This window comes from Acomys russatus, chromosome 29 (assembly GCF_903995435.1).
Source record: "Acomys russatus chromosome 29, mAcoRus1.1, whole genome shotgun sequence".
In the NCBI taxonomy this organism is placed as follows: domain Eukaryota; kingdom Metazoa; phylum Chordata; class Mammalia; order Rodentia; family Muridae; genus Acomys; species Acomys russatus.
This window is the reverse complement of record NC_067165.1, coordinates 14,882,206-14,933,901: the sequence shown is the minus strand read 5'-3', so window position 1 is coordinate 14,933,901 and position 51,696 is coordinate 14,882,206. Positions and strand designations below refer to the sequence as shown.

The following is a 51,696-nucleotide window of genomic DNA, read 5'->3' as shown; positions in this document are numbered from 1 at the left end:
TTTCCTCTGGAGACAAATAACGAGCCGTCCTTATTCCCAAGGCAAAGCCACCATCACTATCTCCATGGACACTGGCTCTCATTCATCCTTCTCGTGTGTGTGTGTGTGTGTGTGTGTGTGTGTGTGTGTGTGTGTGTGTGTGTGTTCAAGACAAAGTCTTAGATTGGAGCTGTGGCTAGCCTGGAACTTGCTATGTAGAGCAGGTTGATGTCAAACTCAGAGGTATCTGCTTGCCTCTGTCTCCTGAGTGCTGGGACTAAAGGTATGTGTTACCATGCCTTGCTTTTTGTTTGTTTGTTTGTTTGTTTTTCGAGACAGGGTTTCTCTGTATAGCCTTGGTTGACCTAGACCAGGCTGAGCTCAAACTCACATCGACCCACCTGCTTCTGCCTCCTGAGTGCTGGGATTAAAGGTGTGCACCACCACACCTGGCTTTTTTAAAGACCTATTTTATTTTTAATTATGTGTATATTTACACATATTTATGCCAATGTCTGTCTTTGTGTGGGTGTGTGTATGAGTGCAGTGCCTACAGAGGCCAGAAAATGGTGATGGACAGCCTGGAGCTGGAGTTTCAGGTGGTTGTCAACTGAGTGCTGGGAACTGAGCCTGGTGCTCAGTGCAGCCAGTGCTCTTAACAGCTGGGTCATTCCTCTAGTCCTCACCTACTCCATCTTTGTTCCATTTCCTGTGAACAGGCACTCCACTAAAGAACAAATGAACATTTTGTATTTTATTATTTTTAGGGAAGAGACACAGTTTCACAAGAAACAATGATTGATCTCAAACAATAGAAAAAAGGTCTTTTAAAAATCTGCTGTCCTAGATGAAAAGTCTACCCAGCAAGCACTAGGCCAGTTCTGAGAGGAGAAACCAGTGTGGAAGTTACCTACAGGAAGTTCGCTACAGAGTCCTCCACAAGTCCTGTCTATTTCTGTAAGGCTCCAGTGGGTCAGCTCAGTGTAACAGTGGGAACAGGCTCACAGACAAAGGCTCCAGGTCCACTGACTGGGATGCAGGCTGGCTCACTCCACAGGTCCACTGATGGGATGCAGGCTGGTCACTCCACAGGCGGCTGCATCTGCTTACAGAACTCATCAAACTGCTGCTGTTCCAGCTCCGTCATGACTCTGTTGAGAGCATAGATCTGAATGGAGAAACAGATACATTAGCAATGGAGGCAGCTGAGGAGGCATCTGCTGGGAAATGGAATGGCACCAGGAGGGGCCTGGGAGCCAGTGCCTAGGGCAGGGTGGCAGCTTCCGTCTGGGGAATGAAGAGAGTGCAGTAAGGCAAGGGGCCCGGTCTCTAGAGGATGGTACCTGACGGATGTGAGGGGTCAGACAGCACAGGATCAGTTCTGGGAACTTGAAGTGTGCTAATATGTGGTGGTGGTGGTGGGGGAGCTGGAGAAAGACAACAGTGCCAGGCCAGGGAGTCACTAGAGAGCAGCAGACATTGGTATGTAGGGACAACTTGACTCTATCTGTGCTTTGGAAAACATGACTGGTGGCCTTTTCAGGTGGTGGTACAAATAGGGATTATCAGCTACTGAGGAGGCATCTATCGAAGTCCAGGGAGGAGGCCCTGTGCTAGAAAGAAAATATTGAAAAACATTCTAAGCTGGTGGAAGTTGTCCTCTGACCCCGACACATGCACCATAACACACACATAAATGTAGCAAGAAAAAAAAAAAAACTGCAGGTGAGAGAGCCAGTCACAGAATATAGTGTCTGCCACCAATTTAAGAACTAGAACTTGGGGCCAGAGAGATGGCTCAGTGGTTAAGAGCACTCGTGGCTCTTGCGGAGGATCCAGATGTGTTCCCAGCACACACATGGCCAGTCACAACTGTCTTTTAACTTCAGTTCCAGGGGATTCTATGCCCTCTTCTGACCTCTGTGGGCACCAAGCACTTACACTGCGTACAGGCATACACGCAGCCAAAACTCCTAAGAATAAAGATATGAGAGGCACTTGGGACAGAGGCAAGTGGACCTCTATGAGTTTGAGGCCAGTTCCAGAACAGCCAGGACTACATAAGAGAGACCTTGTCTCAGCAAAACAAAACAAAAATCTGAGAGGCAAAAGACAGAGAGAACTTGGGGCCAGAGAGCTGGCTCAGCGGTTGAGTGCTGCTATTCTTACAGTGGGACTGTGAAGTAGAGATAAACCTGTTTAGGATTCCAAGTACGGGATCAGAACGGTCTCGTGAGAGAACAGGTGAGGTTAATTCACTAGAAGAGCAACTATCTCGTGCAGGAGCTTAATTGTTGCCAGCTGAAAAGAACCCGTGAACAGACTCTGGGAGGAGATATATAAATGAGCCAGAACTGGAGGCGAGGGCGTTTTGGAGACTTGGGATAGATTTGGCCGTTCATCGCTGCACTTCAAGACGCTCCTACAGAGAACCGCTTGAGGGAAGGCTTTGGGACTACGGCTCCTGCTGAGGTTCTGGGTTCTGGTTACCCCAGGTTCCAGGAGAAGAAATCCTGTGGCTCCTGCCCGGAGAATCATTCCTCGGAACTGATATCCTTAAGGTTTTGTTATTGTGTCCATTAATCCTCATTTCCTATTGTTTTGGTTAGTCGGGTTATAAGTGACGTATGCTTGGTCACTAAGTTGTTAATAAAATATATTGGTTAAGAAAATTGAGCCTACAGGACTGGGGCTCCGTTCCCAGCACCATCCTCCGAGGGTACACATACACAAACATAATCATTAAAAAAAAAAAAGGCTGGGTGTGGCAGCTCACACCTTTATTCACAAGACTCAGGAGACAGAGGCAGGCAGATCTCTGGGAGTTTGAGGTCAGCTTGTCCGACATGAGGAGTTCCAGTCTAGTCAGAGCTATAGAGAGATCCCGTCTCAAAACAAACCAAAAAGAACCCGTAGCCAGGCCCAGTGGCACACGACTAAAGATGTAAAACTATGCAAACTGAAGTGATTTGCTCTGCTGTGACATACTATTCAGGAGTACATACTCAGACGCAGTGAGTTCAGACAGAACAGTGGCAGAACGATTAGCACAACAATCAAAATGGCTTATGGTGAACAGGTACATGACCAGAAGTGGGTATTGGAGCCTCCAAGGTCTATTCTCCCCAAGCCTGCCCCTTTCCCTGTCTGTCTGTCTGTCTTCCTTTCTTCACTCCCAACCCCCTTCTTTAAGACAAGGCCTCACTAAGTTACTCAGGCTGGTCTTGAACTAATGTATGCTCACTGATCTACTTCAGTCTCCCAAATGCTAGGACTACAGGTGTGTGCCACTGGGCTTGGCTTCAAGTTGAGTTTCTTAGGCTGAGTGGTAGATATGAGGATGTTTATTATTCTTTAAACTATACATGATTACACATATATTTTATAATATATTTAAAAAGAAGAAACGTCTCTGCTGTGTATGTTTGATACCTGCCAGCCTTTTATGATCTGTATATTCCTTTCTGATCTAGGACTGGCAGGATACTAAGTAACATTCTGGAGACTTCCCATTCAGAGGCAGACGGTAGGAGAAAGCAGAAAATAAGCAGGGCAAGAAAAGATTTTTAAATGTGTAGGGTGCCTGAGCCAAGCAGTGAGACTTTTGGTCTGCAAGTCTTCGGGCCCCAGCGGTGCTAGGATAAGCAGACAAGCTGCTTCAACTGTGAAATGAGCCTACATGCCCATGTGTCCCTCTCAGGTATCCTTCATGGCTAACTTTCTGGAATATGGCATCTTTATCCCTTCCTCCTTATGAAGGTGCTGGCACATTCCTATGGAAGATTCCATTTCATTCCAGGGAACATAGACAAAATAGCAAGACAGCTGTGGGGTAAGCAAATGGCAGGCTGGGGCTGGGCGTATGGCTCGGTGGGAAAGCCCAGGCACATACATCCTCTGGGTTCAAGCCCAATACCACAAAAACAAAACCAAGAAGCCACAAAGTAGAAACCACTGTTCTGACCATAGGTCTGCCCTCATTCATGGCTGGACTCTGGTCACATCACTTCTTATTCCAGAAGGTTTCACAAACGGTAAGTGGGAAATGGTGACACCTGCCTTGGCGTTTGCTCACACGTGTGCAGGCCCAGCTGGGGCTGACATGGTAGGAGCTAACAGGTGCCGGCTGCTGCCAGCATGCACACCCAGTCTGACACCTCAGCAAGAAAATATGGACACAACCAGCTGGTCTCTCTTAAGTCCACATGATAAAAGCACAGCAGCTGCTTGGAAGCACAGTAACTCCAGATCACGGCCACTGCTGGTTAGCAGACACCTGCGGTATGCCAGGCACCTGTGCAATTCCTATTCCTTGTAACGCTGTGAGGCAGAGCCCACCACCTGCATTTTACCAAAGAGGCATCGCGGAAATGACGTTCCCAAGTGCACAACACATGGGAAGAATGAGTGCATGCCAGCATGACAGGAACAATGCTGTCCACATCTATCAGTGTGCACAGAGCAGCTGAGGGGCGGGGCTCGCTCTTATAGCATTCCTCCAGCCGCAGGCTCAAGTACAAAGCAATTAAGGTCTGTGGCTTGGGTCTGGGTAAAGAAAGGGCACATGTATTCATAGGATGGAGGAGCATAGCTTTCAGATGACCTCTGAAATTACTATGATTACGGGAATGCATCTTCTGTGAAGGCAGAACTGTTCTCTGCCTTGTCCAGTCACTGGTCTACAAACTGGTGCTTGGTCACAGCAGCAGCTGGATATTTGTTTAATAAACGGATCCGATAAACAAACCTGGACACTATCAACTGTCAGGCCAAGAGGAGCAAGGAGTGCCTCACATTGTCAACTGGAGTGCACGCTAGAGGAACCCCTCCGAAAGCTCTTTGGCAATGTCTAGGAAAACGGAAATAGCACCTGGTAATTCCTCTGCTCAAATGCCTGACAGAAATTCTAGCAAAGGTGACAAGGAAGTGCCTAAGAGACCCCCCAACACATACCACAGATGTGTGTGAAAAGCAAAACTGTAAGTCATTACATAAGAGGAATGATCTGGAACCCTAAACAAGGTGGTTCGGGGGCTGGAGGGAGGGCGCAGTGGTTAAGAGCCTTTGCTGCTCTCTCAAGGGACCCTGGTTCGATTCCCAGCACCTATGCCAGGCGGCTCATAACCACCTGTAACTCCAGCTCCAGGGCATCTGATGCCCTCTTATGGCCTCTATGGGCACCAGAGCTCATGTGCACATACCCACCGCGCGCACACACACACGTAAGAACCAATCTTTTAAAAAAGGTTTCTAAGGCAGACAATATAAAGGACAAAGGAAACAGAGTCCTAGAGTAACTCGGCTATCTCTAAAGTGCCCTTTAAACAAGAAGTAAAGGCACAGATAATGTATTCATCCATTTGAATGAAAATGCATTAAACAAAAGAGCTCACCCAGAGGGAGAGAAAAGGTGTAAGACAAGAAACAGTCAAAGGGGGGCATCAGACATATACGTGACTTTAAGAAAATTCTAGGAAAATGCGACAACAATCCTAAGCAATCTGAGAAGCCAAACACTTGTACTTTAAAATGTCTCAAAACACACAACGAAGAGGCATAAACCCCCAGCAGGCTTTTTACTGACACTAAATACTAAAATACTCATGTTTGGATGTGGCTCATGAGCCAAGTCCACATTCTAAAGCTTTTTATTCTTAACATGATTAGAAGTGTTGAGAGAACAAAGAAACCCACTGGTGGGCTCCAAGCTTGGGCCTTCACACCGTTACAAGCAGACACTTAAAATAATTGCTGTGATGCTGGTGGTGGTGGTGGGTTGTATGTGTGTTGTGTGTGTGTGCATGCCACAGCAAGTGTGGAGGTCAGAGGGCGGGTTTGTATGGTCCTTCCCTTCTTCCATCTGCATATGGATCCTGAGGCATAGACTCTGGTCGGCACGGTTCTGCAGCAAGCACTTTTCCCATCCCACCCACCAACTAGCTACTTTTTGCACCAAAACCACACACGTGTACTGGGTCACAGGGACACACTGGCACTTCACGCACGTTCGTTCATTCATTTATTCATGTTCTCCTCCCCTCTCTGATCCCTCCTGTATCCACAGCCGCCTTTCCTCTTTTCATGTGTCCCTCAGATCCTTAGCAGAAACGCTCGCTCGGTGCCAGGAGTCATCTAGGGACCTGGTACAGGCTGGGATTCTGACACTAAGCTGGCGAGAGACTCTGGGTTTCCAGAACCATTGTGGACCTGAATGGCCTCTCTACCTCTGGGAAAGACCTTGCCTGGAGACAAGCCGGGACCCCTAGTAAAGTTTTCTCTGTTGTTTTTCCTTCCAGTACCTTCTCCAGCTGACTCAGGCAGGCATACATACTGAGGCCCCCTTCCTCAGTCTCACCTCTGCTCTTTGTCTTTGTTTCAGCTCCTGCTGGGCAGATTTCTGCTTAGCCTTCTCCACTCTGAAGGAGGGTTCTTTAACTTTGGATTTGTCTTTCCGGGCAGGTGGATCCATGGTTTGGCTTCTGAATGTTTCTTGGTTAGCTCTGACCTGATGGTACAAAAAAAGAGAACCGCTTGCTAGTCTTTCTCCCAGCTCCCTAGCTTGGCAGAGAGGCAGGGTGCCCTGGAGTCTCACTGCCAGCACCTCGCTGTGCGCTCCTAGCCGAGTCTCCTCACTTCTGAGTCTCAGTTTCCTGCACAATGGGACAGCAGTCATTTCTTGGGCCTTTCCCTACCAACGCCGGGTGAGCAGCAGATGAGAAGGCCCGAGAAAGCAGCTCCAACCCGGGGGCTTACGGTACGGACCGGGTCTCGGAGGCCGAGGGGCAAGCCTCCCGGTCCGCGGCAGCGCCCTCTGCCAGCCCCGCCCTCCCGGCCCCTCCGCAGCAAGATGGCGGCTCGGGGGTCCGCGCCCTTATCCTACCCGGCCTCGGGCTCCTGGCCTCCGCCACGTCGCAGACCAGCCCCCACGCGGGGCTCACCCTGGCCTTCCCCTTCCGCGGGACCGGAGCGTCCAGCCCGCCGGCCTAGGACTGGGCGGGCCGCGCCGGGGAGGGCGGGGCCGCGGCCTCGGGTGTCCCTCCTGCAGAAGTCACTGCGCGCGCGCAGAAAGCACGCCTGGGCGTGACAGGACCGGGAGGGCGGGGTTTGAGGCGGGCAGGGGGCGTGGTCTGAAGCAGGAGGGGCGGGGCCTGGTGCCGGGACGTTCTTACAAGTAACCAAAGCTTTTCCTGGCTTCTAGTTTCTGGGACAACTGCGAGGCTTTGAAAGGCAAAATCTGATTCCTGGGGTTGGAATTGGTTAACACTAGAATTGTGAGCATCAGGTTCTAAATGCAAAAAGTCATTGCTGATTGCTTTCTTCCTGATTTACGGATCTATAAGGAAAATCAAATGTGGTATCCTGTTTGCCACTTGCTTTGACAGCTTTGAAGTGTGTGTGTGTGTGTGTGTGTGTGTGTGTGTGTGTGTGTGTGTGTTTGTGTGTGTGTGTGTGTGTGTTAATGCAAGGCCTCTACCATGGCTTGCACGCCTTTAATCCTAGCACTAGGGAGGCAGAGGCACAAGATCTCTAAGAGTTGGAGACCAACCTGGTCTACATAGTGAGTTCCAAGCAAGCCAAAGCTACACCTGATTCACAAAAACAAAACACACGATAGAAATCCAGGGCCCCAGGCATGTGCTAGGAAAGCCCTATATTGCTGAGCTCTACCCTTAGCTGACAGAAATCATGACAGAACTATATACAGCCAACATACAGAGAGAAGAAGAGAGAAGGGGGGGAGCAGCTGGAGAGATGACTCACAAGTTAAGAGCACTGACTGCTCCTCCTAAGGTCCTGAGTTCAATTCCCAGCAACCACATGGCGGCTCACAACCATCCATAATGCAGTCTGATGCCTTCTTCTGGCCTGCAGGTGAAGTGAAGGTAGAGAAGAGGGCATCAGACCACATTACAGACGGTTGTGAGCCACCGTATGGTTGCTGGGAATGAAACTCATGACCTGTGGAACAGCAGTCAGTGCTCTTAACCACTGAACCATCTCTCCACCCCATCCAGGCGCTATTCTTAGAGCATTACATTATTAAGCCCACTATTCCTGATAATAAGGATGTGTTATGCAAACATGTATAACAATAAGATATAATGCATATTCTATACAGGAACAGGCATTGAAAAGTTAACTGACAGCTAGGCAGTGGTGGTGCACACCTTTAATGCCAGCACTTGGGAGGCAGAGGCAGGTGGACTTCTGTGAGTTCGAGGCCAGCCTGGTCTACTTAACAAATTCCAGACCTGTCAGGGCTACATACTGAGCATCCGGTGGGAATCCTACATGGATACTCAGGAGCTTTCAGTCCAAGTGTGAATTGTGATACTCTTTTGGGAGGCCAGTTCTGCACTAGATCTCAAAAACCTTAAAAATGGGCATAATCACATGAGTGCACACACACACACACACACACTCTCACACTCACACTCATGCTTCCATTTATACAAGGTATCAAAATTAGATGAACTTTAAGAAACATAAAGTGGCTGCCAGGACCAGTAAGAAAGGGGAGTTATTGTTCAATGCATACAGAGTTCATTTTGCAAGACAAAACTTTAGAGATTTGATACATAGCAGTGTTAATCCTTTTGTAGATAGACTTTAAAATGACTAAGTTGCTGTGTCTCTAATCTCAGTTACTGGAAAAGCTGAGGCAGGAGAATCACAAATTGAATGCCAGCCTGGGCTACATATAGAGTGCTTTCAACATCAGCCTAGGACAACTCACGGAGGCCCTGTCTCAAGAAAGTTAAGAGGAGGGTTGGGGAATGTAACTCAGTGACAGGGCACATGGCAAAGTGTGTGTAAAACTATAAGTTCAAAACAAAGCAAAAGCAAAAACAAAAAATGGACGAAAGGGTAGCTATGATAGATTTCAACACAAGCATTAAAATAGCGCAGAAGAAAGTTCCACGACGTAATAAGATGCCTTTTAGACAGGCAGCTCCCTAGAGCATGACAACCGGGCAACCTAAGCTTCAGTGGACCCAGGCTCAGTAAGAGACTCTACCTCAAAATACAATTGAGGAAGACATTTGACATCAACCCCTGGCCTCTACACACACACACACACACACACACACACACACACACACACGCACACCCCTAGTGCTTTAGTATATTAAAATTCAAAAGGCTATGGGGTTGGAGATTTAGCTCAGTGGTAGAGCGCTTGCTTAGTAAGGTTTTGGTCCTCAGCTCTGGAAAAAAAAAAAAAAGATAAAATAAAATTCAAAAAGCCACAAAGAACATATATTGTCTAGCCTCAGTATCTGTTTTATAGTTTCAAAACAGAAAACAGGAGAAAGCACAACAAAATGACTAATAAGTCATGTTTTATTATCAGGGATTATATTTGTCTTGTTTAAATTTTTTGGTATTTTTTGAAATTTGTACAGTGGATATTTATACTTCAACAACCAGGATCCAGGCACTGGGATGAGCGTTGGACTCACAGCACTCAGGAGGACTTCAAGTGTGAGGCCAACTTGGACTACACAAGCCGACTCTGCCTCACGCAAAGGAGGAAAGACAATACATGCTCCTTAAAAAATCTAGCATCGGGGCTGGAGAGATGGCTCAGTGGTAAAGAGCACTGTCTGTTCATCCAAAGGACCTGGGTTCAATTCCCAGCACCCACATGGCATCTCACAGCTGTCTGTAATTCCAGTTCCAATGGATCTGACACCCTCACACCAATGCATATAAAATTAATTCTTTTTAAAAAGTCTAGCCTCTAGGGGCCCTGGGAGGTGTTCAGGAAACCATATTTAGTTAGCTGAAAGTTGGCTTCTGTTCACTTCCCAATTAAAGTGAACATGGTGGGGGCTGGAGAGATGGCTCAGAGGTTAAGAGCACTGACTGCTTGCTCTTCCAGAAGGCCCAGGAACCACATGGTGGCTCACAGCCATCTATAATGTGATCTAATGCCCTCTTCTGTCATGTACTGTATACATAATAAATAAATCTTTTTTTTTTAAAGTGAAGCATAGTGGGGCCTGATTTTGTAAATGGCTGTAATCCCGTCACTCAAGAGGAGGATTATAAATTTTGTTTTGTTTTTTTTTTAAGATTACAGATGGTTGTGAGCCACCATGTGGCTGCTGGGAATTGAACTCAGGACCTCTGGAAGAGCAGGCTGTGCTCTTAACCGCTGAGCCATCTCTCCAGCCCAGGATTATAAGTTTGAGGTGAACCTAGACTCTGTAGTAAGACGCTGTCTGAAAACAAGACTATTAAAACTCAGGGGAAGAGCTGGGCGTGGTCGCGCATACCTTTAGTCCCAGCACTCGGGAGGCAGAGGCAGGTGGATCTCTGTGAGTTCGAGGCCAGCCTGGTCTACAAATTGAGTGCAGGACAGCTAAGGCTACACAGAGAAACCCTGTCTCGAAAAACAAACAACAACAACAAAAACAAAAAACAAAAAACAAACAAACAAAAAACACAGAGACATAGCTGAATTATGACTGTCAGCACACGGTTAGTCAGGAGAGGTAAGCTCTAGCATTCTAAAGTGAGCACATTTATGATACTGTATTGTGTATTCAGGATAACTAGGAGAGAGGGGAGTTGTAGGTTGCCTAAAACAAATAAGTGATGATGGTGATGATGGAGTGTGTGTGTGTGTGTGTGTGTGTGTGTGTGTGTGTGTGCTGGAGATGAAACCCAGGGTCTTGCCAGGTGCGTGGATTAGTACAACTCCACACCCAAAGCAAAGTGTGAGACAAGCTCCTCTGTGCAACAGGTTTCAGGAGGAGACCCAGGACAAGTAAAGGGTTTCTGGCATCCGGGAACCAGCGGGAAATCTTGGAGGAGTAGTAAAGATGGCTCAGAACTGCTCATGCGATGCCTTAGGGATGGCCCCAGGCTGAGAAGTCTGCTGGGCCTTTGCTCTAGACTCTCAGACAGTAAGCAAAGAACTGCTGACAAGCTCTACAGGTTGCTGACAAGTCTTGGCCACACTGAAACTGGGTGACAGCTCAGCCGTCAACAGGGGACGCAGTGCAGGCCACCACCAGAATCTGCTAGACTGAAAAAAAAAAAAAAAAAGAAGGAAACCACAGGGGCAGTTCTGTATGAGGAGTACATCTTCATGAAAGTCACGATGAGCTATTGTTAAAGTCACAGGTAGGTATGAAAGCAAGTCGGTTAGGAAGGGTGTAACGTAAGAGGGGAGCGCGCGCAGAAGCAAGCTTGGAGTCTGACAGCAAGCATCAAGGTGTAGTTAGAGATAAAAACTGTGTGGCTTAAAGAATGTGGCTCCTTGGCGGGTGTCTTGAAACCAACCTTCTAATACGTTAAGTTAAAAGTTACCATGCAAAGTGATGGGTTTCTGCGCAGCCTTTTCATGTGTATATGCCATTACATTTTTTCTTATTCACTCCCAGCCCCGGTGCCTTCTCGCACACTCCCCAGCCCCTTCCTTCTGTCTCCCTCCTCCCCAGCAGTCCTCCCTTCTGCTTTCACACTGCCTCCTGTATTACCTTACTCTCTCCTGCCTTTTATGGTTTCATGGTTTCTTTCTCTTCTCTAACAGTCTCCTTTCATAACCTACACACACACACACACACACACACACACACACACACACACACACACACACACACACACACACACACACACACACACACATCCTAAATGTAAATCCTGCATATAGGAAAAAACATGCACTATTGTCCTCCTGAGTCGGCCTTATTTCCCTTAACATACGGTCTCCATTTCTATGTACAAATCTCCTAATCTGTACTAGTTGAGAAGTGAAGGAGAGCAAGTCTTTTTGGGATCAAATTGCAGGAGTTGGCACCAAGCCCTGGGAAGGAAAGAGAGTTAGGGGAAAGGCCCTTTCTTTGCCTGGCAGTAGACAGTTCCCTCACTTTTGGGGAGCCTCCTTTCGGTACTCTTGCTTTATCAGGGATGGGCAGACAGGGCGTTGCTTGTTTGTTTGTAGGGAGAGCTGGAGGCCATCTGGGAGGCCGAGGGAGCCCTTGGCTTTGAGACTCTGGTCATTAGACTAGAATATGAACCTTTCGCAGATCCGTCTCTTGGGGTCATCTTGCCTGTGGGGAGCAGATGTTCCCAGCTAGGAGGCTCCAGCTCTGCCACTAAAGGACAAAGGTGGTAAGTTCTCTTCCGTCTCCCTTCTTTTCTTAATCTGTTTAGTTCTTTAAATTTCTCAGGATTCTCAAGTTCAGTAGGGGAGCCATCATCTTTCTTTTTACAAAGAACATCTTGAAGGACAGAGTGGGACAATGGTTAGCTGTCATTTAGGAGCCCCAAATAGAAAAAGTGATGAGAGTGACGGGTGGGTACTGTCTAAAGACCCTTACTTAATTTTATAGTGATTGTTAATGTTACAGCAGGCATACAGTTTGTCCTCGCCATCCGCTGGATCCTGAGCTGCATAATATCAGGCTTATCATTTATAGATGTGTATGGTCTTCTTAAATTGCTTGAGATTGGAAAAAAATGTCTCATGGAATCTTTAAAATATATATATTATATATAAATATAAATAATATATATAATATATATTTAGAAGCTTCAAAAATCAAACTAGTTCAAACTTAAAATGTAACTGACTATCACTTAGGCAAACACTTCCAACTTGTGCCATGGGGAAAAATTGGTTCCTATATGAAGAATTATACGAAGCCATTAAGAGACAAATAAATCAACGAGAAAAGCCAGCAAAATACAGAAGTCAACGACAAGGACCAAATAAGTGAATAATCAAAGAAATACCATTTAGCAAGAGGACCATTAAATTCTAAGAAATATCAGTTCATTATCAAATTGATAAAAACTTTAAAAACCTGATACATTCCACTTAAGGCAAGGCTGTGGGGAAACAAGAAATTAATTAATTAATTTGGTCTTCCCTTAGGACAATTTGGTGGCGAAATTTTAAAACATTCCCATTTTATATTTTTGGTTGTAAGATATCTCTCCAGCCTAAAACATTCCTATTTTAAAATTAGGACGCTTAAGGCCTAAGAGTTCCAGCAGCTTGCTTTAACTTACAGTCTCATTTAATTGGAGACTATACCACGACCCCAAGACTGAGCTCCTAGTTCCAGCTGCCAACCACTGTCACTTGTTGCAGTGTTCAAACAGCCTACCATATGGAGTCATTTCTAAAAAATTCTCATAGGTCTGTGTTGGAACACTGAAAGCTGTTAGGAGGATATGTGGTGGCATGGAAAATGTGTGTAATGCCACACCCACGGAAGACATCAGGTACCAAAGCAGCACCTGCCTTACGTTAAAAAAAAAAAAAAAAAAAGATGTATTTGTTTTTATTTTATGTGTATGCGTGTTTGTCTGCATGGATGTATGCATGCCAGGTGCATGCCTACTGCCTCTGGAGGTCAGAAGAGGGCGTCGGATCTCCTGGAACGGGAGTTACTGATGCTGGTGAGCTGCCGTGTAGGTGCTGGGAACTGAACTGAGGTCTTCTGGAAGAGCAGGCTGTGCTCTTAACAGCTGAGCGTCTCTCCAGAACTCCTGGATTGTTTCCCGATAACCAAGGTGATACAAAGGACGGGAAATGTTGGAGAGACATTGAGAGCTTTCTCTCTTCCAAGAGTGTTGCCTTTTCAGCTTCCTCCTCCATGTGGACTGACAGCAAGTGGGTGGGCAGAGCTTCGTTAGGCAACCCTCTGGGGTCTCCCACTTCTGGAGTACTCAGTGGTTTGCACTGCTGAGCTATGACTATCCCTTCTGAGTTTAGCACACAGTTGTCAAGCGCTTGTTCTCCAGGCATCTATGGTCAGTGCTCTGTGCACGTTCTCTTCCTGAGTCCTCCCACCTACCTGGGAAGAAGCTCCGCCCCCATAGATTAAGGATGTGGCAGGACAGATATTTACACAACTTTGCAAGAGAGATGTGGCCAGCAAATAGGACTAGGTAAGACCTGAACCCTGGTCTAGTCAAACCCTGTTTGAAGTGTTGCTGCTTTCATGATGGCTCATGATGAGGACCTTGAAGCCTTGGGTGGTTATATGTAAACCTGAAAGGCTGTCAGGAGGCCAGGCATGGTGGCACACGCCTTTAATCCCAGCACTTGGGAGGCAGAGGCAGGTGGATCTCTTGAGTTCGAGGCCAGCCTGGTCTACAAAGCGAGTCCAGGACAGCCAAGGCTACACAGAGAAACCCTGTCTTGAATAAAAAGAAAAAAAGAAAAAGAAAAGAAAAGCTGTCAGGGAGGCTGGAGAGGTAGCTCAGCAGTTAAGAGCCCTTGCTGCTCTTGCAGGGGGCCCTTCTAAGTACCCGAAGCAGGCTTTCTCACAACCACCAGCATCCCTAGTTAACAGGGGAAGCCACACCCTCTTCCAGCCTCTGAGAGCACCTGTGTGCTCACATGGTGCACGTGCCTCCCCCCCCATATAGACACATAACTAAAACAGTATTTAAAGATGAGGAAAAAAGTTCCCTGAGGATTTAATCATGTTGTCACATGAGGGTAAGGGTAGTGTCACAAGGGAGAGGCTAATGGCACTGGGTTGAGCAGTGCAGGCCCTTGCTCCTCAGGTAGGCCATGTGACCTGGGTCTCAGCCCCAGTCCCTAGCTTCCTCAGCCCAAGCCCATCAGCCCTCTTCCGGTGTCTCTCCTAGTTCACATGGAGAGACGGAGTCCCTGTGGTTCCTGGCTTCTCGGCAGTCTCCTCACTCTAGCTCTCTTCCAGCTGCCTGCTCAGGCATCAGGTAGGAGTTTGGGATCTTTCTTATTTATTCATTCATTTATCTATTTATTTATCTATCTACTTATTTATTCACCTTAGTCATGGCTCCATCCCTCCTCATCTCCCAGTCCCACCTTCCTTCCCTCTCCCCCATCCCCTTCCCCCACCCCTCAGAAAACGGGAGCCCCAAGTCCAATTCACCCCAGCTCATCAAGTGGTATCAGGACTGAGCGGGTTCTCGTCCCCCGTGCCCTGGCAAGGCAGTCCCACCAGGGGGAAGTGATCAAAAAGCTGGCAACAGAGTCCATGTCAGAGAAAATGCCCGCTCCCCGTACTGGGGGACCCACACGAAGCCTGAGCTGCCCATTGGCGACATCTTTGTAGGGGGCTTAGGTCCAGTCCATGCGTGGTCCCTGGGTGATGCCTAAGTCTCAGCAAGCCCCTCTGGGGCCTGGTTAGTTGGATCTTTTGGTCTTCTTGTGGAGCTCCTGTCTCCTCCAGGTCCTTTTTCCCTTCCCCCCACTTTTTCACAACACTCTCTACATATTGTTTGACTGTGAGTCTCAGCATCTTTTGGATTTTTTTGTTTGGGGGATTTTTGTTTATTTGTTTGTTTGGTTTTGGTTTTTCGAGACAAAGCTTCTCTGTGTAGCCTTGGCTTTCCTGGACTTGCTTTGTAGACCAGGCTGGCCTCGAACTCACAGAGATCTGCCCGCCTCTGTCTCCCTGAATGCTGGGATTACAGGCTTACTCCACCACGCCCATCTGGGATCTTTTTATGCATGTAGATTTAACAGGGGTGAGGCATGATGCTGGACCTTGGTTCTTCTTGGCTTCTGTTTTCTATGGTCCTTCCCAGGTTCTGCCCTTCCCTAAGAACGCCCCCCCCCCAACACACACATTCCTCCTTCCTAAGTCATCTCTTCAGTGTCTTTCTCCCCTTTCAGTCTCTGTCCACACAGGGAATGCTGGGAACTTCTACCTGGCCCCACTTGGGGGCACAGCCGAGCTGCCCTGCCCTCTCTTGTTCTGGCCCAGTATGGTGGTCAGCGAGGTGAGGTGGCATCGGCTGTCACGCCCGCCTCACACCCAGGCTGTCCACGTGCTCCGGGACGGGCAGGACAGTGATGAAGACCTGATGCCGGAATATAAGGGCAGGACGGCGCTGGTGAGAGATGCCCACCAGGGAAGCTACACTTTGCGTATCAGTAAAGTGAGGTTCGAGGACCGAGGGCCGTACCAATGCCTAGTCCGGGTCGGAAACTGGAGCCGAGAGGGCAACGTGACCCTGCAAGTGGCAGGTTAGCATGGGTCGGAGGGCCTGCGTCGTTTGTGGCAGTCGCTTTGTCAGCTCCGTCTTGTCTTCTCCAGTCTGGTCTGCTCTTCTCAACAAAGCCCTAACTTTTCATTTTGACGGGGGCAAGGAACCTAGACCTTGGGAAACACCGTCTAGTTCAGGACCTGGATAAATACAGTTGGTGACCTGTAAAGCTTATTGGCTCGGACAACAAAGGCAGCTTTCTCTGCTCCTTTACCAAGAAACTCATCACCAGGGCTGTAAGGAAAAGTCCCCAAAGCCTAGAATTCCCAATGTGACAAGGATTTGCTGCACAGTCCTTTCTTAGATTCTTGTGTATATAAAGGGCCAGAGGCAGATGGCGCTTCTCAAACTAGCTTCGGTGTCTTTAGAAAAATCAGTCTACTTCAGACCCAACTCAGCTCCACGTGATCACCATTCATAATCTTTTAAAAGGAGTATTTATTTCTGTTTTATGTATATGGGTGTTTTACCTGCCAGTATGTCTGTTTGTACACCATATGGTATGTGGGGACCACAGACCCTGGAAGGAGAGTGTCAGGTCTCCTGTGGCTGGACTTACAGACAGTTGTGAGTTGCCATGTGGGTGCCAGGGAATCAAACCTTGGTCCTCTGGAAGGGCAACCAGTGCTCTTAACCCCTAAGCCATCTTTCTGGTCCCTGATCATCTTCCGATTACGGTTTAGTTGCATACCCCAGAGGGATGCATTCCTTTAAAACACGCAATAGTTGGTAGATGCTTTCCAATCATGGAGTCCTGTGGGGGGGGGGCAAGTCAATTTCAAGTGGGGATTGGGGTGCCCAAAGAAGTCAGGTTAGTGTGATACGGGGACTATCTTGACTGTTTTATCCCGTTGTGGTTGATGGAGCAGCCGTGGGTAAAGTAAAAAGGCAGATGCTCTGGTTCTGGTAACAGCTGTAGCTGTTCATCAGAGGAAGCCGGGGGATGGAGGGCAGGATGTTGGCTAGGACCATGCCCTTGCCCTGCTGGTGAGCCAGGCAATCTGTCCTCCTCAGTTTTAGGTTCTGATCCCTACATCCATGTGAAGGGCTATGATGCTGGGTGGATCCAGCTGGTGTGCCAATCAATGGGATGGTTCCCAAAGCCATGGACGGAGTGGAGAGACACGGACGGTAGAATGCTACCGTCCCTTTCGGAGACCCACTCCCTGGATGAAAGTGGGTTATTCCGAACAGTGGTGTCCAGCAGAGTCAGGGACAGCACTCTGGGAAATGTGTCCTGCACTGTCCGAAATGAGGTTCTTGGCCAAGAGAAGACCACAGCCATGGCTATTGGAGGTAATGCTGGGGTGCTAATCAGCTTGATGATCCTGAGAGGTCTGGAGGAAACGCCTACCTCAGTGGAAACTGGCTCAACAGCTGGGGAACCAGGCGCACACAGGATACACAGACATTCATGCAAGTAAAACACCCATACACACTACAATTTTAAAACCATTTTTCTATTTTTTTAAAAACAAATTTATTTACTTATTATGTATACAGTGTACACCTGCAGGTCATTAGCGGGCACCAGGTCTTATTCTAGATGGTTGTGAGCCACCATGTGGTTGCTGGGAATTGAACTCAGGACCTCTGGAAGAGTAGTCAGTGCTCTTAACCTCTGAGCCATCTCTCCAGCCCTATTTTTCTATTTTTCACAAATTATATCATATTATAGCTCTGGGAATGTATATTATTTTTAAAAACTTGAAAAATGGAGCATTTTAGAGAAACAAAGACAATGGCATAAAAATCTCATAAATTATAGAGATATAAAAATAACAGCATAGAATCTCATAAATTATAGAGAAATAAAAACAATGGCATAGCATTTCACAAACTATAGAGAACTGCTGCTAACATTTGGGGGGTATGGCTCTCAAGACTTACATGCTTATACTTCTGAGGTGTGTGTACATGTATGCATATTTATACCTCATTTCTTTTCTCACTTCCCCATCCTGGACTCACTTTGTAGACCAGGGCTGGCCTTGAACCCACAGCGATCCGCCTGCCTCTGCCTCCCGAGTGCTGGGATTAAAGGCGTGCGCCACCACTGCCCAGCACAACATCCTTTTCTTTATTCCTCTATGTCTCTCCCCTCTTACTTCTGCCATTGCCTCTCCTTACCTGATAAGAGTTTAAGGTGACTGACTTAAGTCCTTCCCCTTCCCTTGTCCAAGGGAATTAGGACTCCTACCACCTCTGTTTCACTACTGAGTTAAACCAGGTTGGGAGAGGCTAGGTCTCTTGCCTGGAGCCACCTAGTGGCTGAACAAGGACATACAGCCAGCAAGGACTCCCCACTCTACCCCTTTCCTGCCTCCTGGCATCACAGCCTTGGAGTGCCACACTGTGCACTCTTCTTTTCCTGCCTGGGCTTTCTGCCCGCTGCTGTGGTCCATAGACCTTGTAATGCCACTGTTGGTGGTGGAGCAGAGAGGCTCGTCTGGAACACACTGTTGTAGCCGAGCCTGCGGTTGCACAGCAGAGTTTGAGGAGAAGGCAGGCAGGACTCGTGAGGAACTGTGGGTAATTAATTATTAAGGAGCACACATTCAGAACTATGAGGTCCCTGGAGTATTTGTGAGGACAGGGTAAGCTTGTGGTTGAAGAGCCTTCATGAGATATGAACATCCCATTTCTCTTTGTCACCCCAGAGTTTGAATTCCCAAGAGAAGCAAAGAGCCTCGTCAGTCTTGCCAGGGTTCTCCCTAGGGCCTATGAAGACAGCTGAGTATGCCTGAGCCATCTACCCTCTGAGGCAGGGGGCTGCCCTCAGGTGTCTTCCTGAGGGTGGGTCATTGGTCTCTGTTTCAGACCCAGACCCAGGAAGTCTGTCCTCTCCAGAAGTGGCTCTCTCTGTGGTCTTGCCTATCTTGGGGCTCCTCATCCTTCTCGGCATTTGGCTCATCTGTAAACAAAAAAAATCAAAAGGTAAGTTGGTGGTAGAGGAGGTGTGGGCACAGGGGTGTGTAGGGGTGTGGGGGTGTGGGGGACTGTGATCGCTCTGGGATGTGTAGGGGTGGGTGTGGGGTGTGGGGACTGTGATCGCTCTGGGGTGTGTAGGGGTGGGTATGGGGATATGGGGGACTGTTATCGCTCTGGGATGTGTAGGGGTGGGTGTGGGGTGTGGGGACTGTGATCGCTCTGGGGTATGTAGGGGTGGGTATGGGGGGTATGGGGGACTGTTATCGCTCTGGGATGTGTAGGGGTGGGTGTGGGGTGTGGGGACTGTGATCGCTCTGGGTATGTAGGGTGGGTATGGGGGGTATGGGGACTGTTATCGCTCTGGGATGTGTAGGGGTGGGTGTGGGGTGTGGGGACTGTGATCGCTCTGGGGTGTGTAGGGGTGGGTATGGGGGATATGGGGGACTGTGATCGCTCTGGGATGTGTAGGGGTGGGTGTGGGGTGTGGGGGACTGTGATCGCTCTGGGGTGTGTAGGGGTGGGTGTGGGGGGTGTGGGGGACTGTGATTGCTCTGGGGTGTATAGGGGTGGGTGTGTGGGGTGTGGGGGACTGTGATCGCTCTGGGGTGTGTAGGGGTGGGTGTGGGGGTGTGGGGGACTGTGATTGCTCTGGGGTATGTAAGGGTGGGTGTGGGGTGTGGGGGACTGTGATCACTCTGGGGTGTGTAGGGGTGGGGGTGGGGGGTATGGGGGACTGTGATTGCTCTGGGGTGTGTAGGGGTGGGTGTGGGGGGTGTGGGAGACTGTGATCGCTCTGGGGTGTGTAGGGGTGGGTGTGGGGGTGTGGGGGACTGTGATCGCTCTGGGGTGTGTAGGGGTGGGTGTGGGGGACTGTGATCGCTCTGGGGTGTATAGGGGTGGGTGTGGGGGGTGTGGGGGACTGTGATCACTCTGGGGACACACCCACAGAAGCAGATGTGGACGTGGCATTGGCTCCAGGTGGGAGGCCCTGTAAGTTGAAAGCTGGGGGAGCCAGCCATTTACCAGGGACTCACATGGCAGAGGGAATGGAGTAAACTGTGGAGAGGCTGTGAGTTGAGCTGTGAAGTCTCAGCCCTTCGAGGAGTCGGACTGGAGCCAGCCCTGGCAGCTCTCTAATTCACTAAGAAATCAGAGCCTTCGAATCAGGAAATCCAGTTACGTTCATTTGGATAAAATCCTCATTTAAAATGGTCACATTTCTCGGGCTCCTAATTGCAAAGGATTTGGAGAGTTACACAGGCCAAGCCTTCTTCCCCTGTCTGATGGTGGGAAGGCTGTGCTCTTTTCAGATGGCCACACACCTGTATTGGCAAGGGGGTCAGTCCTACGCTGACAGCTTAGACCATGTTTGGGTGAAAACATCTGTGAGCTGTTAGAAAAAGCACGTCTTGAGCCAGGAGTGGTGGCTCACATCTTTAATCTCAGCACTTGGGAGGCAGAGTCAGGCAGATCTATGTGAGTTTGAGGCCAGCCTGGTCTATACAAAGTGAGTCCAGGATAGCTAAGGGTACACAGAGAAACCCTGTCTTGAAAAACCAACAACAACAGAGAGAGAGAGAGAGAGAAGAAAAAAGCACTTCTCTCTCCCCCCACCCCCATAGACAGGGTCTCTCTGTGTTTATCTTGGCTGTCCTGGACTTACTTTGTAGACCAGGCTGGCCTCGAACTCACAGCGATCCGCCTGCCTCTGCCTTGTGCCACCACGCTCAGCATTTGAGAAAGTACTTCTTAAGCGGAGCTCTCTCTCCTCTCTTCCCACAGAGAAACTGCTCTATGAACAGGCAATGGAGGTAGGTAAGTGTCCTGGGCAGGGGTGGGTGTGGGTGTGGGGGCCTTTTGTTTTGTTGTGCCTACAGAACTAAACTCTGGCCCTGAATGTTCCATCACCCTCTGTTTGTGTGGACAGAGGAACCCAGTCTTTCTCCTAAAAGAGATGGCAGGGCGCTGAATGGGGACATCTGCTCGGGACCATGCTTTGACATGGTGCTCTTTGGCTACTGTGTGGTGAAGGGACCAGAGGAGTAAGACAGGACACGGGGGGGGGGCATGGGGGGTGGGGGGGGACACAAATTGGCTTCCCATTCTTGTTGTTCAGAAGAATGACAAGGACAGGCTAGATCAGGTCGGGTGGAGCTGAAGATGGCGGAGCTGGGCAGCTCAAGGGCTGATGAAACCAATGGGGACTCAGAGCCCTCCACAGAATGGCTGAGAATCTCATGTGTTTTCCCTTTTCTTTCCCTAGAAAATCTTCTGGAAGACCACGCCAAAGAAAAAGGTATGTTCAAAAGCGCGCGCTCGCGACAGGAAAAAAAAAATGACATTCTTTCTACTGGCAGTCCTAGTCCATAGTACTAGAATTTAGCTTCCAGTGTCAGGGGGGTGATGGAGTTGGTGACAGTGGATGAGGAGACGCCAATGCCCCACATGCATGCATCTGGGCTGTCATGTGCTCCCTCTGTCAGTCTTCCTACCAGTCATGTTAAAAGGAGGCCTGCATGTGACCAAAACATATATGAACAGGAATCTCAGGCATCTGCATGACCTTGCCATGGAGAGCGGTGGTGTGGTGCCATGCAAGGACCACAGGCTCTGGGCTCAGCAGCACTTGACTCGACTTTGCTGGTCTGCCACAGCTTGGCCTTGCATAATCCAGTCTTGTCCAGAGCCCTGGACTCCTCATCTGTAATATGGGGGTAGTGAGTTCTCCGTGTTAAAAGATCTGCCTGTCACAGGGTCTGGGACACCTTTTCCTCAATGCCACACCACCATTGTTAATTGAAGGAATGGGTGCTGGGGCCCTCCCAGGGCAAATGTCAAAAGACGACGAGCTTTTGAAGTCTTGCTAGATGGCTCCTAGCTCAGTGATGTTGGGATCTGTGCATCACCCCCTACACTGCCATCACGCCAGCTGTTCTGCTCGAGAGTGCAAGGGCACAGAACTCAGACAGCCTTGAGCTGGAATCCTGCTTCCTTGGTCACTTACTGGCTAGATGACCTTGAGAACTTTGCATGTCATTCTGAGCCCCAGCTGCTCTCTGCAAAGCAGGACTGATAATTCCATGCATGTCACTGTTAAGAGGTGGTGCAGCGCACTCTGTGAAAGGGCAGGGCATGGCGAATGGGAGCAGTTAGTTGTGGAAGTGACAGCCATAAATCCTAAGCTCCTGAGGAGCTGTGACATATTCCAAGCCCAAGAGCCTACCCTGTGCCTAATCCTTAGCTGGCTGGGGCCTCTTGGATGTGTAACTTCAGTTCTCTGGCAGGGATAGTGCTAGGCGGGGAATGTATGGGGCAGGTGGGCTCTCTAGAGAAACCTGAAGCAGCCCTGCAAAGCATAGGAATCATAACTTCCGGGAATCCCGAATTCTGGAAACAGAGACTTTGGAGAAATATGAAGTCATGCCAGTGAGTCAGTGTGGGCCTTTAGCCACGTTTACACCTTAGGTACCCTAAATAGGAGGCTAAAGAAAGGCTTAAGGCACACATGCGCATATGTGCACGTGCGAGCACACACTCGCGCACATGCACTGGTATTACAAATATGGAAACAGACAGAGGAAGTGAGACCAGACAGATACAAAGGGATAGGGGAACCAAGGTGGTGGGGGGCAGCTGGCCATCAAGGAAGTGCCACAAGCTCCCTTGGACTCCTGAGTCTGACCTTTGGAAGAAGGTGTTGGATTAGAGACTGGAAGTGGCCCCGCCCTCCTTTTGTCCGTTGGTGGAGTGGTGGGCCTTCTAGGGCTCAGGGATGAAGGGACAGGCTCTGGTCACTCACTCCTCTCTCTGTCTCTCTCTGGTTTTCAGGAAGACTCCACAAAGCCCTCAGTAAGTTTTGTCGAGTTCTATTGCACTACTTTCTTTATGCTGCCGTTTTCTGCTTCTGGCTGAGTGACTCATTTTCACTCTCTGGGTAGGGGGGTATAGAATAATTCAACCCCCAGCGACTGGGGTTTCCTGGCTCTTGACAGCCCCTTTAAGAATGTGCACTCTTTCTCTTTGTTGCACTTACGTAGCCTCTAAGTGGGAAGTGTTTTACCAAGATACGTATCTCTTAAAGGTGGAGGAATCTGGATGGTCTTTCTACCCAGGCATTACATTTCTTTAGGCAGGGTCTATGACAGTTAGGTCTCTACTTGAATGTGACACAGCCCCTTGAATTCACAGTCACTTCAACCATGGGAACCAATTTTTTGTTTTTGTTTTTGTTTTTTGTTTTTTGTTTTTCGAGACAGGGTTTCTCTGTGTAGCCTTGGCCATCCTGGACTCGCTTTGTAGACCAGGCTGGCCTCGAACTCACAGCGATCTGCCTGCCTCTGCCTCCCAAGTGCTGGGACAGGGAATCAATTTTTAACATTTAATAATAATGGGAAAAAACTCCCACCCTGACAGAAAATGGTGGCACATACTCTTAACCCCATCATGCAGGCAGAAGCAGGCAAATCTCTGTGAGTTCAAGCTCAGCATGGTCTGTATATCAAGTTCCAAGACAGCCAGAGGTGGAAGTGAGACACTGCCTCAAAAACAAAACAAAACTCAACAACAACAAAAAACAAAACAAAACAAAAAAAAAACCCCAAGAAAATAAAAAAGACAGGTGGCAAGGGCAATGGCTATATATTTTACATAAAGAAAATATACATGCTAACAAGATCTAGTAGGGAGTTAGCGATAGTTTTTGCTTTGTTTTGTTGTCAGGGGAATGGGGTACCAGACAAGCTTCCTCTGTGTAGCCCTGGCTATCCTGGAATTTGTTCTGTAGACCAAGCTGGTCTCTGAACTCACCCCAATGCCTCTCTGCCTTGAGTGTTGCGATTTAAGACCTGCACCACCACGGCCCAGCTGACATGGTTGCTGCTAATCTGCTATAGAAATGTGGGTGGGAGGGAACCAACGCCCGGCGAGTGGGTAATTGTCCAACTGTTTTTATTCTTCAGAGAAACTCCGGAGCGAACTGAGTAAGTGTCCCATGTTTTTATAACTTCCTTACCGCCTTCTCCCCTGCGCAGTAAGTGCAGCGTCAGACAGCTCACCCCCATCTCTTCTTCCTCAGAGTTGAAAAGAGCTGCCGCCAACGCAGGTGAGTTGCTTTCTCTGGGCTGGGGTGTGGGGTGCGGTGGAGGGGTGGTGTTGGCTCCACTCTCTGGGCATCCTTCGTTTTGACTTTAACAAACACTTTCTTTGCCTTTTCAGGCTGGAGAAGAGCCCGGCTGCATTTTGGTAAGTTAATAACCAGTTTCCATGTCAAAGTCTCGCCTTCTCAAACTCTGCCACTTAAGTTTCATCCTCTTCCATTTGGATGCAGACTGTAAATTATTATTATTATTATTATTGTTGTCACTATGTAGCATAGTTTGATTAAATCTATGATTATCCAAGTTACTTTTGTTGGTCGTGTTTCGGCACAGCAATAGCAACCCTACCTAACACAGGAGGAAAGGCTCTATTTGGCTTACAACTTACAGGCAAAGCCAAAAGAGGAATATGAGTAGGGGGAGGCAGGAACTGAAACAGGGACCATGGGGGAATGCTGCTCACTGGCTTGCTCCCCATCTGCCCAGAGGTGACACCACCCACAACGGGCTGAGCCCCGTCACACCAATCATTAGTCAAGAAAATGAACCCAACAGATTTTTCCTGCTGGCTAATCTGATGGAGGTATTTCCTTAATTGAGTTTCCCTCTTCCCAGATGACTATTGTTCAGTGGTTCTCAACCTTCCTAGCACCGTGACCCTTTGATTCAGTTCCTCATGTTGCCATGACCTCCAACCATAAAATTATTTCGTTACTACTTCATAACTGTAATCTTGCTACTGTTATGAATTTTTTTTTTTCCGAGACAGGGTCTCTCTGTGTAGCCTTGGCTGTCCTGGACCCACTTTGTAGTAATGTAAACATCTGATATGTGACCCTCCCAAAAGGGTCGCAACCCACAGGTTGAGAACCACTCTAGCTTGCTTGTTCTCAGCTTGACAAAGAACTAACCAGCACAGGTCTAACATCCCAGTCTGGACATTTTTTTGTGTGTTTTGGCTTTTTTTTTTTTTTTTTTTTGGAGACAGTCTAATGTAGTGCTGCCTGGTTTCGAACTCTCTAATGTAGCCAAGGATGACACTGCGCCACTGATGCTCCCGCTGCCGTGCTCAAGCACTGACTTGGGTAACCCCACCTGGTTTTTGTAGTGCTGAAAGCAGAACCTAGACTTCAGATGCAGCAGGTGAGCTTTCTGCCTGCGAGCTAGAAGTCTTTGGCTCCAGTACAGTAGGTGGAGGCGGTCAAGGAAAGCCATGAACTAAAACACATTAATGATAGACAGCAGCCCTCCAGAGTAATTTTTTCCCCCTCCAAATCTACCTAAAGACGCCTTAAAACATAACTTTCCCTTCTCATCTCTCTCTCACTCTCTACAGTGGCGGTGACCCTGGACCCCAACACCGCACACCCCAAACTCATCCTGTCCGAGGATCGGAGATGTGTGAGGCTTGGTGACAGGAAGCGGCCTGTTCCTGACAACCCAGAGAGGTTTGATTTTGTTGTCAGCGTCCTGGGCTCCGAGCACTTCACAACTGGCTGTCACTACTGGGAAGTGTACGTGGGTGAGAAGACCAAATGGATCCTTGGAGTGTGTAGTGAGTCTGTGAGCAGGAAAGGGAAGGTCACGGCCTCGCCTGCCAACGGCCACTGGCTTGTCCGGCAGAGCCATGGGAACCACTATGAAGCCCTCACGTCGCCGCAGACCTCCTTCCGCCTCAAAGAGTCCCCAAAGTGCGTGGGGATTTTCCTGGACTATGACGCAGGCATCATCTCCTTCTACAACGTGACTAATAAGTCCCACATGTTCACTTTCGCCCACAGTTTCTCTAGCCCACTTCGCCCTTTCTTTGAACCTTGTCTTCATGATGAGGGAAAGAACACGGCGCCTCTAATCATTTGCACTGAACTTCAGAAATCAGAGGAATTGATTGTCCCCAAAGGAGAAGGGAAAGGCCATGCTAACGGAGACGTGTCCCTGAAGGTCAATCCGTCCTTACTATCTCCCCAGGGTTCTGAGCTTTTCCCAATCAATGATACCTGGCCCTCTAACCTTAGCCCTGCCCTTCAGGGCCTCACGGTTCCTTCTTTGTAGGGCTGTGTCCTGGGCTCCACTCCCACGAGCGGACAGCCTGGCATCCTGGGCCAGTTTCTCCAGTACCACACGCATCTCCTTGGCCCAGATCCAGGACTTTCTGTGGTTTCTCTTTGTACCACTTTTCTCCCAGGGATCAGTTCTGAGCTCAACCATTTTTCTAGAGACTGGACGTTTCCATTGCTCTGGTGGATGACTTCCTGAACTAAACAAAGCACTAGGGAGGGATTTAGTAGGAGACATTGGCTGCCACTTGGCAGGATTCAGTACAGACTCAGGGCAAAGGTCTCTCTACCTGGGGGACCGTTGACAGTGACGTCTCAGTGTCAGCCTGCTCAGGGGGTTTCCAATTGTGAAATTATAGCCCCTAGATCCTGATTTCTTCCATCAAAGGCTGTTCTTCTCTTTTCCTTCAGTCAGGCCTCTAACTCCCAAATCAGCTTTGTTCAAGTATATGCCTTGTGAATCATACACCCTCCCTTCTTCGTTCAGGATTAGAGACAGAGGTGTAAACACCCCATGGTCTTCTATTTCCTTCATGCTGTTTGCAGCACAGTTTGGAGACACCCAGAGCACATGTTTTCAACAGCGAATTTGAAAGGAGCCATCCAGAACGCACATGTCTTTTTTTTTTTTTTTTAAATTAACCTACATGATGACCAGGAACTATAATCCCAAGAAATGTCAAGACAGGCTGGTGGGCACAGCTTTAACCAAAGCAGTCCAGCTGTGTAGCCCTGAGCCAATGAGTCACTCTGCAGTCTGTGACATTCAGAGAGGCCCAGTGAGGGAAAAGTGGCAGTTTGAGCCACTCACATATACCCACAAGGGTATATGCTTCAAGACTTGACAACAGCCTCCGGGTCAGAGAGGATTAATCTCAAGAAAGTTGGTCTTATTTCAAATCAGGCATCTTAGTGGGTATGACGGTGCACAGCAGGTGGATCTCTGTAAGTTAGAGACCAGACTGGTCTACATAGTAAGTTCTAGAACAGCAGGGCTGTGGAGAGACCCTGTTCCAATGCCACCTCCCCACCCCACCCCCCAAAAAATCAAAATCAAATGAGACATCCTGTTTGAAAGATGATACGTGGGCTGGAGAGATGGCTCAGTGGTTAAGAGTGCCGCCTGCTCTTCCAAAGGTCCTGAGTTCAATTCCCGGCAACCGCATGATGGCTCATAACCATCTGTAATGTGATATGGCGCCCTCTTCTGGGTTGTAGGAGTACATGCAAGCAGAGCACTGTATACCTAAAAATAAATAAGTCTTCAGGGCTGGAGAGATGGCTTCATTAATTAAGCCCTCATACTGCTTTGGGAGAAGAGCTGAGTTTGTTTTCTAGCACCCATACTGGGCAGGTCACAACCGCCTGTAACTCCACCTCCAGGGGATGTTTGAGATTGCCTCTTCTAGCCTGCAAGGTCACCTGCAACTCACTGCGCACACCTACCTGCACAACACACACACACACACACACATTTCTAAAGTTACATATCTAAACAATAAATCCAAATTTTGAGTGTGAGTTGGAGAAAAAAGGCAAGGCAGTTTCAAGTCATACCCCTGTATGTGAGTCGACCTATTTATGGAGCTATTAGCTACCGATTTGCAGATGGGAAGGAACTAGATCTAGGTCTGTTAAGGGCTCTTTCCAAAAGTACCTGTAATTAGTCAGAACCAACAGTGTGTGTGTGTGTGTGTGTGTGTGTGTGTGTGTGTGTGTTTACATGTGCATATGTGCGTTCTCGCACACGTGTCGCGTGCACGCACAGGCCCCAGCACCATGAGTGGCAGGGACAGAAAATGAATAAATATCAAGTTGGAGATCTAGAAAGAGTCACTGTTTTAGTTCCAGTCTAAGACAGTGAGAGAGCTGCTGTCCGTCGAAAGCCCGAGAGGCAGCCACACTCTTCTGAGACTCTCCTCTGATCCGATGACTCCTGCTGGAGTTAAGGAGGGGAACTGCTTTACTCAGTTTACTGATCGATGCTAATCGTATCCAAGCTACGGTCACAGAGACACCAAGTATATGTCTAACCAAGTGTCTGTGAGCTTTGTGACCTGGTCAAGGCGATATGTAAAATTTGCCATTACAGTGCCCAAAGGGAATATTTTGTTTGTCTTTGTACAGTTATTAAATACAATTTTAAAAAATTTATTGTTTGGCATGTTGTCTTCATTGTGAAAGAGACTGTGGAATGGGCTGGAGAGATGGCTCAGTGGTTAAGAGCATGGTCTGCTCTTCCAGAGGTCCTGAGTTCAATTCCCAGCAACCACATGGTGGCTCACAACCATCTATAATGTGATCTGATGCCCTCTTCTAGTATGCAGGTGTACATGCAGGCAGAGCACTGTATGCATAATAATAAATAAATAAAACTTAAAAAACACAAAGAAAAAACAAAACAAAAAAAGAAGTTATGAGGTTGGTTTCTGAATAGCTCAGCCTCTGTTCAAGCAAACTTTAGGCATAGTTCAAAATAAGCCCAGTTTTACCTGAGTCTACCTTCTGGTGTTTTATTTTTATCAATTTATAACCTATAGTGTATAATAGATAATTATATTTCACACATATCTTTAGCTCTAAACATAATTGCCTAAATAGACAATCCTAATACTAACTCACATCGGTCTTATAGAAAAGAGAGCTATTTGTGGAGGCAGGAAATATCTGTCCATCTGTCTGTCTGTCTATTCACTCACTTAATCCTTAAAATAGTTGTGCCAGGCATTTTATGAAGGAGAGAGCTGGGATTATAAAACTTGTCGCTTTCTTTTTCTTTTCAGATTGTGTGTGTGTGTGTGTGTGTGTGTGTGTGTGTGTGTGTGTGTGTGTGTACTCCAGGAGGTCAGAAGAGGGCACTGGATCCCTTGGCTCTGGAGTTACAAGTGATTGTAAGCTGCCTGGTGTGGGTGCTAAGGATCAAACCCAGGTCCCCTGAAAGTGCTATAAGTGCTCTTAACCAATGGGCCATCGCTAGCCCTCAAGATTTTCCAGCTGTAAAGACAAGCATTGAAAGACCATGAAAACAGGAGAAGCTTGTAGTTAGCTTACACATCAATTAATCTTTATCCTCTTTATCTTGCAAGCTCTTAGTCTTTATTGTTTTTCAAAATAACCCCCCCCCCCAAACAAAACAAAACAAAAAAACCCACCCAAAATCCAAAATCCAGCTCTGGATAATTTACTGGGCTATTGTATTCAGATTGATGAGAGACTGTTGGGTTAACAGAGGATCACGTAGGACGCAGAAAAATCCCTATGCTGGGCCACAGGCCAACCTGGCAGGAGGTCAGTCCTTGCATTGGAGGGAACACTTAGCTTCTCGGACAAAGAGATCGGATTACTTTATCTTTAAACTTCTTTCCAGGTACATGCTCTTTTATTTTTGAACTATAAACATTAAATGAAGTGCGAGGTTTCTATCGAGGTCCATCGTTTAAAAAGAGAAAAGAAACCTGATGACTTCAGAAATGAAGTTTCACAGCTGTGTTCTGAAGTGGGCAAACGGTTTTAGCTAAGCAAACCTCCTCCGGACTACAACTCCCAGCATGCCGCGCCCTAGGCCAATGTTTATTGGCCATCCCGCCTAGATCTCTGAAGCGTGGCGGTTAGTATAGCCAGTAGAAAGGAAGGATGTTCCTAAGACCCAATCCTAAAGCTGGGAAGGCGGGTCCTCTCCGGGTTCCGGCTCCGGCTTCTTACGCCGTCCACCGAGGCGGCGCTGTCCCTGATCGAGCTGCGGGAGCGAGGTGGGTTGCTGCTGGGTTGAAGTGACGTGGGGGGGGGGGGGGGGGGGGGGGGGGAAGGCGGACGCGACGCGCGGGGCGCTTCGCTCTCGCGGACGGCTTGGAAGCTGCTGGTTTGCTCAGCGGGCTTCAGAGGCTTCAGAGGGCCGTGTGTCCCTCCGCTGCGATCCTGTCTGAGTCCTCGGACGGCCCAGCCTTACTACCCTCCCTCCCTTACTGTTGGCCTTGGACCACTCCGTGTCCCTCCCGCACACGGTGCCTTTAGGGTCGCCCCTTGTGTTCTTCCACTTCCAGCCCCAAAACCCATCGACAGCTCCAAACCCAGCCCCGGTCCTTCGGGAAGCTATACCCTGACTCCTCCAGCTTGCCCCTGCCCTCCCCACTCAGCCAGCCTCTTTGGAGTCTGCTGCAACCTCTGTCCCCTTTCCCTGACCACCTCAGATTCCTTTGATGTTCCATCTCTGACCCGCTATGTAGCTCCCGTGATTTTCTACACCTTGTCCCTGATCCTTCCAAGTTACCCCCACCCCCCACCCCCGGTGCTCTTGACTTGTACCCAGATCTAGAACTTTAATCTTTCAGACCACAGCTTGGCCTCTCCCCTCTAATCCAGGCTCTCGTCCTTTTCGTCATCTGTGACCATCAAGCCTCATCTTCTTGCCTTGTTCTTAGAACTGGTCCCTCTGCACTCTTGCTCCAGACTCTGTGCTGAAGAGCTCCTGGGCAGAAAACCCAATATGTGCTAGGTCTCTTCTCCCCCCAGACCTCTGAAAAGCAGTGTCAGTATGGCTTTGCATTTTAGCTGCATTGCCTTTCCAGGCAGCAACGGGCTCCCTGTCCCTGCCAGCATTGGTCTTGCTCATAGGTCCAGCTTGCAGCTCTTAGTTCAAATACCACTTCTTCCGTGGAGCTGCTTCCCTGCTCCTTTCAGAGAAATGTCTGTGTGTGTCTTAGCTGCTGTAGCACCTTTCCCCTTTAGGTCTTTTCTCCCTCCGGTACTCGTGGACTGGTTAAAGCCTCAGCTTTGGAGGGGTGAGCATAGGCTGCAGTTTTTGCCACTTACTGTGTGCTCTTGGGCAAGTGACTTAATTCCTCCGAGGGTCAGTTTCACCATTTCTAAAACAAGTATAAAAAAGGACTAATTGCTCCAGGTGTAGTGGCACATGTCTTTGATCCCAGCCCTCGGGAGGGAGGCAGAGGCGTAAAAATGAATTGAGATGCGTTAATGCATATGGAGTGCTCAGACATAGGTCCAGTGCTTTGTGGGACCTTTAAAAAATGTTGACTATTACTATGTAATGTGGCCTGTGCAGTGTTGGGCCGGGAAGAGTGGGCCACACACTGTCTAGTCCCTGGAACTTAACCTTCTGTATTGTGTTAAGGCATGGTCACTGTGTCTTTACCTACTGAGTCGTTTTTCCAGGTCAGTTTTTAAAAAATGCATTATATGTATGTGTGTGCACCTGAGTATATGTGTGTGCAGCGCATGTGTGCCTGTAGAGACCAGAATAGGGCATTAGAACTGAATTTGGGTCCTCTGGAAGAGTAGCAAATGTTTTTGTTTTTTTGGTTTTTTGAGACAAGGTTTGTGTGTGTGTGTGTGTGTGTGTGTAGCTCTGGCTGTCCTGGACTTGCTTTGTAGACTAGGCTGGCCTTGAACTCACAGAGATCTGCCTGCCTCTGCCTCCTTGAGTGCTGGGATTACCGGTATGTGCCACCACTGCATCGAGTGCTCTTAACCACTAAGCCAAGTCTCTAGCCTCCAACTCAGTCTTTTAAAATTTTTATTTATTTATTTTATGCTTTTGAGAGGGAGCCTCATTATATGGCACTGGCTGTTCTGGAACTCACTATGAAGACCTTGAACACACAGACATCTGCCTGCCTCTGCCTCCCGAGTGGTGGGATTTAAGGCATGTGCCACTATGCCTAGCAGTCTTTTTACTCTTAGATTTACCCAGCATTTAGCCCTGGATAGAGATTTGGTAAGTTATATGGTCTCAGCAGATTTAAAAGATAATTGGGCATGTTGGTGCATGCTTCTAAATCCAGCACTCAGGAGGCAAAAGCAAATGGATCTCTGTGAGTTCAAGGCTAGCCTGGTCTAAATAGAGACCAGGTCAGTCACAGTTACATAGGGAAACCCTATTTTTTTTTTTTTTAAAGTGGAAGCCACATTACCCCCCCCCCCCCGAGACAGGGTTTCTCTGTGTAGCCTTGGTTGTCCTGGATTCATTTTGTAGACCAGGCTGACCTCGAACTCACTGTGATCCACCTGCCTCTGCCTCCCGAGTGCTAGGATTAAAGGTGTGTGTCACCAACACCCGGCTGCTACATAACTTCTTGTATATTGACCCTAAAGTCCTAGGTAGAGTCAACCGGGGCAGAGATTAAAGTTCTCATCCATTTTTTTTTTCTCTCTCATTCAGAAAAATATTTGAGCGCCAGCCTTGTGCTGCAGAAAGTTGCTACAGTGAACCCATCCCTAAAGTTGCTTATAAATGACTATTGAGAATCTGTGTGTGAGAAAGTAGTTACACAAACAAGCCCAGCTTCTGTTACAGAGGAGAACATAGGCGCACATCAGAAGATTGCTAAGGAACCTTAGCAGGGGTGAGAGAAGCCACAGAGAGCGTGGCAGACATTCTGGATATACTTTCTGGCCTTTAATTCAGTTCACTGTATGTGTTTGTGTGGTGTGTCTATTTTGTGTGGCTGTATCTGATGCGGGTATATGTGTGGGCTATATGGCTGGTGTCAGTGTGTTGGTTGTATGTATGGTGTGGATGCGTATGTGGCGTGTTTAGCTCATGTCACTGTGTTTGGTTATGTGTGTGGTGTGATAGATTGTAGTTGAATGTGTCTGGGGTGAGTGTAGCTGTGCCACTTAAGACTACAGCTGTGTATGTGTATGAGTCTGTGTGACGCTGTGTGCAGAAGCTGGCACCGATCTACAATGACAGACAGAGCTCAAGCCCGGCAGTAGGCCTTGGTATCCAATTGGTGGCTTGTGGAAAGGTCTAGAGAGGAACGGGTCGGCAGAGCGTTGGGCCTTTAAGTAACCACTTCTAGTTGTTTATGTTTTTCTCAGCATCAGTGAGTAGATGGCTGCTTGACAGGAGAAGCTGGATTCATCTCTAAGTGGAAGCACCTTTGCTTACATAACAAACTATAGCCTAGCATGCCATTGCTTGGTGGCATTAAGAAGAGTGGCATTCAGATTGCACAGACTGCATCTGCTATGGTGGGTAGCCTTAAATGTCTGGGAAAGGTTGTCACTTGAAATTTAAGGAGTAAATAAAGGCTTTCTGTGAGTATTCCAGTTACTTGAGGTTATCCCTGGGAGGTATACCCTGCGTCAACCAGAATGCAACATTCTCTGCGGTCTGACGGCCCTGATACAAGCAGTAAAGGTGCTGAACACTGTGTTCATTCTCAGGGTTCAGAGATGGGCAGTGAGAAGGAGCCGAGGCCAGAAGCACACCTGCCTGAGGAAGGGGAAGGGCGGAGGCCTTGGAGAGTGGATGGCTCCGAGAGTTCTCAGATCACATCTGGGGAGGGACATGGCCAGGAGAGCCTGTCGCAGGGGCTCCAAGGGACACATCCAGAAAAGCCATGGCTGAAAGTCCCTGCCCAGGCTGGAGGCCCTGGGGACCCCGTTACATTTTCGAGCCCGGAGGCAGATGGGAAGCCTTTCATATGTGTGCAGTGTGGCAAAACCTTCCACAATACCTCCAACCTCAGAACACACCAGCGGATCCACACTGGCGAGAAGCCATACAAGTGTTCAGAGTGTGGCAAGAGCTTCTCCCGAAGCTCCAACCGCATCCGGCATGAGCGGATCCACCTGGAAGAGAAGCAGTACCAGTGTGCCAAGTGCCAGGAGAGTTTCCGGCGACGCTCGGACCTCACCACACACCAGCAAGATCACCTGGGCGAGCGGCCACACCGCTGTGACATTTGTGGCAAGAGCTTCAGTCAGAGCGCCACACTGGCCGTACATCGCCGAACCCACTTGGAGCCAGCACCTTACATCTGCTGTGAGTGCGGGAAGAGCTTCAGCAACAGCTCCAGCTTCGGGGTGCACCACCGCACCCACACTGGAGAGAGGCCTTATGAGTGCACTGAGTGTGGGCGGACTTTCAGCGATATCTCCAACTTCGGCGCACACCAGAGAACGCACCGAGGGGAGAAGCCGTACCGGTGCACCCTGTGCGGGGAACACTTCTCCCGGAGCTCCAACCTCATCCGCCACCAGAAAACACACTTGGGGGAGCAGGATGAGAAAGATTCTAGCTAAAGGAGAGCCCTGCTTAGGGAGGGAGGGAGAGCATACAGCCCACCTCGATGGGACAGTGAGGCCTTTAGCACCTGCTGTGGCCGCCTGGACTACAGCCCTTCACTCTGTGGGGCTGTCCCTTGTTGCCTTTGAAGTCAGGAAACCCTGAGAAGGGCCGAGTATAACCCCGCCTCTTCCCAGTGTTTCTTGCCTTGGAAAATGAGAGTGCCCAGTTTTCTTCACTTCCTCAGGCCCGGGGAAGTGTGGTAGGCTCAGGATATGCACTTGTCATTGGAGCATCTGTCCCCTGGCTTGGGGGTAGTACCCAAGATGGTGTCACTGTCTGTAGGTGCTCCAAGATTGGCAAGCTTCAGCACACCACTGCAGTGGCCTGAGTTCCTACCTGCTGTGCCTCATCCTGTGTCAGCTTCTAGAGCGCTAGGCTGGGAGGCATGGCGCTCCTATTGAAGGGGCCTCTTCCAGTCTGAGAAGAGGCTGGTAGGCCTTCGGTAAGAATGAAGAGGAAGCCTCAGGGATCCACGACCCAGGGACCCCCACACTCCCATGTTTGGTACCTCTTTTTCTCACTTCAACTTGCGTTTGTCTCCTTGGCAATTACCAGTAAAACACTTCATTGAAAAGGACCTGTGTACTTATTTGGGGATGTGGGGAGCTGGGGAGGTTGTTCCAGTGCAGAGATTCTGCAAGGGAGTTCAATTCTGAGAGGAAAAGGATGAGCCTCTGGAGCCTTTAAAGGGGACGGGGAAAGGAAATGAGTCACTGAACATCCACTGGAGGCTGTTGGTTGGACATGCCATTCTTTTTCTCCCTTGGTTGCCACAGAAACCCTCAAGGGCAGAAGATGAAACAATCCAAAGGAAGGTCAGCAGTGGGTGTGTGGTGGGGCCTTTTCACATATACTTTGTTGGCCTCTGGAGGAGGCTGGTCTAGTAGTTTGCATGTGTGCCTACACACCAGGAGAGGGCACCAGACCTCATTACAGATGCTTGTGAGCCACCATGTGGTTGCTGGGGGTTGATTAACCTCTGGACCATCTCTCCAGGCCTAGCATGGCCTCTTGATACAACCTTGACCTCTTTGCTTTCTGAAGTCGTATCAAGATGAGGACCTTTTAAACCTCAGACTACTGGCTGAGCGCTTTTGTGGCTAGGAAAAATGGCAGTGGGAGGGAGTAGGGCGTTGGGAGTGGGTAATAGAAGATCTCCTCCTCCTCCTCTTCCTCCCCCTCCTCCTCCTCTTCTTCCCCCTCCTCCTCCTCTTCCTCCCCTTCCTCCTCTTCCTTCTTCTTTTTAGTTTTTTGAGACAGGGTTTTTCTCTGTAGTCCTGGCTGTCCTGGACTCACTTTGTACACCAGGCTGGCCTTGAACTCACGGTGGTCCTTCTGCCTCTGCCTCCCAAGGGCTGGGATAAAAATTCTTAAAGCCCAGGATGGCAGTGTGCTGTTAGTAGCAGTCGATACGTCCCTAGGGCTTGGACTGTAACGCTGCCTGGTTTCCTGTCCTGATTTAGGCCTGGCTTCACATGCCAGTTTCTCACATGGAAGGTTAGTGTTCCCCCAGCTTTCCTTTATCAAACACAAGTCACCCATTCTTGTCTCTTCTGTTAATCTGGGGCCGTGCCTTCCTGGATAAGGACTCCAATTACCAGAATGTGATCTTGGCACCAGAGTTGACGTTGGTATGGCCCATGGCTTGACTTAGCAGATGGGGACCCTACCACTCAGCCTGGATGGGATTTATCAGGAACTTTACACTCATATGAATTCTCACAGGCACCTTGGGAGGTAAAAATGTATCCACATTTCACCTACATGGACACAGTGCCAGAGGCAGTGACTTGTCCAATATAATGGAGGCCATAAATGCCATGACAGCAATTTGGTTCTACTGCCCAATGCTAGTAAATGTGATTTAAACTATAGTAGACTGGGCTGGCAGGATGGTTCAGTGAGGAGCTTGCTCCCAAGCCTGATGACCTGAGTTTGATCCCCAGGACCCACATGGTGGAAGGAGAGAGAGGAGTCCCATACATTGCCCTCTGACCTCATGCATACCATGGCACTTGTGTACACACATAGTAGGTAAATGTAACTTAATAAATGTAAGCTTTAAAAGAAGCCTCAGATGGACGCCGGGCGGTGGTGGCGCACGCCTTTAATCCCAGCACTCGGGAGGCAGAGGCAGGTGGATCACTGTGAGTTTAAGGCCAGCCTGGTCTACAAAGTGAGTCTAGGACAGCCAAGGCTACACAGAGAAACCCTGTCTTGAAGAAAAAAAAAGTCTCAGATGGTTCCCTGGTGTTTGTAGAGCACTTGTGTTTCATACCTTTCCTCCCCTCTTTTCTCTCCTTCTCTCCCTTTTGTTCTCCTTCTTTTCCCTCCCACTTTTCTTCAACTGTGTGACCAGGCTTGTCTTAAAAGATTTGTAGCCCAACATATGCCACACTTTTAATCCCAGGATTTGGGAGGCAGAGGTAGGTAGGTCTTTTTGAGTTCCAGACCAGCCTGATCTACATATCAAGTTCCAGGACAACCAGGGCTATATAATGATTCATGGGGAAAAAAGTAGACATGTAATTCGGCATAATTTGAATGCCTGGTGGCCACAAGCATGTTGCTGCCCAGAAAGCCTGCAGGACTGAAGTGAACACCAGGGGGCGTAAGAGATTATAAACTCCTAAAACCTAATGAGAAGTGACATCTGGAGCCAGGCATGGTGTCACATGCCTTTAATTTCATCTCAGCACTTGGGAGGCAGAGGCAGGTGAATTGTTTGAGTTTGAGGTCAGCTTGTCTACATAGGGAGTTCCAGTACAGCCAGGGCTATGTAGAGAGACCCTGTCCAAAAAAACCAAACCAAACCAAAATCTTCATTTAAATCATTGGAAGACACATGTCTCACCCCAAAATGGAATGGGCTGATTATTGAAGGCATTCCCCAGTATGAATGGAATTTACTAAAAGTCAGAAAAATGGCCAGACATGGTGGCGCACACCTTTAATTCGGACACCCAGGGAGGCAGAGGCAGGCAGATCTCTGTGAGTTCAAGTCCAACCTGGTCTACAAAGTGAGTCCAGGACACCCAAGGCTACATAGAGAGACCCTGTCTCTGGGGGTGAGGGGAGAGGGATACAGGAAGAATCTGAGGGTGTTAGTAGAGAGGAGCTTTGGGGAGCCAAACAAACAGTCTGAAATGGAAAATTATAATAACTGAAATTTTACTAGAGGCTTTTAATAACTGACTTGAGCAAGCAAAAGAATCTGCAGAGGCCAGGGATGGGGGCATGGGTCTGACATCTGAGCTTGGTCCCAAGCTCCATGATAAAAAGGGAAAATTGAGTCTTGAAAATTATCCTCTGCAGCTGGGGAGATGGCTCAGCGGTCAGGAGAACTTCCTGCCCTTGCAGAGATCTGGATTCGGGTCCCAGCACCCACATCAGGTTGCTCACAGCCATCTCTAGTCTAGTTCCAGGGGATTTCAGGGGTCACTGGCTTTTATAGGCACCTGAAACATATGGTCCACAGAAGCTCATGGAGGCACATGGATGTGTTTAAAATTTAATATTACGTCTGGGCATAGTAGCACACACCTTTAATCCCAGCACTTGGGAGGCAGAGGCAGGTGGATCTCTGTGCGTTTAAGTCCAGCCTGGTCTACAGAGTGGATTTCAGGACAGCCAGGGCTGCACAGTGAGACCCTGTCATGAAAAACCAAACCAAACCAAACCAAAACACCAGAAAGAAAGAAAGTTGTCCTTTTGAAGATGTGTGCCACAACATTCCCTATTGAAAAAAACAAAATGAGATGTTTAACATGTTCTGCGTTGGGAAACATTATTTTTTATTATTTTATGTGCACACGATGTGCATGCAGGGGGTGGGTGCATGTGCCAGAGTTTGCATGTGGAAGCTTGAAGAAAACTTTGCTGTCAGTTCTCTCCTTCCCTCACCTTGGCTCTGGGATCCAACGCGGGTTGCCAGGCTTTTGAGACGACTGCCTTTCCCCACTGAGCATCTCATCAGCCCAAGTGATATCAAAAAGGATCTGCAAATTATGAGTCAGTGGGTCATTTGAAATTGCCAGATCAGTGAAACAAGCATTAAGAGCAGGGCAGGGCAGCTTCTACCTGTCATTTCAACTCTAGGGAGACCAGAAACAAGGGGCTGGCAGAAGCTACAGGCCAGGCCTGAGCTATATATCAGGCCAGCCTAGCTACCTAGTGAGAGCTTGCCTCAAAAACAAAAGTGGGCCAGGCGTGGTGGCGCACACCTTTAATCCCAGCACTTGGGAGGCAGAGGCAGGCGGATCGCTGTGAGTTCATGGCCAGCCTGGTCTACAAAGTGAGTCCAGGACAGCCAAGGCTACACAGAGAGACCCTGTCTCAAAAAACCAAAACCAAACCAAACCAAACAAACAAACAAACAAAAAACCCAACAACAACAACAACCAAAAAAAAAAAAAAACCAAAAACAAAAACAAAAGCAAACAAAAAATTGATACAATCCTAAGGGACTTAGAGGACACCATCAAGCAGACAGACACATTATGGGAGTTTCATAGAGAGAAAAGCGGAGGTGAAGGAACAGAGCATATTTCAAGCCATAATGACTGAGCACTTCCCACATCTGAGGACAGAAACGAATAACCATGCCCAAGAGATTCAGAGAATTCCAACTGAGATGTCCAAAGACACTCATGCTAAGAGATATTACCGTTCAAACAACATGAAGAAAACAGTGAGAGAAAAACACATTGCTACACACAAAGGATTTCCCAAAATATTATGAAGGAACTTCTCCACAGAAAATTGACTGGCAAGAAGACAGCACAATGACATACAAAAACTACTGAAAGGAAAAAGAAAAAAAAAATAAAGAAAAAAAAAATAGAGCCAAACAAAGTACTACATCTGTCAAAAGTGTCCTTCAAAATATGGAGGAGGAATGAATTCTTTCCAAGATAAAAGCCAAGAGATTCATTACTAGATGTGATGTTCAGATGTTCAAGACATGCTTTCTGCTTTGATGATGCATGCCTGCAGCCCCAGCTATTCAGTAGACACCAGGAAGGACAAGCCTGGGCTACAGAGGAAGACCCTGTCTTTTTTTTTTTTCTCCCCGAGACAGGGTTTCTCTGTGTAGCCCTGGCTGTCCTGGACTTGCTTTGTAAACCAGGCTGGCCTCGAAGTCACATCAATCTGCCTGCCTCTGCCTCCCGAGTGCTAAGATTAAAGGCGTGCACCACCATGCCCAGCAAGACCCTGTCTTAAAAAAAAAAAAAATCAGGGTCTGTGTGGAATGGTAATAGTACCACTAATATCCAGCACTCAGGAGGCACAAGCAGGTGGATCTCTGTGAGGTCAAAACCAGCAAGGGATACATAAGGAGACCCTGTCTCAGAAACAAAACACAAAACAAAACAAAAGTGAAAGAAAGAGAAAAGAAAGCTAAAGAAAGTTCTTGAGTTCAAACAGGGATAGTCGAGTTCAGACAGACACCACATGGCAGCGACACCAAGCATATGGAAGGGGTTGGGGACTCGGCGGTGTCCAGTAACCAGCACTGAATGAAAAAAGAAAGCATACAAGATATAGACAGCATGGTCCGTCCAAATACATAGACAAATACTGACTACTATAATATAACAAGACCTGACTCAAAGGAAAACTGCATGTAAAGCTCTTAGAAAGCCCCACTCTGTCCTGACAGAGTAAAGACTAAACAAAGGGAACAATCAACAGTTTCGTTTTTGTTTTTGTTTTTTTCCTGAGGCAAGGTTTCTCTGTGTAGCCTTGGCTGTAGACCAGGCTGGCCTTGAGCTCACAGAGATCAGCCTGCCTCTGCCTCCCTAGTGCTAGGATTACTTACAGGTGTGCACCACTATGGCCGACCGACTGAATCAACAGTTCCTAAATCCAGAAGAGAAATAGTATCAAAAGCCAAGTCATCACCTCTCGAATGAGGAGACAGATGGCTGGATAGAGGATTATAGAGGAGCACCCATCTCTGTGGGAACCAGTGCCAGGGTAGCAAAACCTGAACTGTGATTGGTTAATTTTTGGAAAATAAGTACAGACAATCTGACAGCTAGAAGCTGTTGGGAGATTTCATGTGTTTGTAGTCTCCATACAGCTGCGGGTTTAGCCTGTGGGGACTAGGTTATTACAATAAATATTGGGGGATATTGGGTTGCATTTTTCATAAGAGGATGGGAAATGAACCCTTTTAAAATATACCAGAACTTCCCAGGTAATCCCAGCACTTGGGAGGCAGAGGCAGGCAGATACCTGTGAGTTCAAGGCCAGCCTGGGCTGTATATTAAATACATATTTATTATGAGGGAAGAAATAAAATCCTGTATTTACAGATGACAGTATTGTGTTTATAGAAAGTCAGAAAAAGGAAAGATGGGGCTGCAGAGTTTGCTCTGTGATTAAGGACACTAACTGGTGTTGGGTGTGGTGGTGCATCCCTGTAATCCCAGCACTCGGGGAGGCAAAGGCAGTCAGACCGACCTCTGTGAGTTTGAGGCCAGCCTGGTTTACAAAGAAAATCCAGGCCAGACAAGGCTACATAGAGAAACCCTGTCTCAAAAAACCAACCAACCAAACAAACAACCAAACAAACAAAAACACAAAGAAACACTAACTGGTCTTCTATAGAACTGGGGGTTCAATTCCTAGCAGAGCTGCCTTCTGGCTTCTGAGGACACAGACACAACCATGCGGCATAGACATACATTCATGCAAAACCACTCATACACACAAAACAAAGCAAAACCAAGTAGAATGTTAAAAATCTAAAAAGAAGAATGGGCATGGTGGTGCATGCCTGTAATCCCAGCACTTGGAAGGCAGAGGCAGGGGGATTGCTGTGAGTTTGAGGCCAGCCTGGTCTACAAGTGGGTCCAGGACTGCCAAGGCCACATAGAGAAACCCTGTCTTGAAAAAAAAAAAAAAAAAAAAAAAAAAAAAAAAAAAAAAAAAAAAAAAAAACCAGCCTGCATCTAGCAACTAAGAAATTATAGCAAGTTTGAAGGATACAAAATGAACATAAAAGTTGGCTACTTTCCTAAATATATAAAACCATTTAGGCCAACAAGGTGGTTCAGTGGGTAAAGGGACTTGCTGCCACCCCTATTGACCTGAACCCTCATGGTGAAAGAAGACGAGTCCACAAGTGGTCCTCTGATCTCCACATGCCGTGGCACATGTGTGTGTGCACTCTCCCTCACACATACACTAAGCAAATATAAAAATATAATATCGGTGGTGGTTTGGGTAAGAGTGGCCTGCGTAGGCTCATATATTTTAAGGCGTAGTCCCCAGGGAGTGGCACTATTTGAAAAGGTTAAAAGGACTGGAAGATGTGGCCTCGCTAGAGGGAGTGTGTCACTGGGGTAGGGTTTGATGTTTCAAAAGGGCATGTCTGGGCCAGAGTTTCTCTCTCTCTCTTTGCTGACAGATCAGGATGTAGAAGTCTCAGCTACTTCTGTAAGCCTGCAATTAAATGCTTTCTAAGAAGTGCTTTCATCAAAGTGTCTTTTCACAGTAATAGGACAAGGACCAAGACAGTACTATTTGCATTAGTATCCTTGTAAATGGAAATAGGGAAAAATATAACAATGTGTGGTAGATCTACACGAGAAATATTATAAAAGTGATGAAAGGAAGAAACATAGATATTGCACATTTTGGACAAGAAGTCTCAGAATTGTTAAGACATCAGTTTTTCCTAACTGTACATATATATATACTGAATAGAATCCTAATGAAAAATATAGCAAGTTATTTTTCAGATATTACAAATTGGTTTAATTTGGAGAGGTGGAAGTTTTATATAGTTAGCACAATACTAAAGAAGACACTAAAGTCAAGACTTTTTGTAAAGTGCACTAATGAGGACAGTGTTTCTGAGAGGGAGGGTAGACAAAATTCAGCAAACCAGAATAGATATCCCCAAAATACGCTCTCATACAATATATTCACTTGGGGTGGAGAGATGGCTCAGCAGTTAAGAGCACTGACTGTTCTTCGAGAGGTCCTGAATTCAATTCCAAGTAACCACATGGTGGCTCACAACCATCTATAAGGTAATCTGATGCCTTCTTCTGGACTGCAGGTGTATATGCAGGTAGCACACTGTCTACATAATAAATAAATAAATATTAAAAAATAATACAAAGGAACCAAGCTAATCCTCTCAAGAGATAGTACTGGGCTGCTAGACATCCATGAGCCAAAATTAAAAACAAGCAATGCCCCCAACTTTTCATAAAAATCAACTAAAGGGCTGGGCAGTGGTGGAGCACACCTTTAATCCCAGCACTTGGGAGGCAGAGGCAGGCAGATCGCTGTGAGTTCAAGGCCAGCCTGGTCTACAAAAGTGAGTCCAGGACAGCCAGGGCTACACAGAGAAACTCTGTCTTAAAAAACCAAAAAAAAAAAAAAAAAAAAAAAGAAAGAAAAAGAAAGAAAGAAAGAAAGAAAGAAAGAAAATCAACTAAAGATAAACTACAAATTACATAAAAGTGCCAGGAGAGTCAGAGAAAGCTAAGCACACAGAGCGCTGACTGCTTTTGCAGAGGACTGAAGTTTGGTTCTCAGCACCCCGCCAGGAAGGCTCACAAGTTCCTTTTAATTGCAACTCCAGGGTTCTAACACCCTCTTCAGGCCTCTATGGCCACCTACACACACACACACACACACACACACACACACACACACACACACACACACACACACTCCTAGAAGATTGCATTTGGGGATGCTTAAATGACCCTATGATGACTTTTTAAAAAAGATTTATTTATTTATTATTTTGTATACAGTGCAGTCAGTGCTCTGCCTGCATGTACACCTGCAGGCAGAAGAGGGCATCAGATCATGTTATAGATGGCTGTGAGCCACCCTGTGGTTGCTGGGAATCGAACTCAGGACCTCTGGAAGAGCAATCAGTGCTCTTAACCTCTGAGCCATCTCTCTAGCCCCCGCCATGATGACTTTTTAAGGCAGAACCCTGCAGTGGATGTAAGCGTGTACAGAACCCCCAAAGCACAATCCAGGAAACAATCGGTAAGCTGGGCTTAGTGAACACGAACAACTTCTGTTCTGTGAGAAAGAAGACCACCCACAAACTGGGAGATACTTGCAAAAGATATAAAGGACATTACTTCGAGTAAAAAGAAGGCAGCTGGACGTGAAAACACACACCTTTATTCCCAGCACTCGGGTAGCAGAGGCAGGTGGATTTCCGAGTTCAGGGCCAGTGTGGTCTACAGAGTGAGTTCCAGGAGTGAGGGCTACACAGAGAAACCATGTCTCAGAGGGTCAAAAATAAGAAAAACGGACATGATTTTTGTGGTGATTTGCAAGGAAAATGATCCCCATAGGCCCATAGGGTGTGGCACTGCTAGGAGGTGTGGCCTTGCTGGAGTAGGTGTGGCTTTGTTGGAGGAGGTGTGGCCTTGTTGGAGGAGGTGTGGCTTTGTTGGAGGAGGTGTGGCCTTGGAGTAGGTGTGGCTTTGTTGGAGGAGGGGCATGACTAGGGACTGGGCTCTGAGGTCTCAGAAGCTGCAGTCTGTGGATCCGGAACTCTCAGCTGCCTCTCCAGCACCACGTCTGTCTGCGTGCCGCCATGCTTCCTGCTATGACGATAATGGGCCGAACCTCTGAACTGTAAGCCAGCCCTATTGAAATGTTTCCCTTTATAAGAGTTGCTCTGGTCATTATGTCTTTTCACAGCAATGAAACCCTAACTAAGGCAAAAATTTTAAATATTTATTTATTTTACTTTGTGTTTTGCCTCCATGTATGTGCAGTAATTACTAGCTGGCGGGTTTTTTGCTTTGTTTCTACTTTGTGTGTTCCTTACTCTCTTCCACCCTTATTCCATCCTTCCAACCCCGCAACACTAGGCAGGAGAGAAAGAAGGATAGAGGGGAGAGGGGGAAGGAAACGTTGTTATCCTTAGACGACTTCCTGACGATTGGGGGGGGGGGGGTTCGAGCTCCTTGGAGCAAGTTTGATCTTTGTTGTCAGGCCATTCAATTTCTGACTCTCATCTCTTTGTGCATGACCACTTGACAAACTGCAACAAACCATAACAGCAACCAGCAGCAAGAAGAGGAGCAGCTCTAGCATTTATATACCCTCTCAAGAGTCCCCAGAATTAGGGGGCTGGAGAGATGGCTCAGTGGTTAAGAGACGTGCCTGCTCTTCCAGAGGTCCTGAGTTCAATTCCCAGCGACCACATGGTGGCTCACAAGCATCTGTAATGTGATCTGATGCCTTCTTCTGCAAATAAAGTACTCATATACAATAAATAAATAAATAACTAAAAGAAGAGTCCCCAGAATTCCAAATGTGAAACAGAGGTAGAACACTCAAAGTGGACTGAGTCTTTTGAAAGTTAAAGCCCGTCCCTGAGATTACCTTCTTAGGCAATGCCACGTCGCAGCTGGGTGGGACCTGGTTGGAAGAAGCTGGTCTGGGGCATGCTTAGTGAATGCTGTATCTGGTTGTTGGTTCCTTTGTCTCTCTCTGCTTCCTGCCTTCCACTCGCTGAACAGGTTCCGGTGGCCAGCATGCACTGCCTCAGTGTGCGCCACAAGTGGAACCAAGGGCTATGGGTTGAAACCTCTGAAATCAGAGCTGAAAGGACTCTTTCCTCCTTCAAGCTGTTTGTGTCAGACATTTACTGCAGTGAAAACATTAATCTAAACTAAACTAACCCAATAATCTCAAAACCGAGATGAACCATACAAGAGTTTGCTTGATGATTTATATCCAAACCAAGCAGACTGGGAAGGAATGTGATTCTATGGATTTAGAAGCGCAAAACAAAATTTTGAGCAAGCTTTAGAGTCTAAATTTTAGGCTGTTTAAAGTGTTTGAAAGAGTCTTTTGAACCCTTCAGCTGTACAAAGGAAGAGTGTCTCTGGAAAGGAAGGCAGGAAGAAGGGAAACAGAGAGAACACTACAGCTGTGAGAAACACAGCAAGCAACTGCTTAAGTACACTGTCTATTTTTAAAGTGCTTTTAAAAGATACTTTTCTTTTCTTTTGTATGTATATTTTGCCTGCACATCCATGTACTGCATTACATGCATTATTGGTACCCACAGAGGCCATAAGAAGACATTAGATCTCCTGTAATTAGAGTTACAACTAGCTGTGAGCTGCCGTGTGAGTGCTGGGAATTGAACCCAGGTCTGCGGTGAGAACAAATGCTCTAAACCACTGAGCCACCTAGCCCCACATTGCCTATTTTTATATTTTGCAGTGCTGGGGTTTTGGCTGGGTGTACGCTAGCCAAGACTGACACCACTGGCTGCATCTTCAGACCTGCAAACCCAATGATGAGCTTGAACCCCAGAACCCACAAGGTGGAAAGAGAGAAGTGACTTGTGAATGCTGACCTCTGACCTCCATAATGCTGCCCTATTCTCTCTCTCAAACATACACAGTAAAGAAGTAGATTTTGCAAGAGAATGTTTACAGTAAAACATCTTAAGTTTATTTGTGTGAAAGAAGTAATTTTATTTTTAAGGTCAGTTATGCCTTTGAAAATGTTGTTTGGGGGCTGGAGAGGTGGCTCAGAGGTTAAGAGCACTGGCTGCTCATCCAGAGGTCCTGAGTTCAATTCCCAACAACCACATGGTGGCTCCCAGCCATCTGTAATGAGATCTGGTGCCCTCTTCTGGAGTGCAAGCACACATGCAGGCAGGTCATTGTATACATAATAAATAAATAAATCTTTAAAAAAAAAAAAAAAAAAAAAGAAAAGAAAAGAAAAGAAAATGTTGTTTGGCCACAAAAACAATACAAATTCGATTCCAGGGCTGGGGAGACGACTCGGTGAGCCAGGGGGTTCTGTGCAAGATGAACGCTTGAGTGTGAATGTCCAGAACCCACGTAAAGTGGGGTGTGGCAGTGCGCACCCGCAAGCCCAGTGCTCCTTTAAGGAGGTGTGTGTTGGAGCGGGGGTTGGGACAGTGCTTGGTGTAGTGGATATAAACATGTTTTTGTTTTGATCCCAAGTGTGGGATGGGGAACAGACTTGAGAGAGAACAGGTGATGTTTATCCACTAGAAGACAAACTACCTTGTGCAGGGGCTTGCCTTCTGCCAGCTGAAACACATCTTAGTGCAGACTCTTAGAGGATATATATATATATATATATATATGCTTACAACAGGAGGCTGGGGGCCTTTCTGGGTCTTGATACTGCTTAGCTGTTCATTGCTCCACTTTGAGATGTTCTTAGAATGCTCTAGAGAACGCTTTGGGGCTCTGGGTTCCGGCTGCTGTTTCAGGTTCCAGCAGCATCTTTGGCTGAGTTGCTGGTGTGCCGAAATCCTGCGGACTATACCAGGGGAATCACTCCCAGGAACTGAGTCCAAAAAGATCTACTTCTTCTGTTCCCGTTAACCTCTTTTCTCTCCTATCTAGGGTAGGTGGGTTGGAAGGAAGCTAGAAGCATTAAAGAACCCCAAATAAAGTAGGTTTGGAAAAGATCGAAGCCTACAGGGCAGGGTGTGGTTCTAGGGCCAGCCAATCTGAGGCACACAGAGGCCAGCCATAAAGAGACCCTGTTCGAAGAAGATGGGAGCTGAAGGGTGACAACCGAGGCTGTCCCCTGACCTCCACACAGAGGCCAGGGGACGCACATGCTGAAGGGTGACAGCCAAGGCTGTCCCCTGATCTCCACACAGAGGCCAGGGGACGCACATGCTGAAGGGTGACAGCCAAGGCTGTCCCCTGATCTCCACACAGAGGCCAGGGGACGCACATGCTGAAGGGTGACAGCCAAGGCTGTCCCCTGATCTCCACACAGAGGCCAGGGGACGCACATGCTGAAGGATGACAACCGAGGCTGTCCCCTGACCTCCACACAGAGGCCAGGGGACGCACATGCTGAAGGGTGACAGCCAAGGCTGTCCCCTGATCTCCACACAGAGGCCAGGGGACGCACATGCTGCCCCTTCCCCATTTCAATTATCAAAATAGGAAGTCATGACTTACAGGTGATTAGACCCAAGGAACAACAGGACAAACAAAAATGGCTTTCCAAATGAAAATAAAAGTGTAATAAACAGGGCTAGAGAGATGGCTCAGAGATTAAGAGCACTGGCTGCTCTTCCAGAGGCCCTGAGTTCAATTCCCAGCAACCACATGGTGGCTCACAACTATCTATAATGAGATCTGATGCCCTCTCTTGGCATGCAGGTGTACATGAAGATAGAACACTCATATATATAAGAAAAAAATTTAAATGTAATAAGTGGAGCCGGGCATGGTGGCACATACCCTTAATCCTAGCATTCGGGAGGCAGAGGCAGGGGGATTGCTGTGAGTTCAAGGCCAGCGTGGTCTATAAAGGGAGTCCAGGACATCTAAAGTTACATAGAGAAACCCTGTCTCGAAAACCAACCAGCCAAGCAAACAAACAAATAAACAACAGCAACAACAACAAACTGATATAGGAAAAAAGTAATAAAATTATCAGTTAGAAGACAGAGTGTTTTCAGATGAGCTAAGAAGGCTTGTGCCCAGATATAGCTTGTTTACAAGAGGTACACCTAAAGTGTAGGACAGACGTGGCAGTCAGCTGCTGCTGTTAAAACACATCCAGATAATTAGCTGATAAAGAGAAGGGCTTTTCCTGGGCTAGCTGCTTTTGGAGCTCTAGCCCATAATGAGTTGGACCCTTTGTTTGGGTTTGTGGAGGGCAACATGCAGGGCACACACACTTCTTACATCATGAATCAGGGGGTAAAAGGAAGAGGGACTCTGGGTGGAGCAAGGACCCCCCTTTACTAGGCTGACGTCTCAACTCTCAAGGGCTCCCCTCTCGTCCCAGCAGCGCCCCCTGGGGGACCAAGCTTGAACATATGGACTTTGGGGAACTGTCAAGATTCAAACTACGTAGCCTTTAATTCCAGGGAGGCAGTGGCCGTCGAATCTCTGAGTTCAAGACCAGCCTGGTCTACAAAGAGAATTTTGGGACAGCCAAGGCTACACAGAGAAATCCTGTCTGGGGTAAAAAAAAAAAAAAAGATGCAAGCTTCATATAGAGTTGAACCTTTTACAAACAAAGGATTTACATATGCCAAGTCACCTCCAATCAGAAGGAGTCTAGCGCACAGCTTTGTTAAGATCAGAAAGCGGTGGCCGGGCGTGGTGGTGCACGCCTTTAATCCCAGGACTCGGGAGGCAGAGGCAGGCGGATCACTGTGAGTTCGAGGCCAGCCTGGTCTACAAAGTGAGTCCAGGATGGCCAAGGGTACACAGAGAGACCCTGTCTCAAAAAAACAACAACAAAAAACAAACAAACAAAAAAAAAAAAACAAAAAAAACAAAAAAAAAAAAAGAAAAGAAAAAAGATCAGAAAGGGGTCACTAAAGGAAAAGCAGTGCTAGATCCAAAGGCCATGGAAGGGCTGGAGAGATGGCTCTGTGGCCAAAAGAGCCTGGAACTCTTAGGACACTAGCTGGGTTCCCAGCATCCGTGTGGATAGCTCACAATAATTTCTGCTGCAGAGCATCTGACACCTTCTGGCCTCCAGAAGCACCTGCACATACGGGTCCAGGCACACACATGAACACATTAAAAATAAAGGTAAATCCTTTTGAAGGGCTAGTTAATGAATTACAAACCATCAGAAATATATAATTCTAGCCAGGTATGGTGGTGCACGCCTTTAATTCCAGCACTCAGGAGGCGGAAGTAGGTGGATTTCTGTGAGTTCAAGGCCAGCCTGGTCTACAAAGTGAGTCCAGGACAGGCAAGGGTGCACAGAGAAACTCTGTCTCGAAAAACCAAAAAAAAAAAAAAAAAAGAAAATACATAATCCTGAAATATAAGCATCTCTATAAAGCATTTCTAATATATCTTATTTTTATTTATGTGTATGTGTGGGCCATATGTGTGTGGTTCAAGAGGACAGAAAGGGCCTTGGATTCCCTGGGGCCGGATTTACATGTGGCTGTGAGCCTCCATGTGGATGCTGGGGATTGAACTTCTGGAAGAGCAGCAGGTGCCTTTCACTACTGAGCCATCTCTCCAGCCTCTCAAATAAAGCCTCAAATGCTGGGCATGGCCCTGTGACTTCTGCAGGGGTTCTCAGAATCTGTGCCTGTAGACGCTTGGGCTATAGAGTGAAACCTTGTCATGGAACAAAATGAACAGGCAGGTAAGATTGCTCATTGGGTAAAGACACCTGTGGGCAAGGCTTGGCAGCCTGACTTTAGCACTGGGACCCACAAAGTAAAAGGAGAGAAGTGACTGTTGTAAGTCATTTTCCTCTGACTTCCACAAGCAGGCTATGGTACACACACACACACACACACACAGTGAGTAAATAAATAAAAAATTAAAAACTAAAACACAAAGCAAGTATCCATTAATTGTGATTCAAGTTTCTTTCTTTTTCTTTTTCTTTTTTGGTTTTTTGAGATAGGGTTTCTATGTGTAGCCTTGGCTGTCCTGGACTCACTCTGTAGACCAGGCTGGCTTTGATCTCACAGCAATCCACCTGCCTCTGCCTCCCGAGTGCTAGGGTTAAAGGTGTGCACCACCACTGCCCAGCTTCTTTCTTTTTCTTAACAAGCTAGATGAGCCTGCACACTTGTCAGCTGATTGCAGAAGGGTGACTGGAGTTCAGGAGGAAGATAGAGAAGAGAAGTCCGTGTTGTCATGGTGACTTTAAGGGCTCACTGTATCTACTGAGACTCAGGTAGAACCATCCCGGTGGATTGACAAAGCTCAGGTCCATCCCAGGTGTCACATTTCTGACCAATAAGGGCATCATGTTAATTAATTATCTGCCCACCAGCCTCAGCCTTCCTGAGTAGAGAGCACCAGCACAGCCAGGAGTTTTTGAGCTGGTCACCTCAGCTTGGCCAACTGAGACCGGAACTCTAGCACAGCTGTGAATTGCTGACCCAGTGATAGGAACTCCCTAGAGATGAAAGAACCTTTTTCCCTGGGCACTAATTTTTGCCCCCAAACCCAAATTTTAGGACTAAACACAGAGTTTATGGCTCTACCACCCAAATGCACTAGATCTTGAAAAGTGAGCAGGCCCCTCGCGGTGACTGTCACTCACCTCAGGCTTGAATCCCTCCTACAGCTGTATCCTTGGAGATACGGATATATGTTTTGTTTTGTTCTCCACAGCCTGGACTTACTGCTCAGAGAGTAAATAATGAGGGAGGGAGACCACTAAGGTGAGAGAGCAGGCAGCTTCCCAGATAGTAAGGGATAACTTCTTTGTGCAAGTCTGACCCTTGTCAGGCACAGTGTTTCCATGGCTTTCCAGGAGGAGCCTGTCTAGAGGAAGGGCATGCAGGGGGGCCATTAGGGCTATAATTTTGTCTGACCCTGACCCAGCTTGTGATCAGCCATCATGGGAGCTCTTGCTGATGGATTGAACCCTAGGCCATATTTGGGTTACCTTAGGATCCTGCTTGGTTTAAGATTTTCATTTTCCTTGGGAGGCAGAGGCAGGTGGATCTCTGTGAGTTCGAGGCCAGCCTAGTCTACAAGTGAGTCCAGGACAGCCAAGGCTACATGGAGAAACCCTGTCTCGAATAACAAAACAAAACAAACAAAATTCTCATTTTCCACTTACTGAACACTCTGGTCAGGAAACCAAGAAGTAGAGGGCTGAGGAGATGGCTCAGTGGGTAAAGTACTCTCCCTCAGGGGAAGGGGCTAATGAAGGAAGCTGGCCCAGCATGAGCTCCTTTCTGTGTATGTGAGGCTGAAAAAAGGCTGGGGGCAGTTTCTAAGAGTGAAGGTGGGGAGTAGAGCAATGGCTCTGTGGTTAAGAGCACTAGGTGCTCCTCTAGGAGACCAGGGTTCGATTCCCATCACCCACATGGCAGCTTACACCTGTCTGTAACTCCAGTTCCAGGGGATTCACTGTACCAAGCATGTGTGTGGTACACATATCTATGCATGCAGGCAAATAAAAGAAATAAAAAATGTTTAAAAAGAGTAAAGATGGAAGTACCTGCCCTTTGGTTGAGTGTAAGTCCTGACGCAGCTCAGGACAGCTGCCTCTCCCTTAGTACTCACATTCAAATTCTGATGGATAAGTAGATTTAGAAGAAGATTATCATAGGGATTGGATTGCTTGGTTCTTGAGGCCAAGAAGTCCCCGCCCCCCACACCATATTGTGTTTATAACCAGACAACGAGGAACTCCATTCTTAAGTCAGAAGCCAATACTGTGAGAGGGAGGGCTGGAGAGACGGTACAGTAGTTAAGAGCACTGGCTGCTCTTCTGGTGGGCCAGGATTGGTTTCCAGCACCCACATGATGGCTCACACCATCTGTAACAGGGCAACTCATTCCTTCTTTGGGCCTCCATGAGCACCAGGCGTGCATGTGGTGCGTAGACATACATGTTGGCAAAACACTTATATGCAAAAATAACTTTTATTCTCCTGGCTCAATTGTTGTCTGGGAGGCTTACAACCACATTCTGCTAACCTAGGCCTAGTCCTGGAAGTTTCTAGCTTCCACAGAATCTAACCTAGGCCTAGAATGTTTTCAGCCTTTGAGACTCA

At 47.7% G+C, this 51,696-nt stretch overlaps 3 protein-coding genes across 5 annotated transcripts; 2 read left to right on the top strand and 1 right to left on the bottom strand.

Moving 5' to 3' along the window:
• Positions 1-698: 698 nt before the first annotated feature.
• Positions 699-7,004, bottom strand: Svbp (small vasohibin binding protein). 2 transcript variants are annotated; one of them, XM_051171822.1, is made up of 3 exons: positions 6,581-6,791; positions 6,335-6,484; positions 699-1,147 (listed from the first exon to the last, which is right to left on the bottom strand). In XM_051171822.1, exons 1-3 carry the CDS (start codon positions 6,650-6,652, stop codon positions 1,061-1,063), a joined length of 309 nt encoding a protein of 102 aa, XP_051027779.1. In that variant the 5' UTR covers positions 6,653-6,791; the 3' UTR covers positions 699-1,060. The 2 variants fall into 2 exon arrangements, with proteins under 2 accessions (XP_051027779.1, XP_051027780.1); XM_051171823.1 differs by lacking the exon at positions 6,581-6,791 and adding an exon at positions 6,860-7,004 and having other exon boundaries at positions 700-1,147.
• A 7,597-nt stretch (positions 7,005-14,601) lies between these two features.
• Ermap (erythroblast membrane associated protein (Scianna blood group)) lies at positions 14,602-26,130 on the top strand. Of its 2 annotated transcripts, none has more exons than XM_051171795.1 (11): positions 14,602-14,691; positions 15,632-15,970; positions 17,011-17,286; positions 18,811-18,927; positions 20,704-20,736; positions 21,185-21,217; positions 22,750-22,770; positions 23,880-23,900; positions 23,996-24,022; positions 24,136-24,162; positions 25,354-26,130. In XM_051171795.1, the coding sequence occupies exons 1-11, from the start codon at positions 14,607-14,609 to the stop codon at positions 26,067-26,069; spliced, it is 1,695 nt and encodes a 564-aa protein (XP_051027752.1). In that variant the 5' UTR covers positions 14,602-14,606; the 3' UTR covers positions 26,070-26,130. The 2 variants fall into 2 exon arrangements, with proteins under 2 accessions (XP_051027752.1, XP_051027751.1); XM_051171794.1 differs by having other exon boundaries at positions 17,005-17,286.
• A 7,095-nt stretch (positions 26,131-33,225) lies between these two features.
• Znf691 (zinc finger protein 691) lies at positions 33,226-34,266 on the top strand. Its single transcript, XM_051171199.1, has one exon. The coding sequence runs from the start codon at positions 33,269-33,271 to the stop codon at positions 34,118-34,120; it is 852 nt and encodes a 283-aa protein (XP_051027156.1). The 5' UTR covers positions 33,226-33,268; the 3' UTR covers positions 34,121-34,266.
• Positions 34,267-51,696: the final 17,430 nt, after the last annotated feature.

What these genes read in the sequence shown, in the direction of transcription:
- Ermap (XM_051171794.1), top strand. Translation starts at nt 14,607, where the DNA reads ATGGAGAGACGGAGTCCCTGTGGTTCCTGGCTTCTCGGCAGTCTCCTC. An exon ending in CACAGCCATGGCTATTGGAG is followed by an intron (nt 17,287 to 18,810) that starts GTAATGCTGGGG and finishes TCTCTGTTTCAG; the next exon opens with ACCCAGACCCAGGAAGTCTG. An exon ending in AAGAGCCCGGCTGCATTTTG is followed by an intron (nt 24,163 to 25,353) that starts GTAAGTTAATAA and finishes CACTCTCTACAG; the next exon opens with TGGCGGTGACCCTGGACCCC.
- Znf691 (XM_051171199.1), top strand. Translation starts at nt 33,269, where the DNA reads ATGGGCAGTGAGAAGGAGCCGAGGCCAGAAGCACACCTGCCTGAGGAA.
- Svbp (XM_051171822.1), bottom strand. Translation starts at nt 6,652, where the DNA reads ATGACTGCTGTCCCATTGTGCAGGAAACTGAGACTCAGAAGTGAGGAG. An exon ending in GGCTAGGAGCGCACAGCGAG is followed by an intron (nt 6,485 to 6,580) that starts GTGCTGGCAGTG and finishes TTGTACCATCAG; the next exon opens with GTCAGAGCTAACCAAGAAAC. An exon ending in AACAAAGACAAAGAGCAGAG is followed by an intron (nt 1,148 to 6,334) that starts GTGAGACTGAGG and finishes TTCTCCATTCAG; the next exon opens with ATCTATGCTCTCAACAGAGT.